Here is a 67,518-nt window from a genome sequence, read left to right as displayed (position 1 = left end):
CCATCCCCCCTCCACGTTAAAAATTCTTGCCGGGGTTATTAAAACTGAACATGCCGGTATTATATAGATGGATCTCGATTATGATGTCTCCCAGATTCCTTGGCTTGATAGCAGTGTTGTAAGTGCAAAAAGGAACGGAAGTTCTAGAATAGTGCAGCTGAACTCTAAAGCTAAAGAAGAGCTTGATATCGCAATCAAGTTTGGTATCAAGATTGAATATTGCCTATTCCTTGTCATTCTGCTAATGTAAAAGCCAAAGCAGTGCCTAAATTGCTAAGGATTTGAGCATTTTGTAAGGGACTGTAAGAACCCTGTTAAATGTAGTAAATATAGAGGGGATCATTCTAGCAAGGACTGGGCATGTTCTTCTCAGATTGCTAAGTGCACTAATTGTGGATGGAATCATCGTAGCAATAGCTTGGTGTGTCCGGAGCTTAAGAAGCACCTCCCCGTTCAAAGAGCCATGGGAAGATTGAATTCATTTGCCCGTGTTTAATTTTTAAGTGATGATTATCTCTAATTCAACCATGTCGTTATTTTATCAAAATGTTATTGGTGCTCGTGATAAGCTTCTAACTCTCGAAAGGCTCTTTAGTAGTTATGAAATTGTGTGCATCACTGAAAACCTATTAAGTGCTTATAATGTCTCACAGCTAGAGCTCTTGCGTGACCACAAGTTTTTTCTTTGGTCTGCTAAACTGACATTTGGCCAGCTGGTGGCCTAGAAAATGCAGTGAATTTGAAGTTTTCATACTCTCTTTCTGAATCTTCCGATGCATATATTTCAGCTGATTTTGGTTCTTTTGTATAAATGTGTGTGCATATGCCAACGAATTACCGAAGTGACTCCTCTTATCGTAAATTTGCCAGAGCTTGTGCTTCGATTTCAAAATCCATTCAGAGGGTTCGTTCAGCAAATGTGTCAATATTCATTTGCAGTGATTTTAACACGGATCTGGCAAATAAGAATATGCCACTGACTGAAATATTACTTTCTTCCCTTCCTAGTGGCGTTATTTTGCTACCAAAATCGAAGCCGTTTTCGTGTGTGCACAACTCGAGGCTCACTTCCGATTTGGATTTCGTTCTAACAGACGCCCAACACATGCAGAGTACCACGGTTGACGTTTCAAGCAACATCTTAACGAGCAATCACTTAAGTTTGCAGTGTCAACTTACTTACTCTCTGCCTCTTCATGTGCGAAAGCCCAAATGATTTTCTAAACCTTACTGGAATCGTCTTGATCTCTCTCTCTCTATATCAGAGAACATTAGATTCTATTTTGTCGAAAATCACAATCCTATTTCAACTTTTATGAACGTCCATAGACGAGAACACTCACGGTTTGGATTTTTACTTGGCGGAATTAGTTCATTTGATGAAAGTTGCTGCATCAGTCTCTCTTCCTTTAACCAAAGTTCGAGTTGGGACACGTAAAAATGGATGGGGTGAAGACGGTGAACTTCAGAGTTCTAAACATCGACATAAGTTCTGGTTTCGTATTTGGGCCGACTGCAGTTATCCAAGGTCTGGTTGTTTATTTCAAATCGTCAAATATACGAAGCGTGTATATAGAAAGGCAGTACAGCAGTTGAAACGCCGTCAAATCTGCAATCTTTCGCGGGGTATCAAAATTAACCCCCAGTTTTTGTGGCGTCAAGTGTCAAAATTTACCTCGACTTTTTCTACTGAGGACAATACGATTGACTTAGGCTCTTGGAAACGTCATTTTTCCTCATTATTTTCTGACAATCCATTTCCTCTTGACACAGCATTTAGATTTATACTTTTGGGTCATTTTGCAAAGCCAAACCATCCTACAAACTATATGATTATCATGCCAGCTTCTATTCAGGCACATATTTGCCGTCTAAAACCAGGTAAAGCATCAAGTTCAGACGGCCTGCAACCTGAACATCTGATGTACGGGACAATATCATTGTTTGAACATCTTGCTATTTTATTTCAGGCTTGTAATGCCCAGCAGCATATTCCTGATGCGCTATGTGAAGATCTAGTAACGGGCATTTTTAAGAAAAATAAAGACCCAAAATCCTGTGACGCATATAGTACAATTACTTTATTTTCGACGATTGGCAAGCTTCTTGAGAAACTTATCAATAATGAAATTAGCACAAAATGTGATCATGGCGACAACCAATTTGGTTTTTGGGAAGGTCTTTGCCTGCAGAACGCCCATGCTACTCTTCTAGCGATTCTTGAAAGGCATAAAAAGGCAAAAAGTCACCTCCTCGTTTGTGCCATTAATATTTCAAAGGCTTTCGACTCCATTTCGACTCACTCCCAAGCAATTCTGTCTCTCTTTAGAAGTGGATATAATCCATCTGTTTGCACCTGCGTGTGGTAGTGGTGTCAAAACAATTTGGATTCTTTGGCAAGGTACTGTTAGTAATTGTATTCGTGTGTGCCATGGTGCTAAGCAAGGTTCTGTTCTTAATCTGGAAATATTTGATAACTCTATTAGAGAAGGTACTCGACAGATTCCACCATGCTTAATTGAGCCATATATTGATGCAAGTCGCTTTTCTTATGCCAATGACATTCATCTTTTGGCTGACAATCTTAGGGCACGCAAAAACGCTATTGATGCTCTTTGCTCCGGAATGAAGGAAATTGGTCTTTCAGTTGCTACTTCAAAAACTGATATTTTTTTCTTTGGACTGGAGATCACCTCCAAATACTATCCAAATTGGTCCCACACAATCCCATCTTCCAGTTCATTTAGGTATTTAGGTCTGCCATTTGAAACTTCAATTAGATCCACTAGCCAGCTTATAATTGCTTCTTTGAAAGAAAGAAGAAGAAAATATTATTGTCCTCTTGCCAAGGTAAAGGGCCAGTTTGGTAAGAGAGCCCCTGGTCGGCTATATAATGTGTTTTTCGAACTGCATGTCTTAGTTTTGAAACCTGTTTGAAAATTTGTCTCTGCATCTGATAAAAAGCAAGTCTGATTGGTGTTCTATAGGTTCTGCAAGCATTTTCTTTGTATCCCCATCTGGACTCGTAATAGTTACATTTCGTAACGCTACGGTGTTTTTGAGATTGGTCAAAAATGGACGAACCGTCACGTAGATTTGTTAACTGCTAGAACATAATTATCAATTTTTCACTGACTTGGCTTCTATCAAGTGCCTAGCGTCACTAGCTGTGACAATGGATAAAATTAAATATTTGTCAATATGGTAGTTAAATATTTGTAGTTAAAATTAACTACAAATATGCGTGTCCGATTGCAAAACGATGACTGTGGTCAAACATTTTCAGATCAATTGCTGGCAATTGGAAACGGAAAGCTCCCAGTAGACTCAATTCCAGGACGTATACTACCTGCTGATTTCTGTAATTTAGTGACGTCCAAAAATGAATCGATTGAAAAAGTATTTCCGAATATTCTAAACAATTATAAAAATAATAAATGGCTAAGTGAAAGAGCGATTCTTGCACCCAAAAATATAGACGTCCACGAAATCAACAATATTGTTTTGACCAAGATTCCAAACCAGGCAGTCCTTTACAAGTCAGTCGACACAGTTTTGGAACCAAATGAAGCGGTTAATTATCCATCTGAATTTTTAAATTTCGTGGATCCTTCAGGGTTTCCAAGCCAAGAATGTTGTATATTCGCAAGTTTTACGTAGTTTGAAACACATATATAAATCTATCTATATTCACAGGTGGGACATAAGGACACAATTACAATGGCGCGTAACGACTTACGCGCGCGGGGGGGCTTGAAGGGCGCGAAGCGCCCCACCAACTAGGTGTTGGGGTGGCACGAAGCGCCACCCCAACAGCTAGTATATTTATATATATATATATATATATATATATATATATATATATATATATATATATATATATATATATATATATATATATATATATATATATATATATATATATATATATATATATATATATATATATATATATATATATATATATATATATATATATATATATATATATATATATATATATATATATATATATATATATATATATATATATTATATATATATATATATATATATATATATATATATATATATATATATATATATATATATATATATATTAAATGACGAATAAAATTATTATATGTAACAAAATAAAAAATTAAAATCAACTTATTAAGGATATTCTTAGACCCTAGAAAAAGAGCATTCTCACTGCTTATGCGTCACTTTCATCACGTTATTTAAATGCATGTTTCTTATGCTTTGGATAAATCATATTTGTTTGTTTTGAGTTTCAGCTTCGCAATATGAGGTTTAAATTATTTTGAATTTTCAATCTTGGTCATATAAAAAAAAGGGATAGAAGGGAGAATTCCTCTTGAAAAATTAAAGGATTCCTTTTATGTTTTTTAAACTCTGTCTGACTTTAGAAAATTTCAAACTTCTATCCGTAATGAGATTCAAATATTCTCAATCTTCTTCTAATAATTCTATAGTTTGTATATATCTGTTTTTTTTTTTCTCCAAACTTTTACATATAATGTCACATTGTCCGATCTGATAACTTAAAAAAATTTAAACAAAACGTTCGTAATGTCAATTTTGATCTTGTTTTATGCAGCCAGCTCTAGAAAAAAAACTGCTAGCTCATAGATTAGAATGTATATTTTTGTTAAATTAATCATTTTATTGAAAAAAAAAATTTTGATAAAGAACTATAACTGCCCTATACAAGCTACTTCTCAGATTTAAATCAGAGCTTTAACTATTAGGACTTTCAGAAATCTGAATAAGAGCAGTGAAATGCACAAGGGAGTGACTGCATGTATATGGATGAGTTTTCAAGTAATTTTCGTCCTTTTTTACCTTCAATAGACTTTTACCTTTGCAAAAATCCATAACTAAAAGACACAAGCGTTTATATTGCAAAAAAAAACTTTTTTCTATATTCTTTTGCCTCGTTATTTCATTTTTTTAAAGCAATTAAAACACTTTAAACTATTTGATAATGGAAGGGCAGTAAAAAAAAACAGTTAGATCTTTATAAATCTTAATATATCGATTTTTTTTATATTTAATACATCATTAATATTTTCCAATTATTTTTTCTTCAATTGTTAAAGCCAGTAATCAACCAAGAACAACGTCATCAAGAGCATATGATTACTCAGAAATCCCATTTAACTGTGTTCCTTACTCTAAAGCAATGTGTTAAAATTCTCTATCGTCAGAGTAGTAGAATTTAAAAGCAACGTCTCAAACCACCTTATTTAAAATGTCTCTAAAAATTATATGCATGTGAAAAATTTACTCTATTACCAGAGATTCTGAAAAAACTAATTGAAGCTCCAATGAGCAGTCTAATCTGTGAAAATATGGCTCCATAAAGAACTAATAGTCTGTTGGTCAGTACACTAGGAATGATGTAGTACAATACTATAATCTGTTACTTGCAGATGAAATGACGTCATTTTGAATCAAAACAATTTAAAAGGGGAAAAACATCATAGGAGCACAAAATTCATGATGTCATGTTTCCTACAAATATCACAGATAGGAAAAAAGTGTTTTATATACGTTTGAGTTACAGAAGAAAATGAACACAAAAATACCAGTTGATAGATTTTTACGTTCATCCAGCTTGAAGAATGTCTCATAAGAGAAGAAAGAAGAAGACGCAGAAAGGCAGATGGTAAACGTAAGTTTAATTGATTCAGTACGTAAGGGAGACCTAAAAAGAGCAAAGGGGCTAATTGCAACTTTTGGGCTGTCTTACTCAAAAGAATGGTCAGATGGATACACATTACTTCGTGAAGCTTTGATCAACAATCACATAGGTATTGCTAAATTACTTTTACATCACGACTGTAAAGTTAACATTGAATATGGAGCGTGTTGTGATACACCACTTAATTTGGCAGTTGTTTGTACTGAAATAGAAGTTATTAAGATGATTTTAGAAAAAGGTGCTACAATTAATGCAAAAAACATACAAAAAGGTGATATAAATCCGCTTCATTTAGCAGTTTCAATGGGACGCAAACAAATTGTTGATTGCCTTTTGAAGCACGGGGCTGATATTGATGTAAAAAAAAAATGATGGTACAAGTCCACTTCATTTAGCAGCTTCTAGAGGACACATACAAATTGTTGATTGCCTTTTGAAGCACGAAGCTTCTTTTTAAAACAGTAAAAAACTTTAGCGTAAAGAGCGGGGCGTTGATGAGGAAGCAGCCTCTTTCATATACGAAGTAATTTCTGTGCGTTTCAAGTTTTAATGTCGCTCCTTACTTTCAGTTAAAAAAAACTTGTTTTTTTTATTTAATTTCTGAACGTTTTTGAATCAATGCATGTTTTGATTTTGGCTCTCCGCAGAAGAATAATCAAAACGAAATTTGCATTTTTTTTTGGCTTAATAACTTTCTCATAATTTTGATCGAATGATTTTGCGAAAAAAAGAGCGGGGGACGAAACCTAGTTGCCCCCCGATTTTTTGGTTAATTAAAAAGGCAACTAGAACTTTTAATTTTTTACGAATCTTTTTATTGGTAAAAGATTTACGTAACTTATAAATTAGCTTACGTAAAGAACTTTTGTATTCTCATGTTTTTATTACATATATGAGGGGATTCGCCCCATCGTCAGTACCTCGCTCTTTACACTAAAGCTTAAATTTTATCCCAATTCATTAAGAATGACCCCCTGAATCACAAAAGCCGTAGAATAAGTAGTTGAAATTACTGAAAATACTTTAGCGTAAAGAGCGAGGTATTAGAAGGAGGTGAGCCCCTCATATGGGTAATAATTTCTGTTTGTTTTAAGTTTTATCGCTGTTCATTACTTCCAGCTGATAAAGCTTTTTCACTTTTATTTTTTAATTGTTTTTTTTTTTAAATAATGCTAGTAGCCTATATCCTGCTCTCCCTTCATGGAAATTTTCTTCTCCCATTACAAATTCCCTAAGGAAAGTTCCCCCAGCATATTCCCCTCTTCTCAACCCCTCCCCCAAACCAAAAAAATCCTCCTGAAAACGCCTGTATACTTCCCAATAACCATTTCTATATGTAAGCACAGGTCAAAGTTGTAACTTGTTGCCCCTCCCACGGGGACTGTGGGGGAGTAAGTCGTCCCCAAAGACATAGTTATAAGGTTTTTTGTCTACGCTGAATAAAATGGCTATCTCAGAATTTTGATCCGTTGACTTTGGGAAAATAATTAGCGTGGGAGGGGGCCTAGGTGCCCTTCAATTTTTTTGGTCACTTAAAAAGGGCACTAGAACTTTTCATTTCCGTTAGAATGAGCCCTCTTGCAACATTCTAGGACAACTGGGTCGATACGATCACCCCTGGGAAAAAGAAAAAAAAAAAAAAAAACAAATAAACACGCATCCTTGATCTGCCTTCTGGCAAAAAATGCAAAATTCCACATTTTTGTAGATAGGAGCTCAAAACTTCTACAGTAGGGTTCTCTGATACGCTGAATCTGATGGTGTGATTTTCGTTAAGATTCTATGTCTTTTAGGGGGCGTTTCCCCCTATTTTCTAAAATAACGCAAATTTTCTCAGGCTCGTAACTTTTGATAGATAAGACTAAACTTGATGAAACTTATATATTTAAAACCAGCATTAAAATTTATCAGTCAAAACGGTTTTACAGCTTTTCCTAAGGGTGTAGATAGGTTATTGCCATCTGTTATTTCTAATAATCGTAGATATCATAGATTTATTATTCACCACATTATTAAAATGAAAGTGGCAAATTTATATGTATGCGAAGAAAATCAGCCGGATCTTGAATATTGGAGAGAGCCTGCTGGTGAAAGTGATTTTCAGTTTAAATGCGTGAGAGAGCTAGATAGTATGAGGCAGAAGAAAATTCCTGATTCCAACACATCATTTTATGAAATTTTAGTAAAAGGAGAAAGCTCGTTTGCAAAATGTTTGAGAAATAAAAATGTAATGGAGTTTTTGAAAACAGCAAACTATGAAACGGAATTTCCATTAAATGCTAGCATACTAAGAAGTCATTTCAGAAAGGGTATGGAAAGGAATGACTTATTTGAACCAGCCAGTAGAAGTTTTAATTATATCTTTAAGAACCTAACTGAGTCGCCGTATCTATGTATTGAAAAAATATTTAGCCATCTAAGCAATGAAGACTTGGAAAATTTGAAAGATGTTTTTGAGCCTCATTGGATTAGTTAAGGAGGAATAGAAAAATATACAGCTCCTGGCATAAATTTATCGATATAGAAATTGAACCATTATTTTAAGAGTTTAGTGGCAATTTCTGAAAAGTATTTCCGTCAAATAAAGGGAACTATGAAATTGTAAAAACCATGTATACAGCAAATAAATGTAGTTGAAAAAATTTCCTTAATAATCGATATTATGTTTGTTTTCTCTGGTAATGCAAATTATAGTAAATCTAAATGGCTTTGAAAGAATTTTTTCAGATTTGATTTTTTTCTTTTTTTATTGAAGTTAGTTTGATACAAGATTTATGCAAGGGTAACTTCGCCACCATTGTATAAAAATAATGTGGTTGCACCCCACAAAAAGGCTAGAATTAGTTTTAGAGTTTTGAACCCTTCCATTGTGCATTACGCTGATGATATCCTGAGCTTAAGTATAACTGTACCGGTTGAGAATACTTTTTCTTTGCTTAGTTGGGAAGATGCCAAAATTTTAATGGTTCGAAGAGCGAACTCCAAAATTTGCCAAAAGCAAGGTGCTTTTGGCAACTCTGTCAGTGATGTTGGATGCTCACATTTAGAAAATCAAAGTGATCAGTTATCTGCTTGTATCAAGTATCTCGGTCTCCTGATAGGGAATAGTGTAAAAACGACAAGGACTCTCCTTATCTCTCATCTAAGCGAGAAACTTAGAAAAGCGTTTTGTATGCTAGTTTGCTGTAAAGCTTGCTACAGCAGGTGTATTCCTGCCAGTGTATACAAAGTATTTGCAATGCCTCATGTCCTCGCATTGACTCCATTTGGGAATATTTTTACGGCTACTAATAAAAAGACTATTAGACCAGCATATTTTTGTTCTGTGAAATTTCTCTTTTGTATACCCATCCCTACGGGCTAGAAACGAAAGACTAATGACAGCCTACGGGTTGACTGAGCTACTATCCGGAGTTGAGTAGCGTTTTAGTCGCTATTTTCTCATGGCTGCCAAATTGACACATTTTGTGTCAAAATGACACAATTTGATGTTGCGTGACACAATGACATATTCAGACGAATGATGACACAATCGATGAAAATGACACATTTTTCAAAAAAATGACAAATTTTTGCCATCCTAGTCTTGATTTTTAAAGGGTAATAAAAGAAAAGTAAAATTTCAATTTTATACATCCAGAAAAGCTATAAATTAATGGAAGGGAATAGCACTACCTAACGGTGGCAGTAGTACACAAACAGTGCAAAATACAGAACAAATGCCATCACCATATTTAAAATTTAAACCACGCGAAAAAAACCGCCATAGGTGGAAATTTCAAATCAAAATGCACGCTGAGTATCTGAACTTAATTGGCTTCTTGATTGAGTATTTGATGTAGCCAACTGGTACGTAATTAATAGTAAAAATAAAACAGTATGCAGTTTACCAATACTGTGTGCATAAGCAGCAACTCCCATTTTTAGGAGTACAGGAGGGGTATCCAACCTCGGACAAGATTACAAATTTCCAGAGATGTCTTTCCTTCAGAATAATCCATCTGGCCTAAAAAGGCACCAAAAAATATGACAAAAATACTAGATTGAAGCTGGTTGAATGGCTTACAAATTGAGTAAATAAAAAGCTTAGCCAATAAAGCCAATTACTTATAGAGCCGATTACGATTATGACGTCATACGAAAAGTCTATTTTCAATTTGCTGGCAGAATTGATTGTCCCTAAAACTTTTATAGGTGTAAACTTGTCTCGTTGGCCGCCCAGACACAAATTGATAGTGTGTAACATTAATTTAATCGAATGTTTCTATTTCTTTCATGACGTCACAAAAAGGTCATGATCCCAAGATAATAAAACAAGGTTAAGTTTACTCTTTTTTGAACTGATTTGGAAAATATTATATATTCAAAACTCTAAACAAAGATTTGACAATTAAATATGATACCACTTGTAGCAAAAAAATATGACACATTTTGTGACACATTATGGAATCTGAGATGACACAAAAAGCACATTTTCGAAAAAAATGCGACACACTCCTTAAAATAAATTTGGCACCCCTGTATTTTCTTGCCTTGATAAGACAAACGGCCTCCAACCTGCTATGTGTTATTTCTAGCTAAGTATGTAAGAGAGCATAGAAAAAATTCTACTAAAAATGTTAAAATCGAAAAATAAATATGTTTCAAAGAGCAGATACAGACTTCTGAAAAAAGATAACAGGACAGCAGCAGATCCATGGGAAGTACTGATCCTTTTCCCCCCAAAGATTTTTCTCATGTCCTCATTTTTTTTAAAATTTTTTACACCCTTTTAATAAACTTGTCCATTTGGTCGATTATTGGTGCCCTTACTAACCCCCCCCCATCCTGAGATTATGCTTTAGATCTGCCTTTACAACAGGACTGTCTAGATGGGAGAGGGAAACTAAGACAAGCTTGGTTTTTTAGTGTGGCTGGGGGAAGAGGAACTTGTTAGAATCTGGTTTGTTTTGGAAAGGGAAGAAGGTTTGGATTTACCCCCCACCCCTCTATAATTCACTTGAACATAGTTATTCTGAGGAAATCATCTCTTTGCATCTCCATAGACTAGCATTTCTAGTCTTAATTCTACAGCACAGATCAGATTGGTTGTAAGCAGGGCTTGGCCTAGAGGAGCTTATCAGGGGCTAGACACTCAATTTTGAGGAGTTAGACCCACAGATAAATACTTCTTACCATAATTAGAAACATTGACTTCAATTTAGTTCTCAAATAAATGTTATCCTAAGAAATTATTAATTATTGCAAAGTTTCTAGGTTTAAAAGTGAGAAATTAGAAAATGGGTGACTCATCTCCTCTTTGGTGTATTAGGCCTTATGCAATATTCTTACTTCTTGCAGAATAATTAGTGTTGAATTCATGATAATTTTTTTTTCAAATCTTTAAATCTCTGTATAATTTTCTGTATTACAAAAATGGATTTATCAGTTTACATTTGAAATTTCATCCCTAGAGACACAAAAAACGAGGTTCCTAATTGACCCATTTCAAAAAAGGTGCAATTTTCTGAACCAAACAAAATCAACCAGATCTTGAAGTACCATGTCTAAGGTAATAGAATGAGAATGAAGTACATGGCAAAAAGTGAATTGTTGTCATCAGGCATATGAGAAATTTTAAATGAGCTAATACTCGCCGAAATTTGGAGCGGAAAACACAGTTAACTGAGAGCAGAAAAGATTTTGAGCAATTAGATACCGCAGTAGCTCATTTGAAAGTCCTTTTTCGTTGATCCAAGACATGTACGTCTTACCATGTTTATAAGTCTTGGGATTCAATTTATTTTGTGGATCCAATACTTTATTGAAACCAGGCTAAATCATGTCTCTATAATTAACACACTCCCTCGTATCACCTTTCTTATACAGACGTTTAATTAAGGTTTTCCAAAAATCTCTGCGTAGCCACTTTTTCAAAAATTGTATTTCAATTTTTTTTTTATCCTTTTAATACCGTCGCCTATTCTTCCTCACAAAATAAATCTTCCTTCACATCAAAGGTAATAAAATTTTTTTGATTTCCCTCCATATCTTTTCCGCCAACTCTATCGCAGTTTAGTGCATATTCAAAGTTTCCTGCTGATCTCTCTTTAACTCCTTCCTTGTAACTAATTGTGGCCCGTTCCTAACTTTAACTGGGACAAGTCCAGATTGATTACCCCCTTTCAATTTATCAAGATGCAAGCACAATATCTTATTATTATGCCGTCTAGCTGTATCTTCCTAATCCTCAGCAATTATGTCCATGGTCTCCGTTTCACACCTCCTTAGTTCATATTTTATTGCTTCCTCCACTTTCTTTACATTCCTCTTGTGTTCATTGGATCTACCAATCAGATAGTTCTTGAACAAGCCCCTTCTATCTATTAAATATAAAGCTTTTTCACTAATATTCCCAGCTTAGTTTCTAATTGTCTTCCCTAAAACACCGTCAGCAACTTCCCGAATTAGTTTCGTAAGCTTATTCCATCCATTCTCATTCGTCCCTCTTCCCGGCTGTCCTATGTAATAATATATCTTTTGTTTCTGATCAATCGACTAATAATATCTACGCTTCCATCAATTTACTGGCTCTTCACATTCCATCAGTGAGGTCTGACTTCAACCCTCGGACAGCTTGCAACGGGATCTGGAACCTGCTCCCAGAGTTTGTACGAAGCTGCCACTCGTTTGATATGTTTAAAAATTATGTTAGAGAGAGATAGCTAGTAAATGATAAATTTTTTTATTCTGGTTTCCCTTGAAGTTGATGTCTCTGGATTGAGTTGGATATTTAATTGAGTTGGTGAAATCATGTGCTACCCCCTGTCTAGATTGTCATTTTTGGGGATTATTAAGGTGGGCGACAAAATTTTTTTGGATTTTGTTTATATTTTTGTGTGTTGGTATTTTTATCTCCCCTGTTCTTTCCAGGCCATGGAGCCTTATGGGGGAGATTGTCTTGTGTTAATTTTTTGTTTATGAAATGTATTGTTAAATAAAGAACTCAGAACTCGTTCTACATTGTCAAATTTTAAACTCTTCAGGTTAATATTCAACTGCTCCTGAAAAGTTTCTCTCAAATTCTCACACACGAGTCTACCTACGTCATAACCTCCTGAAAGTTAGTTAGATTTTAGGAATCACCGTTTTTTCGTTACTTGGAAAGGGCCTTCTTATGTTAGTTTCACTATTTGTTATACGGTTAAATTTTTTACTCTCCATTGGAGTCTTATCAGAATTTTTTGATTATGCATCAGTGAAGGTGGTCACATGGAGTTTCTGATTAAAATATTTACACGGTTCTTTTCAATTTTTCACTGGATTTAATTACCATCGTTCTGTCTTCCTTAATTTTCCCATTTTGTCATTATTAGCCAGTGTGCTCTCAGGAAAAAGTTCTGGGTAAACACATCGGTCTTATTATATTTTCGTCAACACGACGAGAATAGAGAACTTGAAAAACTATTTTACTTAACTTTCCAATTCCACTTGGAAAGATCTTCCTAGGGAAGTCCTCTCTAAAAGTTTCCTTGTATAGTCCTTCAAGAAAAGATTCACCGTCATCTAAATCCATGTAATTGGACAAAATAAAATAATATTGGCAAATCAGACATTTAAAGGAGCTAGTTTTTCAAATTTAGGAAGAAGAAAAGTTGCTTAAAATAAAAAAAAACTGTGTGCTCACACCTTTAAGGTTACAAATCTAAAGAAAAGTAAAGCGTTACAACTGAAAATTGTTTTTGTCATCTTGGAAAGGGGTTAGGTTTTGAAAATATAGCAGATCTCAAAGATACTTTAGATATTCCTGTTGATCCCACGGTCTTGTGTTGTGGATCCAGCATATAATCTAAAACAAGGATTTTCTATCTGTCTATAGAATAATTTGCTGTCAAACAGAACCGAAATATGGAATAAACATTCAATTAACATCTATGTATATACCTATTGATATAAAAACTAAAATATTTAACTGTATCATCCCTCATGCAATACCATGGCCTGGTTGAAATTTTTATCCAAAACTAAAACTGAAACGAACTTAATATGTATATTTGAATTTATACTCCAGCATTAGTGCACTGGAAATTATATTTTAAAACAGTTATAAAATCTTTGTCCTTCAAATTATCAGCAATTCTCGCAATTTTTTTGTGCTTAAAATACTTAGTGGCCTTTGCCTTTTAAGCCTTCTCTTCTGCTTACACATAATTTCCTTAGGACCTTCCACAAAAAAAAACTGCTCAATGAAAAGTAAAGAGCTACGCTTGACCAAAGATGATCAGAAGTAAATACAAATCATTCAAGCTAAAAACGAACAGAAACAACCGTCAATGAATAAATGAAACTCATAACGAACATTAATTTACAAAAAACAAACTTCAAACAAACACTAATTACTGTAATTACAGGATAAGGATTAATTGTCAATAGACCGTTAAAACAAAACAAAAAAATGAAAAGAGATTGAAATACCAAACACATCTGCTGAGTAGAACTAAGAAATTTATGTTATATGTTAATTACAAAATGTCATTAGTCTTGCAAATTTATATAAACTTGAATAGTATTCCCACAGAAAATGCTTGGAATGATGGGTAGGTAGGATTTTAATCAAATACATTGATTGGAAAATTGTCTAATTTGGGCCTTCTGTTGAGCTATAGCCGTCTTGACCTTCATCATGTTACAAACTTGAGCATAGATGACTATTGATCGATCCATTATATTAATTTTATTGTGCTACATCATTTTAACTGTATGTTTGTATAAATATATTTTGGTTGAGCTTAAAGTGTTTAAAACAGGTCGGATTTGTTGTTTAAAATTCAAAATAAAATAAGATGTCAAGAATCAATGCAACCAGATTTGTTTCTATAAGTTCTGAAACTTTAATTGAGCTGTCTTCATGGTCTTGGATTTTAAAAGGATCAATATTTAAAGCAAAATATTTAAAACTAACAAATACAGTGACTTAAATTTTCATTCTCTTTTTTGTCATTGATTTCTTCACCTACTCCTCCCAGTTAGAATTTAAAATCTAATTTGGTCTTATCTGTTCATCCTTTCGAAAATTTAGCTTGTCTCTTAAGCCGATAGTTTAGTCCCTTTGCTCTGCCTGATACATTGCCCGATATCTTTTTACTATCTTGGTGATTACAGTATATTTCAGTTAAGTTCAATATCTCTTTAAAATTTCTTTAATGTTTCAACTTCATACAATTACCTGTAACTGAATTACTGTAGAATCAATCGTTTGATAACCTAGATAGATATGGCGAGCATAGAATAGCTCGTTAGAGTTCTGTAACAGTTATGTGAATTTACCTCTAACCATTCCTAAAACTAATTTAATAGTTCAGAAGATATATGGATCAGTAATTTTGACTATTTGAAATTTGACTATTGACTATTTGAGGCTTCCACTGCAGATATTTCAACCGTCATTTTGTTTTTCAAAAATATTTCTATACTTTATTAGACATCTAATATATTTTCATAGTCCATGGTATAATTCAACGAGCCAAACTTGTATCACCAAATAAATACAAGATAACCTAGGATCTATTGAATAAAACCATCACTTCAAGTTCGAATCTATCAGAAATTGCAAAAATAGAAGACAGTATTTTGACTTCAACTCGCAGAAAAAGATAGTTGAAATTATCAATAATTTGCTTTGTGCATAAACTTCGGCTTTTGAGTTCATTGTTAGTGTCCCCGAACTTTAAAGTAATTGTTTTCCATTTAGGCACAAAGTCAGGTTTGTTTGTAATTTTCCAATCACCATTATCAACCCAAATGCTTTTTCAATGCTGTAAAGTCTCAAAATCTTCCGATATAGTCAAATATTCACAAAAACCAAAGGATAAAAAGTAGAAAATTACACAACCATGCTTAATTTTGTTATTTCGCAAATCGATTATTTGCAATCTAGCCTACTGGTTTTTTAAGGATTTCAAACAAATACTGTCTTATCAATCATCTTTTAGTGTGATTTTTCTTCTATTTAATTTTAGAATCATAGTTTCTTCTAAGAAATAGACAATAATACTAATTATTATATTATTTATCATCATCCATCTATCATAAAAAAACTGCTTATCATGACAACAGCAAAAAAAAAAAAATGCAAAATTAGAAAAGCAAAAATTACTTAATATTTTGTTTGATACCCAATTTCTAGGTAACCAATTTAATACTTAATATGACGGTTGGAGTCAATAAGAACAGCTTACGCAATATTTACATTTAAAAATACTAAATAAGAACGACCCACATATCTTTCACGTTCATAACAATAAAAAATGGCAAATGCGCGTTTGGCAAAACACAATCGAATGTTTTACTACTACATCTTAACCTGACTTTGCCATCAGTAACCAGTCTGGTGTATTTCAGAAGAAAACAAAACGAAATCAATATTTTGGAATAACTGTCACTATTTTTAACAAGTTACGAAAAACATTATCTTCAAAATTTGAGGCTCTTCACAGACAATTTTCAGCAGATTCTGCGTACCGTTCTTGGGTTACACGGAATTTCTCGTGACTAAGCACACAAGAGATGACGTACCGCTAGGTTAATTAATGTATTTCTGAAGGAGTAGGGATAAGTGAAGAGGGGGGATTTTTCTGTAAGCATTGGTTCGAGGTTCCTATGTGGCTTATTTTTATCGGTTTTGGGCTTTTACATGAAACTACATATGTTAAGGTGAAGAGTATTAAATCTATTAAAATTAATATGTCAGGAAATGTTGAGGGGGAAGCAGAATTAAGTAAAAAATACTATGGGTACGCAGGTAATGGGCATATTGGCAGCGTTATAGCAATGTTTTGTTGCATTAAGTTAAAACTTCCAGGGCTTGTTGAGAGATATATTTAATTGATATAATACTACTGCTACTACAATTAGCGTTACAACCTTCCTAATTACTACTTTTACGTTTAAATGCCTAATTTTAAGTTTTGATTCTTAAAATATAGCGAAGCCCGTTATGTTTCTTCAAGTTCCCAGACATAGCGAGAACCTTTTTTTGTTTTGTTTTTCGAGGTTTTTCGAAGGGCCATCCGTCCTCTTTTGCTAAATCCAATTTACGGTTTTTTCTAATATCTTAAGAAACTAGTTAATATCATTCGTTTTAGACTTTTTTTTAAATAACCTAATCTGCAAAGTACGTTTTAATACCTAATTTTGTTTGATTCTTACAGATTGGGGTTGCCTTTTATACTTTTACAAATTGCTAGACATTGCAAAAACCTTTTTTTTAATTTTTCGAAACTTAAAGTTAATGGTAAAGAACACTCACGTTGACTAACCTTTTAACTTGTGCTAGCGGTTTCATATTCTTTATATAATTATATTATTATATCATTTATAATTATAAATATAATTATATAATTATAGCGAAGCCCGTTATGTTTCTTCAAGTTCCCAGGTATAGCGAGAACCTTTTTTTTGTTTTTGTTTTCGAGCTTTTTGCTGATGGTAAAGAACCCACGGTACTGATTTTTATTTCATGGAGATTTGGGGCCATCCGTCCTCTTTTGCTCAATCCAATTTACGGTTTTTTCTAATTTCATAAGAAACTAGTTAATTTCATTCATTTTAAATTTTTTTTTTATAATAACCTAACCTGCAAAGTACATTTTAATACCTAATTTTGTTTAATTGTTACAGATTGGTGTTGCCTTTTATACTTTTGCAAATTGTTAGACATTGCAAAAACCTTTTTTTTAATTTTTCGAAACTTTAAGCTAATGGTAAAGAACACTCACGTTGACTAACCTTTTAACTTGTGCTAGCGGTTTCATATTCTTTTCGGGCTTGGATCTGACACTTTTATTAGGAATTTACAGCTCTAAATAAACCTGACAAAAAATAACTCTCCCTTCTTTGACTGCAGTAAACCCGTCAAAAAACCTGCTAACTATTCAAAATCGTAGAAATTTTGGTAGAGTCGAGAAATTTTGGTAGAAACCGTAGAACTGACTGATTCTAATTTGCTGCAATATTCCTTTTTTGAAAACTGCTTTTAAAATTGACCAACGCTTATGTCCAATGCTAACATGCGTTGTTAATTCATGCAAAAGCGATTACTAATAAAATTGTTAGCTAATAATTTTTGTTGGGGTATCAGGGAAATGCTTTGCTTTTCAATAAGCTCTCAGTGTATACATTAACAGATCTCAATGCTACTACCTGTATATGATGTACATACAGTTACAGCAGTAAGATTCCACAATTAAAATAATACCATTTGGGTTTGAACTGACGCTACTTTTCCTTATGAAATGTGGAATCATTTAGTCAAAAATAGCATGATGTTCAAATGTATAAGTAGGTCAAGACTATCCAAAACCTAAAAAAGACGCCTTTCTTGAATCTGTTATCAGCTAAGATGAATCAGCTAAGAACCTTAAAGGGTCAATGAGTATTATTAGGTCAGATCTCAGGCAATGTGTGCCTGACTACAGGCACTCCTCATTTTTTGTGAAAAATTTTATTTTCTTTGAGCCTTTAGGCCATTTCTAAGCGACAACATTTTTGTTAAGGAATAGGAATATACTCCTTGGCTGCCTTTGTACGCCCTAATATTTGTTTCAAGAAACTGCTGCTTTTAACAGGGATCTTTGGTAAAGTTCTATTGTGACCGATGAAAAAACATCTTAGGCTGTCAAAAAAATAAATAATTTATTCATAAATAAAAGCATTAGAAAAAAAAATCCAAAAACACAATACACTAATTACCACCACGATACACTAATTACCTAATTATAGGCTGCTTGGCATGTAAAAACTCTTTGGAGTAATATTTGTTATGTTTTCTACTGAGAGAAACAGAACACCTGTTCTTAATAGAACAGTAGGTTTTATATAAGAAGGAGAACGAGCACAATAAGTTACCTTTATTTTTGACACCTTTGATGATAGTATTTTATCCCAAAGACTTCAAAAAATGGGCAAATCAGTATCTTTTGGCGTTTTAAAAGCCTAGTTTCTCCTTCCATTCCGTATTTGACTTAAGTTTTAAATAACCCAAATCCCCAAAAAGTAGAAATTTCATTACAGCTATGTTAAAAGCTCCACATAGGATGAAAAACACTTCGGTAATTTGGATTTTTGGGAAGAATGATTTAAGCAATTTTCAAAGATTCAGAGGCTACTCTGAAAATTCTTCTAAAGTTCTCAATAGATCTCGATTTGCTATTTATATACTTATACGAAGAAGAAATTTGAACACCAAATAACCCCTTGGTATACTAAAAAGTGCTTTCCCCTGGAAAGATTTTTAGGGTAAGCAGGAAAAGTACTTTAAAACTTCCAAACTGAAACGTAACTATGTTTTCGTTCAATCTAGACTCATTAATCTATAAATAAAACCTTTTTTCAATTCTTGTGTGAAATCGAGCTATTTTTAACTCTTATATAAGACCCTTTTATTGTGAATAATATATTTTCTGTTCCACCTGTCAAGATATTGTATTTAACACATCCAAAAGATGGTTTCTACAAATCAATTGCCTTTCTCAAATCACAAACATTAGGAATCATAACTCAAAATGCGAATTTTGGCTCTACTGGGGATTATCATAAGCACGACAGAGGTCGTGCTTATGACGTTAGTGCAAGGTGCACTAAAAGTGGAAAAGTTGAACGTTGTCTTCAATTAATGCACTTAACACAGTATACAAAATTTCTGGCATGTTCCATATGTTAATACCGTGTGCTTCTTCATTTTTGTCTGATAAGCCTTCAACTTTGACCAAGAAAAACATTCCTCTTAGCTACGGCTGTGACTTTGGAGTCAGTATGAATTACATAAGACTTTGTTCTTATTCCACTTTCTATACAATCGAAGGTAAACAAAGTACTTAGACCAAGAATACTCCGAAACATTAACATAAATATGAATACAATATTAATCTTACGAGTTGGGATTGAGTTATGGATACAAGCACCTTGTTTGTGATTTAAGTCAATAAAGATCACTTAAGGTTTTTCTATTCGTAGGATTAGAAATCAGTTCATTTGTTTAGGCTAAGTGGGCTTGGTTAGAATAACAAACAGGCACGGTCATTTCATATGGGGCTACTCCACGGAAGCGCTCACCAAGCTCTTCATTCTTCTGATTTCTATTAATAGCTTCTTCATTCTTCTGAGTTCTATTAATGGTTTCTATCATCGCTTCTAATTTATTTTGTTTTCTTCTTAATGTTAGTAAAATTACTACCGCCAAAAATACGGCGATTCCACTCAAAACGAGGATAGAAACCACCAGGCCAATGGGAACGCTGTAGCTGTACGGAGGTTGTCCTGGTGTTCCTGTCTCAGCTGTGGTAGGCAAGACTGTAAAAAAAGAAATATTAAAATTTCCGGATTTGAGGTACAGAGTTCATATTTTGTTTACTAAGTGAAAACAACAACATAAACGATTTGGACAAACAAGTGAATAGATATATGAAGAATGTACGAGAAACAACATTAAAATACTACATAGAATTGAAATACACCCAGCTTTGACTTTGAATCATGGCAAACCTTTGGCCTAAGATGTCATTTCGGTGAAACTATTTTGTTAAGAATAGTCAAATGATACAATAGATTATGATTATATAACACCTCTACCAATTACTTGGGTAAGAGTCAGAAATTGTGCAAGTTGCTAATTGTCTCATTAAAAAAGGGAAGTAGTTTAATCGTGAGCTTCAAGCAAGTCAAAAGTTTCTGGGATTATTTAGTGTCAAAACTTACACATTTTTGCTGTGGGAACGGGGGGAGGGGAATAGAAACGGAGCAAAAAAGTTGAGGCAACCGATTAGCTTGCTACTTGAAGTCATAAGCTCTTATGCCAAAAGGACAAAATATTATCAAACAGTTCGTGGTAACGAACTGTAGTAGGGAGCGACCCTGCTCAATAGTAACTGAAACTCTAAAAAATAGAATTTTGATACCAATAGTTACATCAAAAGGATTACATTTTAATGCTGATTTTAAATATATAATTTTCATCAAGATTAGTCTTCCCCATTGAAAGTAAGCAGCCTGAGATAATTTACCTCATTTTAGAAAATAGGGGGAAACACCCCTTAAAAGTAGTACAATCTTAACGAAAATCACACCATCAAATTCAACGTATCAGATAACCTTATTGTAGAAGTTTCAAGCTCCTATCAACAAAAATATAGAATTTTGCATTTTTTGCCAGATAGTGTAGGCTATCAGGGACAGCCCCTCCTTCCAAATACGGACCGAAAATGGGCCAAAAGCTCTTCCATAGTCAGTTCAAAAGTCATATTCCCAAGACTGTAAGTGGAGAACATTCCAAAATACAAAAAAAATAAATAAACAAATGGGGACAACAAATCGTCAAAATTCGGTCAAAAACTTCTTTTACCCGGTTACTTCATTAGATGGTAGGGTTAGGTGTAAAACTACGAAACGGAGCTCATTCGATGGAAAATTGAATGTTTTAGTAAAACAAAATACGTTATATGAACCCGAGTTTTTAAGTTATCTTTAATGTTTTGGGAATAGTGGTGAGAAAACATTTGAACCTTTCATAGAGTGTTGTGGGATGTGAATGGGTCAAACGAACCTTAAATTTTGAACTGAAGGAAAGGGTAGAGGCAAACTATAAAACACTGAGTGGATTCACATCTTTCGAAATTGCAGCTACAGTAGCATGAGCATGACTTGGAATTCCAGATACAGCAAGTCTCAGAAACGTTCATTTGTCGAAAAGGAGGGGTAATGAGTTAAGAAGATTTAAATTTTTTTGACGATGGAGAGGAAAGAGGTTAAACAGCTTTTGTCTCTGCTCTGCCAAACCCTTTTTGTTCATACACTTTAGATACGAACACATTGTGGGGACTCAGGTTACCGATGCATCATATTTACAACATTTCAGGAACCGCTTTGGTGATGCAGTTGTAACTTACAGGTCGCTTCTGAGATATTAGAAGGGAAACAGAGAGACTTCAAGTCTTACGCTCAGGGAAGGGGCTAAATTCATTTTGTCTCCAGTGAACCTAAACTTTTCTGGACAACAAGTTAATATAGGACCTATTATCTATGCACAGTTAAGTAGCAAGGTAAATCAAAAGACAAGTAAGAGCAAGATATTCTGCAATAAAAGCAAGAGCAAACCAGGCATCGATGCAATAGAAAGACGATACAATGTACTCATGTTAATTGAGGTCTAATTAAAACTCAAAGGAGTGTTAGGTAATCAAAGAGACATTAAATTTGAACTTAAGGAAGGGGACTTAAGATGTTTTGCTCCTATCTACCTACCTTGTTTACGTACTGTAAGTTTCTGCGGGACCTATAATCTATTAGGGTTTTATTAGCAGAATAAATCAAAAGAAACAATATCTTTCAAAACAACCAAAATCACATGTATGTAGTATCTTGGGAGTAGCTATTGGGATTAATTAGAAACCACAGTGGGCCATGAAGGAAAAGGAGTCGCAACCTTTACTTGGGGGTGGAGGCATAAGGAAGATTTCTAAAGAGTTTTTATTTCTGACATATTTCTTGATACTATCAGCCACAGTTCGACCAGAATATATTTCCTATAAAGCAGCAATGTATATTGAAAAGAGCCATTTATAACTAGGTTATCAATACACTGCATCATCAGTATCTCATCAAGAGCTTGAGGAATCAATTTGAAATCTCTGGTGCACGCTTGAGGGCCAAGTGGGTATCTCATTCTGAATGGGGAGGGGAAGAGAGCCAAAGGTAAATCGAAGAAAACTGTGCTTATCGGTTTTGAACTAGCATATTTGAAAAATGTCGGTAGCAAATACTCGGTAATTGAAAGACGTAATTTTTTAGGGGAATACAAGACGACTTTCAATTTTGTTTTTGGAAAGACGAGATTTAGGAGTACGAAATTTGTCTCTAATCAGCCTATAAGCTTTGGCAATATTATCCCCGGTATAATTTTGAATTTATTCATTGTGAAGTAGTGAAATAAATCAGAAGAATATTAACACAGGCTACAAAAATAGTATATCTGCAATAGCTCAGGAACAACCGGGAGAATCGAGTCAAAAACTTTTAGGTAGAGATTAGTGAGGGCAAGCAAGGTAACTTTGCCCATTATGTTTAGCGAAAGTGATAATACTTCCAAAATATTCTTGTCTACTAGATTGTTGGTTCTTCCAAGAAAGGACTGACAATTGTTTCTTAAAAGTATCAACCTATAACTTTGGATTAGTGGGTCAAGGAGACCCTTATGTAGAGAAGAAACTAAATGTTAGTATCTTGTTGTTTTTTTTTTGTTTTTTTTTTTTAGCGAGGAGGACCCTTCTGCAGAAAATAAATGTTATACGAATTTTGGTTGTGATGACTTCCAAGCCCCGAATGTGACCATGATTCTTAAATCATGTGTGACTGGCTTGCACTTCATGTAGGGAGAAAAATATAGCCTAAAACCTGGTTACTGTAACTCATCATTCTTGTAATTTTGGACCATAATTCTACAAAAAAAATGGCACTCTTAGAAACATGACTTACTCTCACAGTAAAAACAGCCTTTTCATGGACCCCCCCCCCAGTGGGTACAACCTTGTCTATTGGCTTAGCCATTTGTGTAGTTGAATGCTCTGAATAAAGAGGCATAGGCACATGCAATTAAAAGGTGGAATATGCATAAGAATTTGTACAAAAGAACAACAACAAATGAAGACGCATCCGTGATCTTTCTTCGGACGAAAATACAAAATCGACATTTTTGCAGATATTAGCTTGAAACCTCTACAGTATGGTTCTCTGGAACACAGAATTTGATTATATTTTTTTTTTTTTTTAATTGTGATTCATTGAATTTTAGGAGGGTGTTTTCCCCCTTTCCAGAAACCAGCAAAATTTTCTCGGGCTCGTCACCTTTCATGAGTAAGACTAAGCTTGGTGGCTCTTGTATATTTGGAATCAGCATAATAATCCAATTCTTTTGATGCATTCATTGATATCAAAATTATTTTTTTAGAGTCTCAGTTAGCATTGAGCCGTGTTCCTCCTTACTTGCTGTTCGTTACCATGAACTGTAAGAAAACAAGAAAATTTTATCTATTCCTTAGTAAACTAAAGTGAACATTATTCTTTAATGATACATTTGAAGCGTAAAATGGACTGCAACGAGGCTTTTCTAGTTAAAGAGAGATTTTCTTAATTAAATGATTTTCAGGACATTTGGTGGTTAGTCCAGCCACAGATAAGTAGATGTGAATGCGCTAAGACAGTCTGAAATAGGAATATTCTTGGATTTTGGACAGTTTCTTAAAAAAAATCATTTCCGAATTCATGTTCCGAAAGATGTCTTTTTTGAAGAGCAGCTTCGGATATATTGTTGTTATATTTGTCCCTTTTAATACTTTTTGTCGAAAGCTTAGAGCTTAAAAAGAAATAAACGCTCTAAAAAAGAAATAATGGTCACAATAAGCTATCCGTGTCTTGAAGAAAAAAAAAACTATTTTTTTAGCTGAAAGTAAGGAGCGACATTAAAACTTAAAATGAACAGAAATTACTCCGTATATGAAATGGGTTGTCCCCTCCGCAATCCCTCGCTCGTTACGCTAAAGCTTTTAATTGTTCTAAAAAGTAGAATTGTGGCAAAGAATCAAACTTTAGCGTAAAGAGCGAGAGATTGTGGAGGGGACAACCCATTTCATATACGGAGTAATTACTGTTCGTTTTAAGTTTTAATGTCGCTCCTTACTTTCAGCTAAAAAAATTAGTTTTTTTTTAATTTCTGAACGTTTTTGAATTAATGCATGTTTGGTTTTGGCTCTACGCACATAAATTATTAAAATTAATATTGTATATTAATTCTTTTTTTTGGCTAAATGGCCTTCTCTTAGTTTTGATCAGACTATTTTGAGAAATAAGGGGTGGAGAAAGAGGCCTAGTTGCCCTCCAATTTTTCGGTTACTTAAAAAGGCAACTAGAACTTTTAATTTTTAACGAACGTTTTTATTAGTAAAAAATATACGTAACTTAAGAATTAACTTACGTAACAAACTTTCATAACCTTATATTTTTATTATGTATACGAGGGGGTTTGTACCCTCGTTAATACCTCGCTCTTTACACTAAATCGTAAGTTTTGTCCCAATTCTTTAAGAATGACCCCTGAATCAGAAAGGCCATAGAATAAATAGTTGAAATTACTAAAAATACTTTAGCATAAAGAGCGAGGTATTTACCTCCTCCTAAATACCTCGCTCTTTATGCTAAAGTGTTATTAGAACCCCTCATATGCGTAATAATCTCTGTTCGTTTTAAGTTTCAATGCTACTCCTTCCTTTCATTTGAAAAAAGTTTTCATGTTTATTTTTCATTGTTTTCTTATAGTAGGCTAATGCTAGAAAATCCTGCGCCCTTTTCATTGAATTTTTCTTTCCCCATGACAGATTCCTCCAAGGAAAGATCCTCCAACAGTGCCCCTCTCCTCAGCCCCACCCCCAAACAAGATAAAATCCCCCTGAAAACGTCTGTACACTTCCCAATAACCATTACTATAGCAAACACTGGTCAAAGTTTGTAACTTGCAGCCCCTCCCCCAGGGATTGTGGGGGTGTAAGTCATCCCCAAAGACATAGTTATTATGGTTTTTGACTATGTTGAACAAAATGGCTATCTCAAAATTTTGATACGTTGACTTTGGGAAAAAATGAGCGTGGGAGGGGGCCTAGATGTCCTCCAATTTTTTTGGTCACTTAAAAAGGGCACTAGAACTTTTCATTTCCGTTAAAATGAGCCCTCTTGCGACATTCTAGGACCACTTGGTCGATACGATGTCCCCTGGGAGAAAAAAGAAAAAAAAGAAAACAAATAAACACGCACCCGTGATTTGTCTTCTGGCAAAAAATACAAAATTCCACATTTTTGTAGATAGGAGCTTGAAACTTCTACTGTAGAGTTCTCTGATACGCTGAATCTGATGGTGTCATTTTCGTTAAGATCCTACGACTTTTAGGGGGTGTTTCTCCCTATTTTCTTAAATAAAGCACATTTTCTCAGGCTCGTAACTTTTGATAGGTAAGACTAAACTTGATGAAACTACTATATTTAAAATCAGCATTAAAATGTGATTCTTTTAATGTAGCTATTGATATCAAAATTCAATTTTTTAGAGTTTTGGTTACTATTGAGCCGGGTCGCTCCTTACTACAGTTCGTTACCACGAACTGTTTGAAAATTTTTCAGAGTTCATAAAATAAAGTCTATGGTATTTTGAATTTTTCTGATGGATTTTGATTTGCTAGAAAACCCAGAGTATTGACTGATAACTCTTATTTATTATTATTTTTTTGTGTGAACTATAATTAGTTTTGAAATATTCAGCAAGAGACGGACAATCCTGTTACATATTTATAACGTAAGGTCTTAAGCAAAACAGGCCAGCCATTACAAACAACACCAAAGAGAGATAAAATTCAATGGAAAGACAAATAACTTGACTGCGGCTAGTAGAGTGAAAAGGTGAAAGACTAAAAAAACGCGCATGTTTCATCCGTATGGCGTCCTCAGCACTAAAGAAACAAACATAAAAAACAAAAACTAAGATAAACTAAAGACAAATAAAACCATCACCAGTACTAATAAAATACAATTGTCGCAACGAATCCACGAAGGGAACAGAAGCTATTAAAGTTACCTCGATGAGAACACAGGAGCAACAAAGTGAAAAAATGTAACAATTGGAATGAAATTAAATATTCTGTTGTGAAATAGTCCTCTTATTAGCTATTCTTGAAGCAATTCTTGTTGTTCTAGTAGGTATTCTCCTCCCCTGGTGATTATATATCAACTTAATGTTCTTATTGAGCATTGGTTCATTTGTAAAAAGGTTAAATTAATTGGGACAACATTAAAATTTCCCGTGTCTTTTTTTTATTGAAAGATAAGCAAACATATACTTTTTATTTCTATAGCCTCCCTCGCCCACTGAGAAAAACCTCTATCGTTAGAAATAGCCTTGGGCCTCATCAAATAGTTCAAACGTTCAGGATGAAAGAAAATATGTTCACTCAGAGCGGAAACAATAGTTCCAGGAGGCTTGCTAAATTGTAGATTTTTTTTTCTATTCAGTTGCGACGCTCAATAAATCTTTCATGAAATTGTTGGTGAGTTCTACCAATTAAAATTTCCCACAAGAACAGAAAGTTGTGCACACCCCACTAACTAAATTTCCCTAGTTAAATCCTTCCCGCAATTAAGGAAACCAACTATTGGTCTCACCGATTTGAAACATGTATCAATGTTATGTTTATGTGAAATTCGTTTAAGCATCTCTCTCAAAATATGTACATAAGGCAAAGAAATGAAACTTTTAGACACATTTAAGTCTGAAGACTGCAAAACCAATAATCCTATTATTATATATAATTCGTCTATTTTCTGCAATTTTATCAATAAATTTAATTGGGTAACTATTAGAAAATAAAATATTCTTCAAATACGATTATTCAGGATCCAGAAATTCATGGGAACAAATTCTGAAAGCTCCATCCACCGGTGAAATCACAGCCCCTCGTTTCACTGAAACAGGGTGGCACAAATGAAAATTCAAATGTCTATAATTGTGCTTCGGCTTTATATATATATCACGAACAGTAAATGGAAATCGCGTTAAATAATAAAATATCAAGAAAAGGTAGTTTGTCATTTTCCTCTAGCTCTACTGTAAAGTTTATGTTTTTATCGAAACTATTTAGAAGTTTAGGGAAAATGTCTAAGGAATCTAAGCCCTGTTTTCAAATGCAAATCACTTAATCCATGAATCTATCCCAGAACCACGGGGAGAGCCTAAAACTATGTATAGTGAAGAATTCAATAGAATCAATGAAATAATTAGCCAACAAAGGAGAGAGGGATGCCCCCATAGGTAAACCAAAAACCTGTTTGCAAAATTTCTCCTCTATAACCGAAATAAAAATAATACTCATTTACAAGGATAATCAGTTTCATAATGGCTCCAATATCCAAACTCGCCAAGGGAACATCTTGTATTAAATCAAAGTTCTAATTTGTACTTTTTTCCCATCACAATTTGAGTACATGAAAACCACATCAAAACTGCAGAGAATTGAATTCTCCAACATGAAACTTCTCAACTTATTAGTCAGATTAGTCCAATTTTTCAAAAATGATTTTTGTGTTCCTGAGATAGGACGCAATGCCAACGACAACCATTTTTCTAATTTTAAAACTGGTGACAAGAAAGTTGATACAGTGGGACGGACGGGGGCTCTAGTCTTATGAGTTTTTGGTAGACCATAAATCATGGGCACGGAATAACCTCTTGGATAAAATTTATTATAAAATTTTGGGTAAATATATAAATTGTTTTTCAGTGACTCCAATTCCTTTCTTGTCGACTTTACATATTTATCGGTAGGATCAAAATTTTGTTTTTTGTAAATTATGATATCGGAAAGAATAGTATTCATTTGAAGATCAATCGTTGCATTGCGCTATGGCGGTGTTGCATGGACAATTATTTATGCGCTATGCACAATTATTGCATTGCATGGCATTATGGACACTTTGGATTATAATTGTCAAGTAAATACTACTATTTCCGACACCATTACTTACAAAACACTGGATTTTGATATCACGAATAAATAAGACTTTGATCCTATGGATAAGTTAAAAATTGAAAGTAAATGCTAAGACAAAATAATAAAATAAAAAAGCGTAAAATTACTGGCCATAGTGGTAGCTATTGTCCCTTCAGATGTTTTTGATGAATGGGTTGTGCCTGAATATATTGATGAGGCTGTAATAGTTGTTGATGATACGGTTAATGTTCCTGTCGATACAATTTCTTCTTCCGTAAATATAGCATATAATCTGGAAACGAGTATTTCCTGTCTGAATGTAGAATAATTCCCGGTTACACAGAACTGAAAAACAGAATATAAATCAAACAGCCTAAATCATAAAAGGGGCCGAGTTCCTAAATGAAAATTATTGAAGAGCCTAGTTGACTTGCTGCGTCTGAAATTAAAGCTGTATATCATTTTGAAATGACTGATTGGGTTTGAGCCCCAGTATTAATAAAATAGCGTTTATTTTTGTCTAGTTAAATTTACGCTTTTTTCAGCAGAATATTGTATTCGGTCAAAAAATGTTTATGTAGGGAAACAGGCCTTCCCGTAGAATATTTATTTCAAGGACGATGTTAACATTTTTGTGGTAGGGGATCACAACTTGTAAAGCTGGCCCAAAAAATACTGAAAAGTATGTAAAATTTCAAAATATACGCCCTGCTCTTAGTGACGTTTTGTGTCTCTTTGCAAATTAAGTCACATGGTAAACTGGAGAGCCGTTAAAATTAAGGGAGTGGCACTCAAGCATTAACAGAATAATATATGTCTTTTTGTACAGTCAATTGTTTCTTTCTATTGAGCATCTTATTTTTCAAAAACTGGGCAAGGAGACATAACTTCCAAAAAGTGCATTTTTTTGACACAGGGCCTGGGAAAAAGTGCCCCATCCTTTTCATCCGCACCAGCAGGGACGAATATGGGATTTTACTTGAACCATCGTCCCGTTTTAAGCTCCAAAAAACTGTTTTATTAGAGATGAAATACCAAAAAAGAATGCAAAATATAAACTATCAAACATTAATCAATCTGAATGAAAAAATGAAACTAAAACAGATTAAGGTGAAACGGAACATGACATTAAATTTAAAATGAACCAAAATTACCATAAACGTGTGTAGTATGTTCTCGCCCAAATTGTTCCAAAAGCCTTTAGTGTCATTAGTGCCTCATTGAAAACGAAAAAATTGTATGAATCTAAAGTTATGTGCTGTCTGTCACATTTTTCTATAACTGTAAAAGGAATAAATTTACAAGGAAGAACACAGTGAAAAAAACGAAGTTTAATTAAAACCTTAAACTAATTTCACTGTCACAAATGATTTGTGTCGAGAAACTTGTTCCAAAAAATATGTGGTTATCAACCGTCAAACCTGACCTGCTTGACTTTATTTTCCTTCCGACTTGGTGCCAGCGTCAAGACAGCATATACCACTCTTCTCTAGTAAACCCGGTCTTCAAGGGTACCTTGTTTAGGAATCGATGTGGATTATTGGACCATCTTGCTCTTGGACGAACATGCTATTGTTTCCAGACTGTGGCCATTGGGTTGAAGTTATAGACGATGCAACAGGGGTGTTTCTCCTGACATTCGGAAAAGGTTGCCGTACCATCTCAGTGTACGTTGCGCAACTTTCACGGAGAATGGAATATGCATCGCACGGGACAAGAGTTGGCGATGAGACCGTAATAGCGAAGTCCTTTATCAACTCTAATACCCAGAAACATTATTTTTGCTTTATCGATAACTCTGAATCAGAAGTTTTGATTTTTTGGCCAATTGACTTTTGTTTGCATTCGAAAGGACCTGATCTTAAAGAAGAAAATGGCGACGAGAACAAAGGTATTTTTAAAGTAGTGTAGTTAGATTAAACGTCACAGGTTTTTAATTTGATTTTATAATCTTATGTGGATAATTTTAACTTATAATTTAACTTTTTTTGAGCTGAATAAGAGGAAAAGGAAAAATATCCCGCATATTAATCAAGTTGAACGAAATTTATGTTCAAATATAGTTTTCGCATGTTTACATTACTTCACGTATTTAACATTTTCGTTTTTCTACAAACTAACTTTATTTTTAGTTATGAACTAATTATTAATAACAAATAAGTCAAACAAAACATGCCTACCCAAAGAATCAGCAAATTTTTGCATATCACCATTATGATCCTATTAAACGGAGGACTTGGACAAGCTTGCGATGACAATGATTATTTCATGTGGATAAAACACTGAATGAGGAATTGAATGGAATACTTATCCTTTTTACTATTGGTTTTCTGTCATACACCTTATACTACTACTACTACTAATAACTCACTGCAGCACCAAGCCGCCTGAGGCCAACACAGCTACGCACGCTCCTCCTCCAACCTAATCTATTTAAAGCCTCCCTCTTTACACCCTCCCAGGAGGTTCCCATTTCCTTTAAATCCTTATTTATGACATCCTCCCAACCCAGACAAGGACGACCTGCTTTCCGTGTAGCCCCAGACGGTTGGCCAAAAAGGACAATCTTCGGTAATCTGTCATCCTTCATCCGTAGAACGTGGCCTAGCCATCTCAACCTTTCTTTCATTATAGCCCCAGAAAGCGGGATTGAACCACACTTTTCGTACAACCTACTGTTTGAAATACGGTCAGTCAGCCGGGTACCCAGAACAATCCGTAGGCAATTTCTCTGGAAAACATCTAGTAAATTTTCATCTGCTTTTCGGAGTGTCCATGCTTCAGAGCCATATTTGACCACTGTCATCACTGTAGCTTCCAATATTCTAATCTTGGTTTGTAGGCTTATCTTTCTATTCTTCCAAACTTTTTTTAACTGTGAAAAAACACCCTGAGCTTTAGCTATTCTACTTTTAACATCTTCACTGCTCCCACCATCTTTACTAATAATACTACCAAGGTAACTGAAGCTCCCAACCTGATCAATCTTTTCGTTACCTAAGGTCACCTGTTCATCTTCACTTATTCCTAACCTTAGTGACTTAGTCTTCTTAACATTAATTTTCAAGCCTATTTTAGCACCCTGAACTCGTAAAACCTCTAAAAATTCATTCATTTTGCTCACACTTTCATCTAATATGCTTAAATCATCAGCATAATCTAAGTCCAGGAGCGTTCTTCCTCCCCATTTGATTCCATGGTCTCCAATTGCCTTTCCTGTGCTCCTTAAGACGAAGTCCATCAAAATGATCCATATAAAGGGGGATAGAACACAACCCTGCTTAACTCCTGATTTAATACAAAACCAGTTGCTAACCTCATTTCCTACCTTAACCGCAGCAGTATTATTCTCGTACATAGCGCAAATCACTTTAATGTATTTTTCTGGTATACCATATAACGATAAGACCTTTGTTAACGCTGTTCTATCAACAGAATCGAAAGCTTGCTCATAATCGATAAAACTAAGGACCAAAGGTGTTTGACAACGAAGGGACTTCTCAATTATTAACCTAAGAGTGAAAACATGGTCGACACATCCTCTACCTTTTCTAAAACCGCATTGTTCTTCCCTTAAAACTTTGTCTACCGCATGTCTCAGTCTAAAAAGTATCATATTACTCAGTAATTTGCTACCTACAGAGACCAGACTAATGCCTCGATAATTCCGACATTCACTCTTGTCACCTTTCTTATACAGTGGTTTAATTAAGGTTTTCCTAAAACTGTCGCTAATTCTTCCTCACTAAACAAATCTTCCATCACATCCAAGGTATCACAAACTTTTTCATTTTCATCTATATCTTTTCCTGCAACTGTATCTCGGTTTAGCACATTTTCAAAATGTTCCACCCATCTTTCTTTAACCTTCTCCCTATCACTAATTGTGACCCCATTTCTATCTTTAACTGGGACTAGTCCGGATCGGCTACTCCCTTTCAATTTATTAACATGCCAGTATAATATTTTACTATTATGCCGTCTAGCCGCATCTTCCAGATCCTCAGCAATTTTATCCATCGCCTCCATTTCACATCTCCTTAGTTCATATTTTAATGCTTTCTCCACTTTCTTTACATTCCTTTTGTTTTCATACGACCTATCGCTCAGATAATTCTTATACAAACCCCTTCTACTCTCTATTAAACCTAAAGCTTTTTCACTAATATTCCTAGTTGCTGTCTTAGCACTCTTCCCTAGGACACCATCAGCAACTTCACAAATTGTTTTTCTGAAATTATTCCATCCATCTTCCACATTGTCAAATTTTAAACCCTCAAGTTTAGTACTCAACTGTTCCTGGAATTTTTTTCTCAAATTTTCATCCTGAAGTCTACCAACATCATAACTTTCCGGGAGGGAGTTACTCTTCCGAAATTTCAGCTTTAAATTAACCTTAGACACTACTAGATGGTGATCTTTACTTTTAACATCAATAACGGCACTCCTATACACCCTAGTATCTTGTATTGATCCTGCTAGTCTTCTGTTTACAATAACATAATCAATAAGGTTTGCTGTCTTACCATCACGTGAATACCATGTCAACTTATGGGCCATTTTGTGACCAAACACCGTATTGGTTATAACTAGGTTGTTATACCTACAAAATTGCAAAAGCCTATAGCCATTACTGTTTTCTTTTCCTACACCAAAATTACCTAGGCTAGGATACCATCTATCCCTATTTCTACCAACCTGGGCATTAAAATCTCCTAGCAAAAACACCATATTTCTACCTGGTACCCTGTCTATTTGCTCCTGTAACTGTAGGTAAAATTCATCTGAGTCACTAGTATCTCCATCAGTTGGTTCAATGGGGGCATATACTACTATAACTGATACCCTAAACTTTTTAGTCATAAAATGAGCAATTAGTATTCTATTATTAATACCTTCCCAGCCTAAACAAGACTTAGCAGCTTCCTTATTCATCATGAGCCCTACTCCCTGTCTATGTACCCCATCCTTCCTTCCTGAGTAAACAAATTCTATGTCACCTAATTTCATGCTTCCTACCCCTGGGATATGAGTTTCTGAAACTCCTAATAAATCCAGTTCAAACCGTCTGAATTCGTCAGTCAAAATGTCGATGCGATAGTCATTTTTTAACGTCGTAACATTCCAAGTTCCAATTTTCATGTTCTTTAAATCTTTGAAATTATTTTGGCCTCAAGAAAAGCAGTGATCCCAGATACCAGTGCAGGATGGGGACCATCATATCTTCTCAAGTCTACACCGAAGCGCTTAAGCCGGCTTAGAACCGGACAGCAAGAAATCCCTGGGACCTCCAGTAAGTTGGAGGCTTTGTGCAATCCTGGGCCCATCTTGGTCACAACATGGTTTTCAGCACTTGGCGATGCTCTTCTATCAACAAGAGTCGAAATCCTGCACAGACAGTCCCAAGCCTATTACCTCCGACTCATTATATATTCACCTTATGCTTATACACCTTATACACCTTATGCTTATCCTTTTTACTATTGGTTTTCTGTTATACATCTTAAATTTAGCAAATGATTTATTTGTAGGTGCAAACTGTATCATTAAAAATGGAGGTATCAGTTCCAGATTCAAAAATTAATTAAAAAATTTTTTCAAGGAATTTCTAAAAAATAAACCAAACAGTTCGTGGTAACGAAATGTAGTAAAGAGCAACCCGGCTCAATAGTAAACGACACTCTAAAATACGGAATTTTGATGCTCTAAGATATATCAAAAGAATCGGATTTTCATGCTGATTCTAAATATATATGTTTCAGCAAATTTAGTCTCTGTCATCAAAAGTTACGAACCTGAGAAAATTTGCCTTATTTTGGAAAATAGACGGAAACACCCCCTAAAAGTCATAGAATCTTAACGCTAAAGCCATCGCAAAATTAAAATCGCACCATCGCATTGGGTGTATCGAAGAACTCTACAGAAAAATTTTCAAGCTCTTGTCTACAAAATGTGGAATTTCGTATTTTTTGCCAGAAACCAAATCACGGGTGCGTGTTTATTTGTTTTTTTTATGTGTTTTTTTCTTTTCCCCAGGGGTCATCGTATCGACCAAGTGGTCCTAAGATGTCGCAAGAGGGCTTATTCTAACGGAAATGAAAAATCTAGTGCCTTTCTTAAATAATCAAAAAAATTAGAGGGCACCTAGGCCCCCTCCCACGCTCATTCTTTTCCCAAAGTCAACGGATTGAAATTTTGAGATTACCATTTTGTTCCACACAGTCCAAAACTATAATAACTATGTCTTTAGGAATGACTTACTCCCCCATAGTCTCTGGGGGGGGAGGCTGTAAGTTCAAACTTTGACCAGTATTTGCGTACAGTAATGGTTATTGGGAAGTGTACAGACATTTTCAGGGGGATGTTTTTTGGTTTGGGGGTGGGGTTGAGGGGAAGGGGCTACGTGGGAGGATCTTTCCTTGAAGGAATATGTCATGGGGGAAAAAAATTCAATGAAAAGGGCGCAGGATTTTCTAACATTACTATATAAAGACAATGAAAAAATAAACATGAAAACGTTTTTTCAATTGAAAGTAAGGAGCAGCATTGAAACTTAAAACGAACAGCAATTATTACGCATATGAGGGGTTTTAGAAATACTTTAGGATAAAGAGCGAGGTATTTAGGAGGAGATAAATACCTCGCTCTTTATGCTAGAGTATTTTTAGTAATTTCAACTATTTATTCTACGGCCTTTCTAATTCAGGGGTCATCCTTAAAGACTTTGGACAAAACTTACAATTTAGTTTGAAGAGCGAGGTATTAACGAGGGTACAAACCCCCTCGTATAAATAATAAAAACATAAGAATATAAAAGTGTGTTATGTAAGTTAATTCTTAAATTACGTATATTTTTTACTAATAAAAACGTTCGTTAAAAATTGAAAGTTCTAGTTGGATTTTTAAGTAACCAAAAAATTGAAAGGCAACTAGGCCTCCTGCCCCACCCCTTATTTCTTAAAATCGTCTGATCAAAACTAAGAGCAAGTCATTTAGCCAAAAAAAGAAATAATATACAAATTTCATTGTGTGGAGAGCCAAAATCAAACATGCATTAATTCAAAAACGTTCAGAAATTAAATAAAAAAACTATTTTTTTAACCGAAAGTAAGGAGCCACCTTAAAACTTAAAACTAACAGAAATTAATCCGTATATGAAATGGGTTGTCCCCTCCGCAATCCCTCGCCCTTTACGCTAAAGTTTGACTCTTTGCCACAATTCTACTTTTTAAAACAATTAAAAGCTTTAGTGTAAAGAGCGAGGGATCGCAGAGGGGACAACCCATCTCATATACGGAGTAATTTCTGTTCGTTTTAAGTTTTAATATCGCTCCTTACTTTCAGTTAAAAAAACTAGTTTTTTTTATTTAATATTATCAAAAAAATACATCAACTTCTCTTACTTGATACTGTTTCAAAGGAATTTTTTCAGACTCCACGGTAAAATTTAACCAGGTTACAAGTGGTGTACTACCAAATGAACGAAGCACAACTCTGCTTCCATTGACTGAATCTATTACTTCGATTTTCAATCTGTCTGAATTCGTATATGCATTAGATGGTATTTTGACTTCGAGGCGAAGAGAAAGACAATTGAAACTATCAATAACTTGCTTTGTACACAAACTTCGGCTTTTAACTTCTTCGTTTGTATCTTTGAACCTTAATGTCTTTGTTTTCCACAGAGGTACAAACTCAGTATCGGCTGTAATTTCCCAGTCATCATTATCAACCCAAATGTTATTTGAAACGTCTAAATTCTCAAAGTCATCGAATATAACCAGATTTTGACAAAAACTAAATGGTAGAAAAACCAAGCACAGAAAATTTTGCTTCATTTTTACACTTAATAAGTCAACTAATCACCGACTACTGGTTTTTCAGACATTTCAAACAAATAGTGTCTTATCTTTCACCTTTAAGCGTGATATATTTTTAGTTAAAATTTGAGTTAGAACTTTTCTAAAAATAGAAACAAAATAATGATTCCCAAGGTGAATATCGATGAACTATCAGTACAAATTATTTTTAATCACAGTAACGAAATATTACAAGTCTTAGCATCACAAACTGTTTAATCCCTTATGAGATGTTTGAAATTTATTATTAACAGACAATTTAAACCCTAAAATGAACTATATCTAATACAAAAAATTAATAATTTTGTAAAAATAGCGTACAGCAGTTTTTTTTTTTTTTAGTTGTAAGAAAGAACTGTTTGTGTCTTAATTTTAAATGTTCTTCAATTTATAAAAATTTTCTCGGTATGAGGAATGTGAGAAAAGAAGTGTTGTTTCACTAAAATATACAACACTTCAATCGGTTTTTCTGAAAGAAAAGATACTTTTTGTTAAGTCCACTAAAAAGTATATATTGGAAGTAAAACCTTATTTTCCTAATTTCCAGACGAACAAACCTTAAGAATAATCTAATATTGACCCCGTGTTGCGCAGAGATTGTATTCTCTAGAACTATCTACCATTTAAATGGTAAATTTTGCATCTCATCTCGCTTTCCAGAACATGTTTGAGCCCCAGTATTAATAAAATAGCGTTTATTTTTGTCTAGTTAAATTTACTCTTTTTTCAGCAGAATAATGTATTCGGTCAAAAAATGTTTATGTAGGGAAACAGACCTTCCCGTAGAATATTTATTTCAAGGACAATGTTAACATTTTTGTGGTAGGGGATCACAACTTGTAAAGCTGGCCCAAAAAATACTGAAAAGTATGTAAAATTTCAAAATATACGCCCTGCTCTTAGTGACGTTTTGTGTCTCTTTGCAAATTAAGTCACATGGTAAACTGGAGAGCCGTTAAAATTAAGGGAGTGGCACTCAAGCATTAACGGAATAATATATGTCTTTTTGTATAGTCAATTGTTTCTTTCTATTGAGCATCTTATTTTTCAAAAACTGGGCAAGGAGACATAACTTCCAAAAAGTGCATTTTTTTGACACAGGGCCTGGGAAGAAGTGCCCCATCCTTTTCATCCGCACCAGCAGGGACGAATATGGGATTTTACTTGAACCATCGTCCCGTTTTAAGCTCCAAAAAACCGTTTTATTAGAGATGAAATACCAAAAAAGAATGCAAAATATAAACTATCAAACATTAATCAATCTGAATGAAAAAATGAAACTAAAACAGATTAAGGTGAAACGGAACATGACATTAAATTTAAAATGAACCAAAATTACCACAAACGTGTGTAGTATGTTCTCGCCCAAATTGTTCCAAAAGCCTTTAGTGTCATTCGTGCCTCATCGAAAACGAAAAAATTGTATGAATCTAAAGTTATGTGCTGTCTGTCACATTTTTCTATAACTGTAAAAGGAATAAATTTACAAGGAAGAAAACAGTGAAAAAAACGAAGTTTAATTAAAACCTTAAACTAATTTCACTGTCACAAATGATTTGTGTCGAGAAACTTGTTCCAAAAAATATGTGGTTATCAACCGTCAAACCTGACCTGCTTGACTTTATTTTCCTTCCGACTTGGTGCCAGCGTCAAGACAGCATATACCACTCTTCTCTAGTAAACCCGGTCTTCAAGGGTACCTTGTTTAGAAATCGATGTGGATTATTGGACCATCTTGCTCTTGGACGAACATGCTATTGTTTCCAGCCTGTGGCCATTGGGTTGAAGTTATAGACGATGCAACAGGGGTGTTTCTCCTGACATTCGGAAAAGGTTGCCGTACCATCTCAGTGTACGTTGCGCAACTTTCACGGAGAATGGAATATGCATCGCACGGGACAAGAGTTGGCGATGAGACCGTAATAGCGAAGTCCTTTATCAAGTCTAATACCCAGAAACATAATTTTTGCTTTATCGATAACTCTGAATCAGAAGTTTTGATTTTTTGGCCAATTGACTTTTGTTTGCATTCGAAAGGACCTGATCTTAAAGAAGAAAACGGCGACGAGAACAAAGGTATTCTTAAAGTAGTGTAGTTAGATTAAACGTCACAGGTTTTTAATTTGATTTTATAATCTTATGTGGATAATTTTAACTTATAATTTAACTTTTTTTGAGCTGAATAAGAGGAAAAGGAAAAATATCCCGCATATTAATCAAGTTGAACGAAATTTATGTTCAAATATAGTTTTCGCATGTTTACATTACTTCACGTATTTAACATTTTCGTTTTTCTACAAACTAACTTTATTTTTAGTTATGAACTAATTATTAATAACAAATAAGTCAAACAAAACATGCCTACCCAAAGAATCAGCAAATTTTTGCATATCACCATTATGATCCTATTAAACGGAGGACTTGGACAAGCTTGCGATGACAATGATTATTTCATGTGGATAAAACACTGAATGAGGAATTGAATGGAATACTTATCCTTTTTACTATTGGTTTTCTGTCATACACCTTATGCTTATCCTTTTTACTATTGGCTTCTGTTATACACCTTAAACTTAGCAAATGATTTATTTGTAGGTGCAAACTGTATCATTAAAAATGGAGGTATCAGTTCCAGATTCAAAAATTAATTAAAAATTTTTTTCAAGGACTTTCTAAAAAATAAACCAAACAGTTCGTGGTAATGAACTGTAGTAAAGAGCAACCCGGCTCAATAGTAAACGACACTCTAAAATACGGAATTTCGATGCTCTAAGATATATCAAAAGAATCGGATTTTCATGCTGATTCTAAATATATATGTTTCAGCAAATTTTGTTCCTGTCATCAAAAGTTACGAACCTGAGAAAATTTGCCTAATTTTGGAAAATAGACGGAAACACCCCCCAAAAGTCATAGAATCTTAACGCTAAAGCCATCGCAAAATTAAAATCTCACCATCGCATTGGGTGTATCGAAGAACTCTACAGAAAAATTTTCAAGCTCTTATCTACAAAATGTGGAATTTCGTATTTTTTGCCAGAAACCAAATCACGGGTGCGTGTTTATTTGTTTTTTTTATGTGTTTTTTTCTTTTCCCCAGGGGTCATCGTATCGACCAAGTGGTCCTAAGATGTCGCAAGAGGGCTTATTCTAACGGAAATGAAAAATCTAGTGCCCTTTTTAAACAATCAAAAAAATTGGAGGGCACCTAGGCCCCCTCCCACGCTCATTCTTTTCCCAAATTCAACGGATTGAAATTTTGAGATTACCATTTTGTTCCACACAGTCCAAAACTATAATAACTATGTCTTTAGGAATGACTTACTCCCCCATAGTCCCTGGGGGAGAGGCTGTAAGTTCAAACTTTGACCAGTGTTTGCATACAGTAATGGTTATTGGGAAGTGTACAGACATTTTCAGGGGGATGTTTTTTGGTTTGGGGGTTGAGTTGAGGGGAAGGGGCTACGTGGGAGGATCTTTCCTTGGAGGAATATGTCATGGGGGAAAAAATTCAATGAAAAGGGCGCAGGATTTTCTAACATTACTATATAAAGACAATGAAAAAATAAACATGAAAACGTTTTTTCAATTGAAAGTAAGGAGCAGCATTGAAACTTAAAACGAACAACAATTATTACGCATATGAGAGGTTTTAGAAATACTTTAGGATAAAGAGCGAAGTATTTAGGAGGAGATAAATACCTCGCTGTTTATGCTAGAGTATTTTTAGTAATTTCAACTATTTATTCTACGGCCTTTCTAATTCAGGGGTCATCCTTAAAGACTTTGGACAAAACTTACAATTTAGTTTGAAGAGCGAGGTATTAACGAGGGTACAAACCCCCTCGTATAAATAATAAAAACATAAGAATATAAAAGTGTGTTATGTAAGTTAATTCTTAAATTACGTATATTTTTTACTAATAAAAACGTTCATTAAAAATTGAAAGTTCTAGTTGGATTTTCAAGTAACCAAAAAATTGAAAGGCAACTAGGCCTCCTGCCCCACCCCTTATTTCTTAAAATCGTCTGATCAAAACTAAGAGCAAGTCATTTAGCCAAAAAAAGAAATAATATACAAATTTCATTGTGTGGAGAGCCAAAATCAAACATGCATTAATTCAAAAACGTTCAGAAATTAAATAAAAAAACTATTTTTTTAACTGAAAGTAAGGAGCCACCTTAAAACTTAAAACTAACAGAAATTAATCCGTATATGAAATGGGTTGTCCCCTCCGCAATCCCTCGCCCTTTACGCTAAAGTTTGACTCTTTGCCACAATTCTACTTTTTAAAACAATTAAAAGCTTTAGTGTAAAGAGCGAAGGATCGCAGAGGGGACAACCTATCTCATATACGGAGTAATTTCTGTTCGTTTTAAGTTTTAATATCGCTCCTTACTTTCAGTTAGAAAAACTAGTTTTTTTTTTATTTAATATTATCAAAAAATTACATCAACTTCTCTTACTTGATACTGTTTCAAAGGAATTTTTTCAGACTCCACGGTAAAATTTAACCAGGTTACAAGTGGTGTACTACCAAATGAACGAAGCACAACTCTGCTTCCATTGACTGAATCTATTACTTCGATTTTCAGTCTGTCTGAATTCTTATATGCATTAGATGGTATTTTGACTTCGAGGCGCAGAAAAAGACAATTTAAACTCTCAATAATTTGCTTTGTACACAAACTTCGGCTTTTAACATCCTCGTTTGTATCTTTGAACCTTAATGTCTTTGTTTTCCACAGAGGTACAAACTCAGTATCGGCTGTAATTTCCCAGTCATCATTATCAACCCAAATGTTATTTGAAACGTCTAAATTCTCAAAGTCATCGAATATAACCAGATTTTGACAAAAACTAAATGGTAGAAAAACCAAGCACAGAAAATTTTGCTTCATTTTTACACTTAATAAGTCAACTAATCACCGACTACTGGTTTTTCAGACTTTTCAAACAAATAGTGTCTTATCTTTCACCTTTAAGCGTGATATATTTTTAGTTAAAATTTGAGTTAGAGCTTTTCTAAAAATAAAAACAAAATAATGATTCCCAAGGTGAATATCGATGAACTATCAGTACAAATTACTCTTAATCACAGTAACGAAATATTTTAAGTCTTAGCATCACAAACTGTTTAATCCCTTATGAGATATTTGAAATGTATTATTAACAGACATTTTAAACCCTAAAATGAACTATATCTAATACAAAAGATAAATAATTTTGATAAAAATAGCGTAGAACAGTTTTTTTTTTTTTTAGTTGTAAGGAAGAACTGTTTGTGTCTTAATTTTAAATGTTCTTCAATTTATGAAATTTTTCTCGGTATGAGGAATGCGAGAAAAGAAGTGTTGATTCACTAAAATATACAACACTTCAATCAGTTTTTCTGAGAGAAAAGATACTTCTTGTTATGTCCACTAAAAAGTATATATTGGAAGCAAAACCATATTTTCCTAATTTCCAGAAGAACAAACCTTAAGAATAATCTAATATTGACCCCGTGTTGCGCAGAGATTGTATTTTCTAGAACTATCTACCATTTAAATGGTAAATTTTGCATCTCATCTCGCTTTCCAGAACATAAATGTAAAAAATAAACTGAAAAATCCTTGCATAATTTTCTCTTCAATGTCTCGGTTCTGAACGAAATCAGGAGTTACCTCCTTTTTGAACGTAGTAAAAGTTTAGCGTGCTCTTGCATAGAATCAGTTGTGAGCTAGGACTTTGCTTGTTTTTGGACTTATCCCAGGAGCAAATCCCTGATAAAAAAAAGTTAATGGAAACTGTTCTATGGGACAATAACGCTAATATAACTTAAAATTTCAATATCAAACAGTTCGTAACTGCAACAAAGGAGCAAAATGGTTTGATATTTACCGAGACTAAAAAAAAAATATTGTTAACTATGAATACATCAAATACTGGCTTGTAACGCTAACCCCATAATATCTTAATTCAGTAAGATTAACGTTATCCATTTACATCTAAGAGCCTGAGAAAATTTGCCTGATGTTAGAAAAAGGGGAGAACAGTCCTTAAAAGTAGAGTAATCTTGATGAAAATCACACCTTTAGAATCACCGAATCATAAAACTATTTTGTCGAGGTTTCAAGCTCCTATATACTTATTGAAAAATTTTGTACTTTTTCCAGAAGAAAGATCACTGATACATGATTATTTTTTTCCCAGAGTTGATCATATCAAACAGATGGTCTTAGAAGGTCGAGATAGTCTCATTCAAATGAAAGTTGAAAGTTCTAGTGCCTCTTTAAAGTGAACAAAACAACCATATCACGAGAGGGTGGTATTTTCTGTCATGTTGTGGCATTAAACAACTATTTTGCCCAAATAGGATCAAGCTACTATTGACTGAATATTTGGAGGTTGCCAATAGATTTTTATAGTATCAAAAAACTATATATTGAGCTTCCCAGTTCCAAGGGAAGTAATGCCGAATGGTGGCTCATTCGTTGTTGAAAAGTCACGTGGTCGGTCAAGATAAGTTATTGATATGGACTTTTATCTTAATCTTTGCTTTAACAAAGTTTGTCTGCTTGGTATTTTACGAAATTACACTTAGGCTAGTAGTGCATAATTGCTCATCAGCCATTGTGAAGGATGGGCGGACACAGTTGCTTAAAAACCCACATTTCAATGTCTGATTTGACAAACTCTCCATGATCCTTCAGAAAATGTTTTTTAAACTGAAAGTAAGGAGCTACATTAAAACTTCAAACGAAGAAAAATTGCTCCGTATAAGAAATGGGCTGTTCCCTCTTCAAAGCCCCACTCTTTACGGTAAAGTTTGACTTTTTCTCTCGACTCTACTTTTTAAAACGATAAAAAACTTTAGCGTAAAGAACGTGGCGTTGAGGAGGGAATTGCCCCTTTCATATACGGAGTAATTTGAGAATGGAAGAATATTCTTAGTATTGAATTTAATATAATATCTTCAAACTTCACTTCAATTGTTGGCACTTTCATTTTTTAAACATGTGCTTACTGGGGGAGAAAGGGTCATCATAGTTTTTCTATTATCATATTATATTTATAAATTATTTTTTGCTACTGAAATCCATAGTCTAATCGATTTTTAAGCCTTACCTATAATTTCTCCTTTTAGGAAAGTGTTTTTGTTTTTACAAAATCCATTTTTCATACAATATAAATCCACTTTCATAGTTTGTTTTTCAACAACAAACTTGGTTTCAAACTAGGCTTTGTTTTAGGTTAGATCTGTGCACCGTTAAATTTTATCAAGCGACCCATCACGGGTATGGAAATTTAGAATGTTAATCTGAAATAATGACAGTGATAAATGGTCTTTGCTAAGAGAATGCTATGCTTTCACCATGATATTTTAAAGTAAAACACTTTTTAAAGTTGATATTTATCATGTTAAATCGTTTTTAAGAGCTTTATTGGAAGTTTTCTTGAGATAATTCTAAGTGTCTTTGAAATCTGCCTATCCTTTTCATGTGTAGTAAGAATTCCAATGACTGTGTCCCCTGCTAACGTTATAACAGAGTTCATGACAGTGCCAATGAGTGGCCCCTCCCTTTTCCCCTCCTTCCCTACCTTCCTTCCACCTATTTTTAATTTTAGCAGATTTTTTTGAATTTAGTAATCTTTCAACTTTTCTCATGTCTTCAATGATATGAAAATATAGGTTGTCAATCACAAGGAAAATATCCTTCTTTCCAGATTTATAAAAACTATACCATATATACGTATTTTATTTATGATTTTTCCTTTTAGGAAAAAATGAAGAAAATGTTTGTGCATAAGAAAGCTATAGTTGCGTTAATTGTTGACAAAGACAAATATCTGAACTATGAAACAAGCAAAAATGGAAACTTAATTGGAAATGTATGCGTGCGTTGTCATGACAGTCTTAGAGTTCTTTGGGATACCAAAAAAATTCAACTCTTTTGATGGTAATTATGCGAGAGTAGCATTTTCAGAGGTGATAGTGCTTAAAGATAATGCAAGCCTAAAACTAATAATTGATGACGAGGCCAGCATCTTGTTAATGGTTGTGGTAACATATTATCTGTTGATAGATCTTATTGCCATCCGTCTGGTATTAGCATTAAAATGAAAGCAAAAGGAAATATAAAGGCCCAATACTGAACCGATGTCATTAGCCACATCATATCCCTTTGCCGGTTTTGCAGTCAATGTAAAAATAACCTGGTAATAGACTATAAAACTGTAAGTAAAATTAGAATATCATTGGTTGATAATAAATCATAGGAATATAAGGATGTTTCGATTAAAAGCAAAGCACCTAGAAACATTACTAGTACCATCGGCAGTCTACCAATATATATTTTCACTTATTACAATAACAGTAGTTATGAAATGTGTGATGAGGTTGTAGCTAAAACCAAGTTAAAAGTCGTTATAATGTTTGTAATAACATGTTTTAAAATAGAGAAGCCGTACAAATGTAATATATGTAAAAAAAGGTTTAACAAGGTTTTAAATTTGAATGCACATGAAAGCATTCACACAAAGGAGCAGCTTTCTGAGTGTGAGAAACATATAAAAGATTTACTCGTAATGCATTTTTACACGCTCATCAAAGAATTCAAACGAAGCAAAAGTCATACGAGCGTTAAGTGTGTTAAAAAATGTTTTCTCATAATTCAAACTTGCATGTTCATCAAATAATTCATATAGCAGAAAAGCCATACAAGTGCTATATAATGTAAAAAGGAAAGGTTTAATCAGGTTTGAAATTTGTTTGCATATGAAAGAGTTTGCACAAAGGATTAGCCTTATGAGCGCGAAGTATGTCAGAAAAGGTTTACTCGTAATGAAACATTGTTGATTAAAGAACTCATTCAAAATATATACCATACGAATGTGATTTATGTCAAAAAATCTTCACTCAGGTTCCAATTTTGTGTCCATATCAAAGAATTCATACTAAAGAGAAGGTATGCGAGTGTAATATATGTCAACAAACGCTTTTTCAGAAGTCATGTTGACAACTGAACTTCAGGGAATATCTATTTCTTAGGTCGACATTAGTATCGTATCGTAAAGGTATTTTCTACCCCACCTAATTCTTTCCTCCAGTTTAAACCATTTTCATTCCATTTTGTATCATTTTAATATTAATTATTGCACATTTTGAACATTTTCTACCCCTATATTAAACATGATTACATGTTTTTGGAAATCAAATTTGGTCTCATTTTTATACTTTTTCACAATGTAAACATGGTGTCTAGATCGGCCCATCAATTTGCTCCCTTTTGAATTGAATTAACACCATTTTAATTAAAATTTCTGAGATTCTTATATTTTTTCATCCTGAGCTTTAAGATCAAAACGTGTTTTGTGAAACAAAAATTTGATTAATTTTTTAAAAAAAGGGTTTAATTATCTTTTATTTTTTCCTACACCACCGATAAAATACAATAATTCATTTTATATAATTAGTTGATAGTTTGATATCAATATCTAAGTAATTATTTTTATGTTTTCTTTTTTTCAAATAGCCTTTATAATCATATATTTATCTAAGTTTTTTAATTTCTTTTCAAGATTAGGTGCTTTAGAATAAAAAAACTTCGGTGCAAATCAATAAACCATTTCACCGGTAAAATCAATAGTAATAACAAGTTTATTTCCATATTTAGTTGTAACATATATCATTCCTATAATCGCTCATTCCATTTCAATGTCTAAGTCTTCTTTCGTAATAATTCGCTTATATTTATTTTCACTTTTCATTTCGTTTAAAAGTTTCTCCATTTATTAATAAAGAATTTTATTAAATATATTTTTCTGAATCGGAAATAATTTTTATTATCTTTACGTTTTGTTTTAATTAACTCTGGCTTTATTTCCAAGAGAATCCAAACACACGTAGGTCATTTACATTACGATTGTACCATTAAAAACGCTCGTTTTTACCAAGTTGCACATTGATATTTGATAAGGAGAGAGTAGAGATTGTATCAAAAGTTCAATTTAAGTAATTAGAAAGTTTTGTTAAATTTTTTGTTTCAGAATGGTTTTACCGGTCAGAATAAGAATTTAAACATATTCAGAAGGTAAGAAATTCAACAAAAAAATTTCTAAAAAGATACATTTTTTGGCCGCTAAGACAATGCAATAAAATAGCCGTATAAAGTATAATTTACTCACCTAAAATTTCAAGAGATCAATTCATTGATTTTTTTCAAAGGTTACTTTACTTTTATTTATTTATATCAGTCATGACATGACTTATTCCATTAAAGTATCAAGTATTCCTGTGAATTTCTTGAAGGTACGCATCTACTTATGAAATCATTTATCCAGACGTCCTAAAAAAATTTTCTTCAAGACTTGGCAGGTCAAGTAGAAGGATTTTTTATTGTACGATCTGTACGTAGCATATGGTTCCAGACGTCCTCCAAATTTTTCTTCAGGATTTTAGAGTTCAAGTAGGGGGATTTTTAATTCTAGAGAAATTAATAAATTTTTTCCTCATTCAAATGAACAAGGTCATGAAAAAATAAGGATCTCAGCAGCATTAAAATTTAACACTAACAGAATACAGAAGTTCGTTACGTAAGCTAACTCGTAAGTTACTTAGATCTTTTACTAGCAAAAACGTTCGTAAAATATTAAAAGTTCTAGTTGCCTTTTTAAGTAACCAAAACATTGGAGGGCAACTAAGCCTCCTCCCCTGCTCCTTTTTTCTCAAAGTGATTCTATCAAAATTATGAGAAAGCCATATAAATATGAAATTTTGTTTTAATTATTCATCTGTGGAGAGCCAAAACCAAAACATGCATTAGTTCAAAAACGTTCAGATATTAAATGAAAAAAAGACATGTTTTTAACTGAAAGCAAGGAGCAACATTAAAATTTAAAACGAATATAAATTACTTCGTATGTGAAAGGGGCTGCTTCCTCCTCAACGCCCCGCTCTTTACGCTAAAGTTTTACAGTAAAAAACTTTAGCGTAAAGAGCGGGGCGTTGAGGAGGGAGCAGCCCCTTCCATATACGAAGTGATTTCTGTTCGTTTAAGTTTTAATGTCGCTCATTACTTTCAGTTAAAAAAAACTTGTTCTTTTTATTTAGCTTATCCATACGGGTTCATTAAAAAATATTCTAAAGTTCGATTGTTGCTTGAGTATTTGTATATCTGAATTTGTATTCGGATAAGACTGCAATGACACATGATAATTACCCATACCTAGCACAGTTGGATTTATATAAATGATTCTCGTATCTCCATACTTCTTGGCAACCTTCCGTCGACAATTTCGGGTAACAGTGCCTCAAAATAAAATTTTTTTAGATTTGGCAGCATTTTGTTAGACAAGAATTCACGGTCACGACCAATCTTTTCATAATATAATTCCTCTTCCCCTAAAAATATTACAAAGTATACAAAATCAATGCCACAACATTCCAATTGCATTTGAATTTGGTAATAGTAGTCATGTGTTCTTTTCAGCTTTATTTCACTATTAACTTTCTTTTCTAGACATGTATTTTTTTTAAGCGCTATCCACTCTTCCAATGTAAGCCCTTTTGCTGTCAAAGGGCACTTCACCTCCAAAAGAGCCTTCTCACCCGAAGGAAAAAAGGACAATCTTCGGTAATCTGTCATCCTTCATCCGTAGAACGTGGCCTAAACCATCTCAACCTTTCTTTCATTATAGCCCCAGAAAGCGGGATTTCACCACACTTAAACTTAATAAGTTTTACATGTTCAGAATCTTCATTAAAAGAAATTTTTTTTGATAAATATTGAGAAGAAGTTACATTATCCCGACCAAACAAAACAAACGAAATGGAAAAGAAGTTTTTTTTTATTATCCTCCAATTGTACATTATACAAGATTAAACTATTCGCCCCTTCAATATCAACCACAACATTATTTGAAACAGCCATTTCACTTGGGGGCTCTGCAGCTAACATGTATATCTCAGTATCCTCTCCTAAAGTCTTTTTAAAACTTTATCTTTTTCAACGATGTTATAACAGCTTTTCCCTCATAATACTAGTCCAGGAAAATTGTGCACTAATTAATATAAACTTATACATCTTTTAACGGTTGATTTTACTTCACCAGACTTATGAAACATATAATCAAAATTAGACTTTTCTGTATTTTCAGGATTACCCTGGAAAAGATTATCCTGGTGCACGTAAACTTTTCTTTTTTACCTTTCATTAGTAGGGTTAAATAATCTAAATGTATATTTAAATTTATTTATTTTTCCCCTTAAATCAGTAGCTTTTTTCCTATCGCATTTTTCTAACTTCTCTGCTGCTCCTTACTTTCAGTTGAAAAAACTGTTTCATATTTATTTTTGTATTGTTCTATTTTGAAATAAGGCTAGAAAATCCTGTGCTCCCTTCATGGAAATTTTCTTCCCCCATGACAAATTCATCCATGGAAAGTTCCCCCAACATAACCCCCTGTTCTCAACCCCACCCCCCCCCCAACCAAAAATCCTCCTGAAAACGTCTGTACATTTCCCAATAACCATTACTATATAAACACTGATCAAAGTTTGTAACTTGTAGCCTCTTCCACGGGGATTCTGGTGGAATAAGTCGTCCCCAAAGACACAGTTATAAGGTTTTTCGACTATGCTGAATAAAATGGCTATCTCAGAATTTTAATCGGGTGACTGTGGGAAAATAATTAGCGTGGGAAGAGGCCTAGGTGCCCTCCAATTTTTTATATCACTTAAAAAGGGTACTATATACTTCATTTTTTTATATATAATTCACTTGTATATAACTTCATTTCCGTTGGAATGAGCCCGCTCGCAACGTTCTATGACAACTGGTTCGATATAATCACCCCTGGAAAAAAATCCATATTTTTGCTGATAGAAGCTTAACACTTCCACGGTAGGGTTCCAAGGTAGGCTGATTCGGATGGGTGTAATTTTGGTTTTATTACTTTTATCGGGTGTTTCCCTCTATTTTCTAAAATAAGGCAATTTTTCTTAGACTCGTAATTTTAGATAGGTATCTCATATATTTAAAGTCAGCATTAAAATGCGCTTTTGTTCATGTAGCTTTTGGTATCAAAAATCCGTTTTTTTGAGTTTTGGTTACTATTGAGCCGGGTCGCTCCTTAGTACAGTTCGTTACCACGAACTTTTTGATAAAATGAAATAAATTTGTCACTTCGCTGCGAGCAATTATTTATATTATATTTTTCTAAATAGGTCTGCATGAAGTAAAAACCCGAAAATATGTAGTTTTTATTCGTAATTTCCACAATTTTATACCGCGTCTCCTGGCAAATAATGATGACCAGACCACAGGCACACACGCAGGCGAGGGATTCACCCACCTTAAATTTGTATAATGCTTAATTTTCTCAGCGAAATGTTTAATTTTCCTGTGTTTTCCTGGTATTTCTTTCGTAAGAGTTGAACCCCCCTCCTCCAAAAAAAATCTCGAATAATAATTTCTCTAATTTTCTCCTCGAATAATAGTTCTTTTCCAAATAAATATTCCTATTTACTTGTCGAATTACGAAGAATGAATATACATTAATCATAATTTTCAGTGAGAAACCCCTTGAGTTTAATGACGGCAGTGAAATCTGATAACCTTGAGTGTCTGTGATTGAAAATCGCGGTATTATGATATACCGCGATTGAAAAAGAATTGAAAAGACATTATAATTTCTGGAGGAGCGTCCAGCCTTAATATCTAAATATTGCCCAGTTTTATCAAAACTTGGCTAATATTACCAAAGTCTTGCCTTGTATTTTCAAAACCTTCCCTAGCACTAAAAAATCTTGCCTGGTATTATCAAAATCTTTCCTCGTATTTTCAAGGTCTTACCCGATACAAATCTTGTCTGTACTATCAAAATCTTGCCTGGTATTATCAAATTATTGCCTTGTTTTACCAAATCTTATTTGTTATGATGAAAATGCTGCTCCATTTTATCGAATTTTGTCTAGCAGTATCAAAAACCTGCTGGCAATTATTAAAACATTACCCGGTATTACAAATATCAGCCTTATGTTATTAAAATACTGCCTAGTATTTCATGATCTTGCCTCATATTATCAAAGCATAGCCAAATATTGTAAAAATCTTGTCTGTCATCATCAAAAGCCTTTCTGTCATTATAAAAATCTTATTTTATATTAATTAAATCTTTTATTAATAAGTTATTATAACTGATGGACTAACCACAGTTTTTCAGCTTGTTAAGCCTTTTGTTTCAATTATTTAACTACTGTATAATATTTTATATGTACAATTTTGAATCTTGCCAACTGTGTTAGTATGCAAAACAGGTATGTCTTACACAAGACGTGAAAAAATATAATTCGAAAACCACAAACAAGCAGCTTAACTCCCTAATGGTATTATCCAGATCAGCTTTTATATTCCTCCCATTCATTTCATTGTGACCAAACACTTGTTGAAATATAAGCTATAAAAAGACACTTCTAATGCTTGGTAAGCTCAGAAAACTAGTTTTGAAGAAGTTTCTAACTTCTTACCACCTATACCAGCTTGTCTTTCAGGTTTTAAAAGTTCGTTCGTTAACCCTAGAACACTAAATAGGGGCACCAAGAAACATTACTAGATGGATAAATTATATTCCTTCTACTTTGAAATTGATGATTTAGGCTAATCTTTATTCAAAATAATTGGGATGGAAATCAGACAAAAAAGCAAACAATGCATTTTTGAATAGCTGGTTTTCATACATCTTTGGGCTATTCTGGTCTTCACTCTAGGCGAAATAACGATCGGTGTGCATCGATATAACGATCGGAATAACGATCGGTGTGCAAAAATGAGCATTTTTGCAGCACTAACTGAGTCAATAGAACCAACAGTTTGTCCTCTTTCCCTTCTCCGAGGCTGTTATTTGACGAACAGGATTCACCCTTAGAATGTCTCCAATGGTTTTTCAGGGTCGGAGTGGCAAACCAGGTGTTTCATTTATGTTGTCGCACATGTGGCTTTACCAGTTTTTCTTACAAAGTCATCACAAAGCCACGTCACTGGCAAAGATTTGTTCCAGGTGGTGTGCATTGTGCGCGTAAATGATAAATGAGTTGATGAAAGCTGCATTAATCATGCCATACACCTCAAACATCGACCACCGCCTCGTCTTTCAACTTATGCTCTTGCTCAAACACATATGATTAAAGGAATCAACTCTTCCCTTAGTTTGACTATAAAACTCAATTGAGATTGGTCTTTTTGAAAAATTTTGATTGAGAATATCCTTCGTGACAAGTTGATAGCAAAATGACTACTTTTCACTGCTTTGAGCAGAAGGATCTATCGTGTGACATCATTTCTTCTCACTCGTCACAAAGGACGTAGGTAGGATCTTCTTCGTCACTGTCAGACAGTTCTAGGTCCTGCGCTTCAGCTGAATCGTCTTCACTATCGCTGCCGCTTGCTTTTGCATCTTTATTTTCTTCATCTTCCTCTAAAAGTTGGATAATTTCATTGTCTGAAACTGGACACCGGTCCATCACCGAAAAAAATGTCCTGAACTGACCACTGTGACAATATTAAAAATCGGTGAAATATATGCTGTAATTCCATAAATATGACCTAACGTCTGTACAACCTCATCAACTACAAAGAGTAACTAAATGAAAACCTAGGTTTTTCTTATTTAAGAAAAAATGAATTGAGGCTTAAACATTAAGCCTCAAATATTAAGAAGTCAAATTACTGACTGCAAGCAAAGTAAAACTTACATAAATAATAAAGATAGGTAAAATTTATCCACTCACCACCTTTGTCTCTTTCCCCGTTGATGTTTGATACAAGATTCAATACTAACTGACAGACTACCTCCCTTACGGTAAAAAAAACAAAGTCCAAGAAATGATATCTCTTTTCTCTAACCCTCAGAATAAGAAAGAAGATAGATTCAATTTAACAGGAGTAAATTTTACCCACCATGAGTATTCTAAGGTTAAGGATACATGTCATGTGTTTTGATGCTCAGTACTAAGTATAGTGTTGAATCAAACTATGAGTTAAGTACTACTGTTAATTTGGTTGAGTGTATTACTAATAATGTGAAGGGTGCAAGTTCAATTCTTAGATTAGTTAATTTTTTCGTATCTTTATTTAGTTTTTCGAACAGTAAAAAAAAGAATGAATCCAATCTTTAAATATTGCCAATTATTTTCTCATCATTCTTAAAAAAGAATGCAGGTTGATGACTTGTCTCTATAATGGTATTATAAATATAGGCTTCAGATATGGTGTTTCTCCTAAAGGGGCCTCAGTGTTCATAGAGCTGTCCACTACTTAGTAGTAGTAGTATGCACATAGTGCTTTTTGCTAGTTCAACATCCTACTTTACACACTCCTTAAATTTCAATGTAATGCTCTAAGTTGTTTGCTTCTAAGACAATGCTGAAGCACCCTTTTTAAAACCAGCATACACTTAGTACATTTTGTTTTTAGTACAATGTCCCCCTCAATATTCCCTTTAAGTTTCAACTTACAACTCTTAGTGCAGTAGAATTAGTAGTAGCAGTAGCACTAGTAGCTGCAGCAGCAGCAGTTGTAGTAGCAGTATTAGTAGTTGTGGTGGAGCTAGTAGCAGTAGTAGTTGCAGCAGTAGTGGTAGTAATAGTAGCAGTAGTAGTAGTAGTAGTAGTAGTAGTAGTAGTAGTAGTAGTAGTAGTAGTAGTAGTAGTAGTAGTAGTAGTAGTAGTTGTAGCAGTAGTAGTAGTAGTAGTAGTAGTAGTAGTAGTAGTAGTAGTAGTAGTAGTAGTAGTGACAGTAGTAGTAGTAGTAGTAGTGGTAGTATTAGTAGTAGTAGTAGTAGTAGTAGTAGTAGTAGTAGTAGTAGTAGTAGTAGTAGCAGCAGCAACAGTAGTAGTAGCATTAGTAGTAATAATAACAGTTGTAGTAGTAGCAGTAGTGGTAGTAGTATTAGTTCAGTTCAGTTCAGTTCCTTTTATTATTACAAAAAATATAAGAACACTATTCCAACGGTCTCCATAAGACTCCATGGCCTGTAGTATGGAGGCTAAATAACACTAAACTTAAAACAAATAAACAAAAGAATTCACTTCATTAAGTTTATGCTATAACCAAAAAACTCAAGCAACTAGAGAAGACCCCAATCCTTGAGCGATCCCGAGATTTAAAACCTATCGATCCTTTGACCTCATCCAGTGCATAGGGCATAACTGCTACAGTAGTAGAAGTAGTAGTAGTAGTAGTAGTAGTAGTAGTAGTAGTAGTAGTAGTAGAAGTAGTAGTAGTAGTAGTAGTAGTAGTAGTAGTAGTAGTAGTAGTAGTGGTAGTAGTAGTAGTAGTAGTAGTAGTAGTAGTAGTAGTAGTAGTAGTAGTAGTAGTAGTAGTAGTAGTAGTAGTAGTAGTAGTAGTAGTAGTAGTAGTAGTAGTAGTAGTAGTAGTAGTAGTAGTAGTAGTAGTAGTAGTAGTAGCAGTAGTAGTAACAGTAGTAGTAGTAGTAATAGTAATAGTATTAGTACTAGTACTAGTAGTAACATTAGTAGTAATGGTAGTCGGAGAAAGAGAAGGAAGAGTAGTAATAGTAGTAGCAGCAGTAGCGTGGACATATTGCCACAGTAGCGTGGACATATTGCCTTTTGGTCAATTTAACATCCTCCCTTATAACTTCTTGAAATTTCCAATTCAATCCGCTAAAGTGGTCCTGACATACGCTCTTTAGATAGTTTGAATAAACACAGTTTTTATCGATTTTATTCATCACTTTCCTTGAAGTTCCTGGAAAGCTTCACGTTAGTAGCATATTAGCCTGTTTGGACAAATAACAAAGGCTATATTTAAACAATGGGCGAATTGCCTAAGGGGCAGCCCTTACCCTAAGGACTGGGGGGATTACCCCAAGATTCATAATTATTGGACCTTCTAAATATGCCGAATAAAATTGCCATTTGAAAATTCTATCGAATATCCTTGGGAAAGTAAGAAGCATGGAGGGACTACTTGCCCTCTATCTACTTTCAACTCTAAGAAAAAGCACTAAAATTTTTAATGTCCATTAGAATAAGCTCTCTTCAAAGTTTCTGCGACAACTCTTTCCATACGAAGAGCATTGGTAGAAAAAAAAGTTTAGCCCAACTCGCAAAATACTTCAGCAGCGCTTTTGCGATGCTTATGATCTATCGGGGCTTTGAAACTCTTTGGATCAGGTTGCAAGCTGATCCAAAAAATGAGTGTTCTAGTTTTTGCGGCGATTGATTGTGTTTATATTTGTATTTGGCATGAGAACCAAGCGTAATTCCTTAAGCTAAAATCTAGGGTCTGCCTTCGCCTAGGAGTTTACGAACTTAATTTTCACCGGTTCACAAAAACAGGGTTTTTGGCTCTTTTATCAGGCACCACTTTTGGAAGAGCTAAAATTTGTTTTTAATCTTTTCTATATCAATTGGTGTCCTTAAGGTTTACAAATTTAACTGTATAGCTCACAAGAAAAACTATCTGGCGCATTTTCAAGCCAAATTGTGAGTGTCTGCTAAGGCCTCCCCCAAACTAAAGCAGTCTATACAATGTATAACGTTAAAGTTATCACTTCAGTAGGAACAATAAGTATCTTACATGGGATTCTGTTATTGTGGTATCATTGCGAACAACTTTTTTCTTCTGGAGGCAACTTACATCGTGTGGAGGAAGCTGTGAGATACGTGGTTTCCGCTTGACTGACCCCCATGTTAATCCAAGATACGCGAATTCCAGCTTGGTTTTATCTCCCGAACTATGAGTCGAAGGCAATCGAGGTACGCACTTTTTGAAGCAAAATCGTTCGGCGAGTAGAACTGTGTCAAAAAGTGGAAATCCCAAATTTGACCAGATACGTAGTTCCCGCTTGACACCGACGACATTAGGACTCTCTTCACCTATTAACGAAGTTTCAGGTTTTCTTGGCCCATTTTCTGGTAAAAAAAAAATGTTGTTCTTTGGGGTTAAAGATATTTAGTAAAACAAGTTACAAACAAACCCACCCCGCTCCAACCCCCAAAAAATGACCCGTATTGTGCAAATAGTTTAAACGTATAAGTTTTACTAATGTGTGTCTAAAACTGTTCAAAAACAAGTTTTCTTGGTCCTTTTGCTGGACCCCAATTTTGGGAAAAAAAAATCCGTGTTCATTTTTTCTTAAGTATAAAAGCGCCAAAGATCTACAGATGAAACTTTAGAGAGGAAAAGAGACTTTTCTGGCCGTTTCTGGCTTAATTTTAAGTATTTTTATACATTAGAGTAACTTTAACGTGTAGAATAATGGTTTTAAGTTTCAAGTCAATCCAAAAAAAACATTTTGCTCCATTTTTGGGCTCCATTTTCAGTTGAACCAACAGTTTTTTTCATTCTTTTTTTTGTTTACTTTTGGGTTTCCAGGGTTCAAAGACTTTCAATTATGAGCTTCCAGTCAGTTACCCTGAATGGTTACCCTGAATAGAAATTTTTGTGCATTGGGGTCTTCTTGATTTAGAAACTTAAAATATACGTCTCAGTTGGAAAAAAAAAATATTTTTTGGCACTTCTTGGCTCTAATTTTTGAGGACCCTCAGCTTTGTTATCGATTGGGTTCCTTTATTGAAAAATGTTAAGAATAAAAGCCTCAAGCAGATTGAAAAAAAAAATTCTTTAGTCTAATTTTGATCCTTGTTTGGCAAATGACAATTCGGACCATTTTTACGCCCCATAGCCCCTTTTTCTCTCCCAAATAATGCAAGAAACCCATGGCCCAGAGCAAGATCATTGAAAGTGTCAATACGTTTTAATTACCCGCGCTTGACCAAATTTTAATTGATGTAGAGGTAATGTGAACCCCAGAAAGGTATTAAGCCTTTTTAAAATACCTAACAAAGTGACTACCTCAAAATTGTGACCCATTGGCTTGCTTTTACAAGAGCATTAGGTAGCTAAAAAGGGGATATAAAGCAGGCTTTCAAATTGTTTCAGCGCTTGTAAAGGGTTCTAGATCTTTCAATTTACAATTTAAATAGGCCTCTTCCCTGTTCCATTGCCAAAATAATAAAGAATAAGAAAGTATAACAATCAGGACAGAACAAATACAATCACAACAATCAAACAGGATAAAGGATAGGACAGGATAAAGATAAGAGTTGAGGATAAGAGTATTTGGCCGATCAGGTAAAAAGTTTATTGGCTTTCTTTTGGTCCACTTTTTGGAGAGAGGAATATGGCCGGAAATAGTCTTTTGTACATTAGGTTCCTCTTGGCCAAAGGACTTAAGGCTATAAATTTCTAACTGATCAATAAATTATTATTGCCCTGTTTCTGCCCCACCCCTCCAACAGCCGATTGTTTGATCCTTTTGACACAGAGAACAGTGCCTGAAAGATTTGAGCCGAAAGCACACCCAACATCTCGAGTCTTCCATTGAAGTCTTCCATTTACACTATAAACCTTATTTATAAACGATGGTAAATTTACGTTATGTGCGACCCTTCCCCCATAGGCTATACATCCCTGGCTGCATATTCAATGGATCTTTAGACTATGTTAAAGATAATTACTGTCTAACGAAGTTTATCAAATATGCTAGAGATTATGGAAGGAGTAACGAAAATCGGGAAAATTTTCGATCAAAGCCTGTCGGTCACTTTGCTCCTAAAAAGAGCACTAGCACTAAAAAGAGCACTTAAAAAGAGTCAGAACACTGTCTCTGATGAGCTTAGTGGGGCTCTTAGTTACCTGGGTCGTACATTGATCAACAATGAAAGTCTACTAACCTGTTTTGGCCACTGATTACGAGTAGATCTGTAAACTGTATTTTATGATGTTATTAATCAATATAAAACCATATAAGATGCGTAGTTAAGACATCATGTGTATGTTTTGTTGTTTGCGCATATGCATTTGTGTTTATCAACTTTTGACGAATATAACAGTTGTGTATAAAAATGGAATACAAGATAAAAGAGGGTGATTAATTTTAGTTATGCCTAGCAGCAAGATATGTCGACAGTCAACAAAAAAAGGCATATACCTTTCACGATTTAAGGCAACCCTTCTTGGTATAGTTACTCAACCCACAGAACAGCCAACATTAGAAACACTGTTGGTAACCGAATCTAATGTAACAACGTCGTTGTTTTCAACAGGAAGTACACCTAGCATTGAGATTACGGCACTGAGGACAACAATAGGAACAGGAAGTACTAGAACAACATATTCCTCAGCTGAAACAACTGGTAAGTCTCCTAGATTTTATAAAAGAATAGACTGACAAGAGATACCTTAGGAAACCAAGGGATAAATCGGACAACCAAGACCAAATATTAACCCCTCTCTGTTGTCAATGGTTGGTATACACAATAAAAGGCCAATGCCCGCTGAGGCAATAGGGGTGATGCTAACCACCGAAAGTTTCTAAGTTTCCAAGGAAAATGTCTATAACAAAATTTTGATTTAGTAGGCTATTAGGTCTACTTCCGTATTATCAGCATTATCTCTAATAAGTGTTCTTCTTAATTTAAATTCTCTAAGGTATTTTCTATAAGGTGTGACTTGTAAAATGTTTCAAACAGGCCAAATTGGCTATTTAGGTCTACTTTTGCATTACTAGCATTGTTTCTAATAAGTATTCTTCTTAAATTAAATTCTCAAAGGTTTTTTCTATAGGGTGTGGCTTGTAAGATTTTTCAAACAGGCAAAATTGGCTATTTATGTCTACTTCTGTATTACTAGCTTTGTTTCTAATAAGTATTCTTCTTAATTTAAATTCTCTAAGGTGTTTTTTATAAGATGTGGCTTGTGAGATGTTTCAATCAGGCCAAATTGGCTATTTATTAGTTAATTATTAGTTAACATGCTAGGTCTTGGTAGAGGACAATAGAGCTTTTTGTGTTTTCTTTTTTCATTATTTTAGGGTATAAATTAAAAGGAAAGTTGCAATTTATTGCAACTATGAATTAGTTACATCAGTTTGTTAACGACTAGTTTGCATGCTAGGTTTTAGCAGAGGACAACAGAGCTTGTATGTGTTATCTTTATCCTTTACTTAATAATCTAAATTAACAGTAAAGTTGTAAATTGCTGCAACTATTTATTAGTTGGATTAGTTAGTTAATCATTAGATGATAATGCTAGGTTTTGGTAGAGGATAACAGATAGGGAATGCCCTACAGATATGTAGAGTATCTCCATAGGAGGCACAGACCAAGAAGGACCTTGTCCCTGGAGGGTTCATAATAGAAACTTGGGCACCCTCTCCTGGGGTCATAAATACAGACAGAGGCGGAAGAAGTGCCCTCAAATGTACACTCAACAGGGCCCACTGACATGTCCACACGACACATGAGTTACAAACCTTCTCCCAGTAATGGGTTAAATTGCATGGTGATGCAGAACACCATTTTGGGAGGATCCTCTATAGGAGGACAACTACGCCAGGGCGTAAGATCCAGATTTATGGACAACAGCCTCTGTAAAGAGCTGCCTCGACCCTTTCGGGGTACCTGCAAGACTGAGAAACTTGTGGTCAACTTTTCCCAGTTGGGGAATGGCAGCCTTTGAGGAAATTATAACTTAGTAAACAATACATCACTCGCACCAGATTCTGATTATTTGATATTTTTCTGGGCTTGGTTTGTTTTGATGGGCGTTTTTGGGCTGAAAGACCTCTTCCTAGCTAATTCATCTACTATGGATTGTTCCCAGTAGTAGCATAATATTTGTAGGCATGAATATACAAGAAGTCGGAGGTAATAGGCTTAGGACTGTCTGTGCGCGATTTCGACTCTTGTTGATAGAAGAGCATCGCCAAGTGCTGAAAGCCATGTTGTGACCAAGATGGGCCCAGGATTGCACAAAGCCTCCAACTTACTGGAACTTCTTGCTGTCCGGTTCTAAACCGGGTTAAGTGCTTTGGTGTAGACTTGAGAAGATATGTTGGCCCCCGTCCTGCACAGGTATCCTGGATCATTGCTCTTCCTGAGGCCAAAACAATTTCAAAGATATAAAGAACATAAGAATTGGAGCTTGGAATGTTAGGACATTAAAAAATGACTATTGCATTGATATTTTGACTGACGAATTCAAACGGTTTGAATTGGATTTATTAGGAGTTTCAGAAACTCATATCCCAGGGGTAGGAAGCATCAAATTAGGTGACATAGAATTCGTTTACTCAGGCAGGAAGGATGGGGCACATAGACAGGGAGTAGGGCTCATGATGAATAAAGAATCTGCTAAGTCTTGTTTAGGCTGGGAAGGTATTAATAATAGAACACTAATTGCTCATTTTATAACTAAAAAGTTCAGGGTATCAGTTATAGTAGTATATGCCCCTGTTGAACCAACTGATAGAGATACTAGTGATTCAGATGAATTTTACTTACAGTTACAGGAGCAAATAGACAGGGTGCCAGGTAGAAATATGGTGTTTTTTCTAAGAGATTTTAATGCCCAGGCTGGTAGAAATAGAAATGGATGGTATCCTAGCCTAGGTAAACTTGGTGTAGGAAAAGAAAACATTAATGGCTATAAACTTTTGCAATTTTTTAGGCATAATAACCTAATTATAACCAATACGGTGTTTTGTCACAAAATGGTCCATAAGTTAACATGGTATTCACGTGATGGTAAGACAGCAAACCTTATTGATTATGTTATTGTAAACAGAAGACTAGTAGGATCAATACAAAATACTAGGGTGTATAGAAGTGCTTTTATAGATGTTAAAAGTAAAGATCACCGTCTAGTAGTGTCTAAGGCTAATTTAAGGCTGAAATTTCGGTAGGGTAACAACTTCCCAGAAAGTTATGATGTTGGCAGACTCCAGGATGAAAATTTGAGAAAAAATTTCCAGGAACAATTGAACACTAAACTTGAGGGTTCAAAATTTGATAATGTGGAAGATGGATAGAATAATTTCAGAAAAAAAAATTTTTGAAGTTGCTGATGGTGTCTTAGGGAAGAGTGCTAAGACTGCAACAAGGAATATTAGTGAAAAAGCTTTAGGTTTGATAAAGAGTAGAAGGTATTTGTACAAGAATTATCTGAGTGATAGGTCATATGAAAACAAAAGGGATGTAAAGAAAGTGGAGAAAGCATTGAAATATGAACTAAGGAGATGTGAGGTGGAGGCCATGGATAAAATTGCTGAGGATCTGGAAGATGTGTCTAGACGGCATAATTGTAAAATCTTATATTGGCATGTTTATAAATTGGAAGGGAGTAGTCAATCTGGAATAGTCCCAGTTAAAGATAGAAATGGTGCCACAATTAGTGATAAGGACAAAGTTGAAGAAAGATGGGTGGAACATTTTGAGAATGTACTAAACCGAGATACAGTTGCAAGAAAAGATATAAATGAAAATGAAAAAGTTTGTGATACCTTGGATGTGAAGGAAGATATGTTTAGTGAGGAAAAATTATTGACAGCACTAAAAGCATTAAAAAATAAAAATGCTCCAGGTACTGATAGTGTGATCAATGAATTTCTTAAATATGGTGGCTCTGACGTTAGGAATAAGCTACTGAAAATTATGAACATGATTTTTGAAAAAAGGGAAGTACCTAATGATTTTAGGAAAACCTTAATTAAACCACTGTATAATAAAGGTGACAAGAGTGAGTGTCGTGATTATCGAGGCATTAGTCTGGTCTCTGTAGGTAGCAAATTACTGAGTAATATGATACTTTTTAGACTGAGAGATGCTGCAGACAAAGTTTTAAGGGAAGAACAGTGCGGCTTTAGAAAAGGTAGAGGATGTGTCTACAAATTTTTCACTCTTAGGTTAATAATTGAGAAGTCCCTTCGTTGTCAAACACCTTTGGTCCCAGTTTTATCAATTATGAGCAAGATTTCAATTTTGTTGATAGAATAGCGTTAGCAAAGGTCTATTCCTTATATGGTATACCTTAAAAATAAATTAAAGTAATTTGCGCTATGTACGAGAATACTACTGCTGCGGTTAAGGTAGGAAATGAGGTTAGCAGCTGGTTTTGTATTAAATCAGGAGTTAAGCAGGGTTGTGTTCTATCCCCCTTTATATGGATCATTTTGATGGACTTCCTCTTAAGGAGCACAGGAAAGGCAATTGGAGACCACGGAATCACATTTGGGGGGGGGGGGCAAACGCTTCTAGACTTAGATTATACTGATGATTTAAGCATATTAGATGAAAGTGTGAGCAAAATGAGTTAATTTTTAGAGGTCTTGCGAGTTCAGGGTGCTAGAATAGGCTTGAAAATTAATCTGAAGAAGAATAAGTCACTAAGGCTAGGAATAAGTGAAGATGAAAAGGTGACGTCAGGTAACGAAAAAGTTGATCGGGTTGGCAGCTTCACTTACCTTGGTAGTATTATTAGTTATGACGGTGGGAGCCCGGAAGATGTTAAAAGTAGAATCGCCAAGGCTCAGGTTTTTTTTCACATTTAAAAAAAGTTTGGAAGAATAGAAAGGTAATTCTGCAAACCAAGAATAGAATATTGGAAGCTACCGTGATGACAGTGGTCAAATATGACTCTGAATCATGGGTGCTCTGAAAAGCCGATGATAATTTACTAGATGTTTTCCAGAAAAATTGCCTACGGATCGTTCTGGGTATCTGGCTGACTGATAGCTGACTTACAGCATTTCAAACAGTAGGCTGTACGAAAAATCTGGTTCTATCCCACTTTCTAGGGCTGTAATGAAAGAAAGGTTGAGATGGCTAGGCCACGTTCTACGGATGAAGGATGACAGATTGCCGAAGATTGTCGTTTTTGGCCAACCGTCTGGGGCTACACGGAAATCAGGTCGTCCTTGTCTGGGTTGGGAGGATGTCATAAATAAAGATTCAAAGGAAATAGGAACTTCCTAGGAGGATGTAAAGAGGGAGGCCTTGAATAGATTAGGTTGGAGGAGGAGCTCCCATAGCTGTGTTGGCCTCAGGCGGCTTGGTGCTGCAATGAGTTATTAGTAGCAGTAGTATATACTTTACAGGGTTATGGCTAGCAGAAATAGCTACTTGAGGGAGCTCAGATGTACCTCGAAATTTTGGCACCTCTTCCCCCTTATATTAAACGAAAGTTTTTAATTGATACCATAGATAATTTCCGATATGTTGCAGATAAACCTTTTTTTATATCGTATGGCAGATAAGCCATAGGTCATTTTTGTAACCTGGTACCACAGAGCGTCTTTTGATTAACTTCGCCACTTAGACAATAATATGTTCCTATTCCATAGGGTTCTATATTGCGAAGTGTTTAAGTGAATCACTGACGTGACGCTCTTGCCCACGCCTACCCAACACAAATTTGAAGTTTCTTGCTCGTTCTTCATTTTTCAACGCATTCTCAAAACTTCTTTTCCATCTCCATCTGACAGCCTAGATACACTAAGCGTCTTTTGAATTAGATTTACCTTCACCTCTTAGTCAGGATTTAGCATTTACACGCCCCGCCTCACTCCCATAATCTTTGAAAGTTTCAGCTTGATTACCTAAGCCGTTGTGGAGATTTTATAGATAAGCTATACCCTGTTGTTTCAAGTTATGCCATGGTAAATATAAGGTTCTTATGGAACGGGTGGTTGTTTGAACTTTTGAGGGGCCTCAAACAAGTAAAAGTTGAAAGTTCTAGCTCCCTTTTTAAGAGTCAAAAGTGATCGGGGGGCAACTAGACCGCCCCCCTTCCGTCCTCTTTTCCCAAATGTATACGTTCAAATTTCTGAGACATTACTTTTGTTCAAAATAGACCAAAGATTGTGCAACAAGACTCTGGGGCTGACATAACCGCAGAAATTGCAGTGACAACGGTTTTAAATTATGCCCCGGGGGCATACGATGTTTTTATGAAAAATTTTAATCGCATAAGGTTCGAAGGGGGCTATTTCTTTTTGCTTTACATGTCGCAAGGGACATGCTCTCTCATAGATCGGTTGAAAGATTGACATGAACTGGTCATAAGCTATAGAAGAATCACTTGAAATATTAAGGACAGAGTCCCTCTTCATGCAACTCAACTCCATGGCAAAGTTATGCAAATTCTGCGTTTTTAGTTCACGTTTCATTTTTTCTTTGATTAGATACGTCCATTTCTGAGACACATCACATGAACAATTACTGGGAGATGATCCTAGCTTGGATATATGATCACATCAGAATAGCTTTGACTCAAATAACTATGTCCCACAAAGACGTTATCAATTAGGGTAGACGAATGACTAGAAATTCAGGTAATTGCACAAGTCAAAGGGTAAATATCGTTTGAAATCAAATAATTAAATAAAATCCAAATTGTCACCTGAAGGTTCTAAGAGATTATTGTTAATGTCCCCCATACGAAAAAAGTCCATTTTTGTAGACAAAACCAGACTCATCAACTCATCAAAGCCTGTGACAAACTCATCCAATCGAGCACTGGGCGGCTTATACACCATACTAACTAAAATTAATTTTTTTTCAATTTCCAGCTCTAAAAAAAAAAAAACTTCAAACTTACCTTCTATCCATACACCAAAATCGTCCCTTAGCCTATACCTCATATTGTTCTTAATCAAGAATCCTAGGCCTTCTCGGTTTATAGTCGATCGATTCCTCGCCTCAAAATTATATTCTGGAAAATAATAAGTTGAGAGAGATTAGTCGGCACTCAAAAACGTTTCACAAACACCCTTAATATCACTTTTCAAAGACGATTTATCAATTAACTGCAGAACACCTAAATACCCAATAGTAAAGTGGCACCTCCACAAGCAAAGACACAGTGACGTGTCTGAACTAACTTGTGACAACAATATGTAAGAACTTTCACGAAGAGGCTTCGAATCAATAATAGGCAAAATCATCAAGTTCAATTTGCTCCTCCAAATGATCTTCAATACGGAGTGGATTAAATATAAATCGACTCAATGAACAAAAATCATTCATCAAAAATAAAAAGTAAAGTAACTTATTTTCCCGCGATAAAAATAAACAAAAATAATAGAGCATAAATACTAAATCCACTAAATAATACGAAAAAATTAAAACAAATAAACACAAATAAATCAATTTTATTAAAAGCTATAGGTTGTCAACATCCAAATGGATACGTATTGGTTGGACATCACCTTGTTCACGTTTGTCAATACGGCCACGATCAGTCCAGACATTCCTTATACCATATCTGTCTCTCGCACCTTCGAGAATCACTTTTCTCATTTTTGTCAGATATTCAGTGACGAATACACCTGATTTTGACAGCTTTGTTTTTGCTTTAAAAATAGTATAAGTCATATTTTTAGTCACGAATATGGCTAAACCTGGCGCAACAGGTGGCTGAATATTCCCTGTGGCGTTCGGAGGTCAAAAGTGATTCACTGGCAACACCTGTTCCTTCTGAACAATTACACCCATTTTATCTGCTATATCCTGGACAGTAGTAACCAGGTCACCTCCGGGGTCCTGTTTCACTCCAAAAAAACAACAAAGAATCAAGCAAACGCTCCTGTTCGTACTATGTTCGTATTTCGATGGGAAAATGAAAGTTACAGTTCTCTTTTTAAAAGTCAAAAGGGACCAGAGAGCAATTAGTGCCCCCTCCCTCCTTTACGTCCTGTTTTTCCTAAATACATCCAATCAAATTTTACGATAGCCATTGAGTTAAAAATAGATAAAAATCATACAACAACTCCAGGGTTGACACAACACACCAAAGCACGGGGCAAGTGTTGTAGGCTATGCCCTGGGGGTATATAAGTTTTAATGGAAGAGGTGGTTATATATACTTTGGAGGGGGCTCATTTAATTATAAATTGAAACTTCTAGTGCTATTTTTTAGAGTCGAAAGTAATCGAAAGGCAACTAGCCTCCCCCCTAAGTGCTGTTTTTCCACAAAATGAATTCGATCGAAATTTTGATATACCAATTTTTTTTAAAATAGTCCATGTATCGGAAAAAACAACAGAGCGCAATTAAAAATCAATTGGTGTTTAATTCCAGCTAGCATTGTTCACGAAATAAAATTTAAAACCGCGTTCCAAACAATGTTTTCCGTTGATCTTAGTATCATTCGAACCGGAAAAAATTCTCTACTACATATAAAGATAGATTGAGGCAAACTTGACGCTTTTCGTTTTTTCTTCTAAAATAAACACCTTATGAAACAGTTAGCTGGCACTTTTAAAAAGTAAGTAATAGAAACATCTGGTACATAGATTACAAATCTGGACTCATTTCAGTGTTTTGACAATCCTAGAGTTGCTGACCACCCTCTCCCCCCAAAAAAACACATACACACACGCGAAATAAAGCGTGTATTAATTTATGTTGAGTATTATCAGAGTGCTGGACCCACGCAGAGAAAATTACTCTTCCTATGCCAAAATGCTAGGGAAATGTCAGGAGTGACCCCATAATGACTTAAAGTGTGACCATAAAGAGTATACCCAAAGCTGCCAGCCCCTCAAGACGCCAGTTTTATTTATTATAGATCTATTTTGCACACCTGTATGTTACGTAATACTGTAGGGAATGTTATTGTTTACCTATACAATTATATTGAAGATAATGTATTTTTTCGTGTCAACGACACTTGTTTAAATAAAGCTTACACGAGATTTGGTCCACTTACCTTAGTATGAGAAAATGGTTCAGTGTGTCCACATTGTAAATATTCATTTTGGTTCTAAATATATTTTTCTTTAAGGAATGATTTTATTGTGTTGGAAGTTGAGGGTACTAGCAGCAGTGAAATGAAACCTAGAGTCCCTTCCAAATGTTTGGGTGGAAATTACAAGGTTCTCTGCTATTCTTTGAATGGGACGAGATGTTTGCAAGATATGTGATATCATTGAGAAAATTCAAGTTGGAAGAACAATTATGTTTTGCGCAAAAGTGAATGTAAAACGTATACAAAGACTACAAGATGGGTTAAACGTAATAGTGAAATATATTGAACGAAATAATTTGTTTCAGTATGTAAGGGAAGAGAGACATTTATTTTTGAAAATAATAATGTTTAGAAATCGAATTTTTTTTTTCTTGTTAGGTATTTTACTGGTGACGAGAAGAATGAAAGAATCTTTATTATTTGGCTTTGTTAGTCTATAATTGCCAGTGAGAATGTCAGGATTAAGAAAGGGATGGAATTCGATAAACAAAAAAACTTAGGGAATCTTGTGACTTTGGAAAAATGTTTCATTCTAAATGATCATTTTCAAGAGCTATTAGTGCAAAGGAAAATATCCTCACAAAGAATGCTTGACGATATAATGAAAGATATGTCCCCATGTTTGTGTTATTGCATGAGACTTATGCGTCGCAGACCACTTCCATTTGCTCAATTTATTGACATACTAATCGCAACAAAACAAAATGGCATTGTGGATTTGCTTTTGAACATTACCTAGAAATTTCTTTAAGACGGACATTTTTTCACATGGCAACAATGATTAAGTCGAAAAACCTGACCAACCAGGTTTTTTTTAGGTTACACAAATACATCTCTCATTTCTCTAGAAGTAAAAAATATTCATTTTAGGGTTTCTTTTTGGAAGTGGGACAGTAAACAGTAAAATAAATGGTCTACGCATGTCCATTATGTTTGTATACATCGGGCGGCTGGTCATCCTGTGAGAATTGTACTATTGTTGATGAATGTAAAGAAAAGTCTAGATAATATAATCCGTGTAAGTTCCATAGAGGATATGCAGTGCAAATCAAATATTCTAACTCCTGTCTTGAAGATGTCTAAAACTTCCACAAAGAGGTTTCCTATGCTCCAATTGGTACTACGGTAAATGCGACCAATAGGAAAATATTTACCTTACTATTATCAGAAAAAATCCTACAGATGATTTCTGTTTTTTTTTAAGAGACTAGTGTCGTCATAGTTTTAAATTATTTCCGAGGAAGAACCTGATCTGCGCTTCAATTGCTGGAAAAACGAGAGAGTCTGGTTTTTACTACATGTATGTGAAGAAAATGGTTACTATGATTATAAGCCTAGTAAGTGATTCTTCATATAAGAATATCGTGTGTAACATTTTTTCAAATAATCAATTTGAAACACGTGAATTTTATAATATGAATCAGAATAGTATTTTTGACTTTACAAAGAGATATAATAAAGGTGGTTACATTGTATTGTGGAAGACTTGACCCTGATTTTGCAGGCCACTATGTGTAAAAGTTGAACGATGATCTACTGCCACTTACTGCTGTCGATGATCACCTATACGTGGAAGAAGAAATCTAAGAGGCGAAGACAAAAGCTTTTATTGTGGATGTATATATTTTATTGATAAACAAATTCACAAATATGTTTAAAACACTCTATTCTTAGGGCACCGAATTTACTGTATTTATACAGATTTATCGACCAAATTTACTGTAATTATAGCCACGACATAAAAAATTCAATATAGAAGTACATGAAAACCACAGCTTTTGGTCGATAAATC

The 67,518-nt window shown here is 34.5% G+C and overlaps 1 protein-coding gene across 1 annotated transcript; it reads right to left on the bottom strand.

The window, feature by feature from the left end:
- Positions 1-18,185: 18,185 nt before the first annotated feature.
- Positions 18,186-36,119, bottom strand: LOC136042575 (uncharacterized). The gene is made up of 3 exons (XM_065727538.1): positions 35,670-36,119; positions 28,413-28,611; positions 18,186-20,038 (listed from the first exon to the last, which is right to left on the bottom strand). The coding sequence occupies exons 1-3, from the start codon at positions 36,102-36,104 to the stop codon at positions 19,725-19,727; spliced, it is 948 nt and encodes a 315-aa protein (XP_065583610.1). The 5' UTR covers positions 36,105-36,119; the 3' UTR covers positions 18,186-19,724.
- Between the last annotated feature and the right edge of the window lie 31,399 nt (positions 36,120-67,518).

Source organism: Artemia franciscana, unplaced genomic scaffold (assembly GCF_032884065.1).
Source record: "Artemia franciscana unplaced genomic scaffold, ASM3288406v1 Scaffold_1503, whole genome shotgun sequence".
NCBI classification, from domain to species: Eukaryota; Metazoa; Arthropoda; class Branchiopoda; order Anostraca; family Artemiidae; genus Artemia; species Artemia franciscana.
This window is presented reverse-complemented; position numbering and strand designations above follow the sequence as displayed.

Coding starts and splice junctions, on each gene's coding strand:
- LOC136042575 (XM_065727538.1), bottom strand. CDS start 36,104: ATGAAGCAAAATTTTCTGTGCTTGGTTTTTCTACCATTTAGTTTTTGT. Junction 28,612..35,669: donor TTCCTTTGAAACAGTATCAA/GTAAGAGAAGTT, acceptor TCTGTTTTTCAG/TTCTGTGTAACCGGGAATTA. Junction 20,039..28,412: donor AATAGCTACCACTATGGCCA/GTAATTTTACGC, acceptor CTTTTTTTACAG/TCTTGCCTACCACAGCTGAG.